The sequence below is a fragment of the Lutra lutra genome, chromosome 1 (genome assembly GCF_902655055.1).
Source record: "Lutra lutra chromosome 1, mLutLut1.2, whole genome shotgun sequence".
Lineage (NCBI taxonomy): Eukaryota > Metazoa > Chordata > Mammalia > Carnivora > Mustelidae > Lutra > Lutra lutra.
The window spans coordinates 17,738,218-17,810,306 of NC_062278.1; the positions used below are offsets into that span (position 1 = coordinate 17,738,218).

Genomic DNA, 72,089 nt, shown 5'->3' on the forward strand with positions numbered 1-72,089 from the left:
AAGGAAAGGGCTGGCCCAGAGTCTATAAGGCATTCCGGAAGGGCCAGGGAGAGGTGCTCCCTGCACCCACCATCAGGCCGCAGAAAGAGAGGATACTAAGGAAGCTCAGAATTCAGCAAGGCCTGGGGTAGGGATCTTGAAGCAGGAAAGGAAAATTACTGCACCGAGTTGAGAGGCTGTGATTCTCCTCCACGGGAGGTAAGGAGCAGGTGTTTGGCTAGAGGAGACTATTTTATTGTCTTACTTCCTCACCCTTCTCAGTAAAATCATAGATGGGGAGGGGGAGGAAATGATACTTTAGCAAATGGAAATTTGAGAAAATACTGCTTAGGAAGATACACAAATCCTGTGGACTAAAGTTGTCCTGGAAATACATAGCTGGCAGCACCAGGAGGAGGTTTTCTCTTGCTCTCTTCCCTCCCCATTTGCATTTTCCAGCTTGTACTCCAGAGTATCTTCTGGTATGATTGGTTCCATCTCTGAACTGTGATCTGCTCTGAATGTTAATCACGGCTTATTCATGTCTATGTGCCTCCAGAGAACTTCACACAGCAGTTGGCAGCCAGCCCTCAACAAATATTTGTTAAACTGGGTAGATTTTAAGAGGTGTGGTAATTTGAACACTAAGGGAGGGAGTAAAGACTTTAGGATTCAGGAGAGCTGGCCACTAATGGACTTTTTATCCACAGGCAGTCACTTTGGTCTCTATTCTCAGTTTCGCATTGGTAGATGGAGGAAGTTGCCTTACATGATCTCAGAGAGATAACTTCCAACTGCAACCGTCTGGCGTAGAAAGTCTCACTTCCTTTTTGGAAATGTAAGATTATGTATCAGGTGTGACCATATATTCCGTAAATGCAAGAGAAAGTTCTCAGGAAAAAAGCTCAAATAAAACTGCTTTTTGGAATAATGAAAGACTGAAGTGGCAATCACCTAAACATGATTGCTAATATATTTTAGCTTTCTACTGTAAAAAGAAAAAATAAAAATTTGAACGACTCTCATCCAGTGCAAATTACTTCCTTGGACTGACAAGACATTCATTGTTCTGGAACATAGCACTTCCTAATCCACTAGGGTAATATTTGAAAAGTATTACCAAATGAACTTCCTAAAGTATCCAAGTTACTTTCACAGAAAAATAAAAATTATACCCAACTAGAAATTTTCTGGATATGTAAGAATTTACTCATTATATTTATATGCTCTATGAGTGCCTTTCTTTGTGAGTATGTGGTTCTAATACTTAGTACCTGATACTCAAGTTTGGAGCTTTATCTGCTTCTGCCTTATTCTCCAACATATTTCTAAATATTCAAATAATCTGAATATAAATGACATTATATAATTAAATTTACAAGCATAAAATTCAGAGGCATGATTCACTGAGAAATATAGTGTTTTTGAAAAAGGAGAAAAACTTTCACTAAGAAGAAAATTCACCTGGAATTCCAGTAAGTGTTAAAGAAGACACCTTCTCTCTGTGAATACAAGTAATCATAATTAATAAGTTTAAGCCACTGTCATCCAAAATGCTTACCCCTCAGAATGATCCTTTGAGAGTAACAATGATGACATGGTTAAAATTACTAAATCACAGTTGCTTTAGAGAAGGTGTTTAGTGCCAAATATTGAACTACTTTTCAATGAACTTGTAGAACTAATAATAATAATGAAGTTTGCTCTCCATAGACATAAGGACCACAAGCCTTTAAGGTTATTGGAAGGACAGAGAAGACTACTGGAATCAAGGTTCTCTTTCTTTAAATCCTGATCCTGAACATCTCTGGTTCCTCACAACATTCAACTAATAGAACTGGCTTTGGGCAATGGACCACTTGAAGACTGAGGAATTGTGGAATGAGAAGGGGATGATGGCCTAATCAACAGCAATTCCCTGCCAAGTCTGGAGGTAGTTCAGAATCTACTAGGGGTTGTTGGGTGGTCCCAGGTCTCAACAATCATTTCATTTATTCAAGTGAACTAATTCTCAGGATATGCTTCTCTCTGCCTCCGGGGTGACTGACTCCAGAGCGTTCTCTAGGCACTGGCCAAAGGGCTTGATTGCTGGACAATTCTGAGATTCCCACCTGGAGCTCACTGCTACTCTTAGAACCTCGAATCACCCCAGGATCCTCTGATGAGCTCCCTGACAAAAGTGACCAGGTGTCTTAGCAAGGATCTGGGGAAACCACCTGCAGCTTGGGGTCCACAGAACCACCCTTGCTCTCCTCTGCATCTCTGTTAATTAAAGGTACGAAAGAATTGTGTTAATCCTTCCAGATTCAATTTTACTGATGTATTCACTAATGAGCCCTGAAGAATGAAGGGGGGTGGGAGGGCTCCTGTCTTTCAGTAGATCTTCTAACCACTACCAGATAAGTGGCTAGAAAGTCCTGGGATTTTCCTTCTCTGTTAGATTTAATAATTAGAGGAAAAGAAGGGGAAACCTAGTTCCTGTGAAAATGCCACTCACCTACTAATACGCACCTACCTGCACTCCGTTGTGTCCCACTTTTTTTTTTTTTTTTCCCCAACAGGATTTTCTGAGAATGACAGTAAGTCAAGCCCTGGAGTGATGAGTGCTTGTTTTCGGGCAGATAAATACAAATCAGGGTATCTAATTTTTATTTAAGCAGGAGAAAGAAGAGAAAGTGTGGGCACAATTTTTTTTTTTTTTTAATCTTAGGAAGAAAAGAAAAAAAAAAAAAAAAGCCCAATTTTCTGCCACGGTTAACACTTTCTCGCCCTGCCTTCTTAAAGCAAAGCGGAGGAAGTTCCAATCACCCGGAATTAAGGAGCAGATTGCGGGCATCGGTGAAAGGCGCGCGGAGAAAGGGAGAGCCCTGGGCTCGCACACAAAGGAGCAGAGCTCCCAGGCGGCGGGCAGCCCTGCCCGGAGCACAGCAGCACTCAGGGCGCATCGACGCGCCAGGAACCGCCTGAGGCTCCCCGGCTGCCCGGCCCCTCTGCTGGTGGCTGGGAGAAGTTAGTCACCCGGAGCCCGAACCCGACCAGCGTCCCACCGCGCAGAGGCCGGGGAATCAGGAGGGAGGAAACCCAGTACCCGGGCGGCTGGGAGGAGGCGAGAAGAGCGCGGGGCGAGGGGGCGCACGGGAAGACCAAAGCCCTAGGCTGCTGGACGGACTTGCAAGGTCTTCGAGACCCGAGCGCACGGGCGTGCGAAGAGGAAAAACTTGCGGCAGGAACTTCCTACTGAGGTGGGGGTGGCAGGAGAGAGGGAGGCAGGGAGAGACTTGAAATGTCTCAGTAACTTTAAAAACACAGCAAAACACCCCTTTCAGGAGATGAGGTAAGCCGGGGTTAGCCAACCCCGATTGGTTGTGAAATATCAGACAAACCCGGAGCCACTGTGGCTTTAAATGAGGCCAAGGAAATCTGTTTTTCTTACCCCAATACTTTTTACCCCTCGCCCTTGCTCCCTCCCTCGTCCCTCCTTCCACCTCGCTGGGTCCTTCTCGGTCTCCTTTTCCTCGATCACCTCCCCCCTCTCCCGCCCTCCCCCATCTGATTAGGCGCGGACCGGGAAGGGTGGGAGGGGTGGGGGAAGCTCTCCCTTTAAGAGGCAGCTTGCAGTGACGAATTGTTGAAATTGCCATTGCAGGATGGCATGCCGCTATAAATTCATTGTTCCACCTCCTCGCATCTTCACAGCGCTCGCGCTGCTCTCCGCGCTCGCAGCGGCCGACTGGGGATGACGGCCGGCGGGAAGACACTGCATCCGAAGGGACACGGACGCGCCGCTTCACGGGCTCCCCTAAGGCCGCCCCTTGCATTTTTTGTTCTAATTTTTATGGCTTTTTTTCTCTCTCTCTTCCTTTCCTCCTGGTTCTAGTAGAGTCAAGGAAACCCACAAAATAAAGGAAGTGGGCTCCGGAGCTTGGAACCCCCGCCGCCGGCGGGTACAGAGCAGCAGGGGGGCGGGAGGCAGCGCGCATCAGTTGCCCGCCTGGTGCGCGGCACCATCCTTACTTTTTTCGTGCGGCGATAGTGGCTGCACTTGGGGGTTGAATTTGGGTTAGTTTGGGTTTTTTTTTGTTTGTTTGTTTGTTTGTTGTTTTTTCCCCCTTTCCTCGTATTTGCGGAACCTCCACAACCCGGCTTTTCTCTTCTTAATTTTTCCCCCTTTTTCCGGAGCACGAATCCAAACATTTTCCAAACCAACAAAGAAAAGTTCGCACGCTGGCACTGAAGCTGGGACAGGCTGGCGCTGACGCCGGTCCCCCTCCTTCCGACACTTGACTCAACCTTGCAAGCAAGTGTGTGTGTGCCCCCATCTCCCGCCCCGGTAACTTCCATACCGAATAACAAATACCCATAAAGTCCCCGTCGCGCCGCCCCTCCCTGCGGGCAGCGCACTATGCTGCTCGGGTGGGCGTCCCTGCTGCTGTGCGCGCTCCGCCTGCCCCTGGTCGCGGTCGGCCCCGCCGCGGCACCTGCCCAGGATAAAGCCGGGCAGCCTTGGGCTGCTGCAGCGGCTGCCCAGCCCAGCGGGCGGCAGGGGGAGGAGGCGCAGGAGCGGGCCGAGCCTCCGGGCCACCCGCACCCCCTGGCGCCGCAGCGCAGGAGCAGCGGGCTGGTGCAGAACATCGACCAGATCTACTCCGGCGGCGGCAAGGTGGGCTACCTCGTCTACGCGGGCGGCCGGAGGTTCCTCCTGGACCTGGAGCGGGATGGTTCCGTGGGCGCCGCTGGCTTTGTGCCTGCAGGAAGCGGGCTGAGTGCGACCCGGCACCACCGGGACCACTGCTTCTACCGCGGTACGGTGGACGGCAGCCCCCGCTCCCTGGCTGTCTTTGACCTCTGTGGTGGTCTCGACGGCTACTTCGCCGTTAAGCACGCGCGCTACACCCTGAAGCCTCTGTTGCGCGGGCCCTGGGCCGAGGCCGAGGCCGGACGAGTGTACGGGGTTGGGTCCTCGCGGATCCTGCACGTCTATACCCGTGAGGGCTTCAGCTTTGAGGCCTTGCCGCCGCGCACCAGCTGCGAGACTCCCGGGTCCCCGCCAGGGCCTCGCGAGCGCCCCCCGGCGCACAGCAGCCCAGACCGACGCTGGGCGCTGGCCCCGCAGTTCCTGGACCAGTCGGCTCCCTCTTCCGATGGGGCCCAGGAACCCCAAACGTGGTGGCGGCGGCGGCGCCGCTCCATCTCCCGGGCGCGCCAGGTGGAGCTTCTCCTGGTGGCTGACGCGTCCATGGCGCGCATGTATGGCCGGGGCCTGCAGCATTACCTGCTGACCCTGGCCTCCATCGCCAACAGGCTGTACAGCCATGCCAGCATCGAGAACCACATCCGCCTGGCCGTGGTGAAGGTGGTAGTGCTGGGTGACAAGGACAAGAGCCTGGAGGTGAGCAAGAATGCGGCCACCACGCTCAAGAACTTTTGCAAGTGGCAGCACCAGCACAACCAGCTGGGGGATGACCACGAGGAACATTATGACGCGGCCATCCTATTTACGCGAGAGGTAAGTTCACCCTGTGCGGGTGGTCCAAGCGCAGGTGGAAAGAGGTAGGTGGAGGTTCAGCCTTGACAAGGGCCTTACTTCTCCCACAAACCTCCTGCCACTGCAGATGTGCTTAACTGCTCCTCGCAGGAAACCCAGTCAGCCTTCAGCTTTGCTCCTGCAGTCAGGGGCTCCCCAGCAGCAGTCCCTGCCTTAAATGAGTAAACGTGCATCCACCATCCATCAGTCAGGCAGAATGTGTCTAGTCGGAGACATGGTGACCTAGATGCATAAGTAGGATAAGAAGGGACTGGAATGCCGGGGAAAATGTGCATAGCTAAATGGAAAGAGGGGGAAAGCAAGTTTGTCTTTGGAATGCAAGATATTTCTCTCTCTCTCTCTCTCTCTCTCTCTGTCTCTCTCTCTCCCCCACTTTCCCTTTTTTCTTGTTTTGGTGGGGGAGAGCCTCTCCTTCCCAGTGAACCTCAGTATAAACTTTGTCCAACCTAATGGGAAGGGTTTTATTGGTTCATCCATTGTAGTCACTTTTATCCACACCCTTTCTTTGTAAAGGTCCATACCTTCTTCATTGAACCACTTCTGTGACATAAGTTGAGGAAAAACTCTCCAGAGGAAAGACTCTTCCTTCCCTCCCAATCTGGCTCTTTAAAGGAGTTCTTACATGTCCACCTGGTGGAATTTCAGTTTCCGGGAAGGAAGGAATTCAGGAGGGCAGGGAGGCAGGGAAAATACAGAAACCTAATGCTGTCAGGTTCCTTAGCAACTCCTCTCCCGAGTCCTCCAATGCCCCACAAGCCCCGCCTGTCCCTCCAGAGCTTCCAGGGAAGGGTCACATCCAACTTGCATGTTTGGGATTTAGAAGAATATGTTTCTGAAGCCCCAGTGTGGAAAGATCTGGGCAAAGAGTCAAGACATGAGGAAGGAATGTTTGCCCAGGATTTCCCTCTTTTAAGGAAGATGGTTACAGAAAGGGAAAGAAAGTGATCTTTATAGATCCAGAAGTTCTGGGAAGCACACAGTATCTATTTGCTCAGTCATTCCATCACCATGTTAAGTGTGACTTTCAGACACAGAGTCTGGGCTGTTTTGGAGCCTGGCTTGCTCAGAGCTCTGAGTCTACTTCATGACTCTCCTCTGATTGGCAGCTTGACGTCATGCCTCTCGGATGCCTGATAGAAACTGCCTTTTAAAGCTCATTCTTTAAGTGTTTGGGATCCACTCAGGGTAGCTGAAGGATTCGAAATTTTGAAATATCATGCAAAAGCTTGGTATGAAATGGGGCATCCCAGCTAGGATAGGAAATGCACTGATGATGGCTTGCAGGAAGTTTCGGAATCACACAGCTCCACTGCCTAATTCTCTGTTTTTACTGAGGCACCGCTGGTATGAAGGAAAAGTGTCGATAAATTTGGAATGGAGAAACACTTGTGGTCCATGGGGTGGACACTAATGTAAACCACATGTAAACAAGGGTGCCAGAGGGCCACAGCTTAGGAAGAACCTGGCAGCCCACAATGCTACACACGATGGAAAATCTGCCTTCTCATTAAGTGATATAAAAACCATCCTTTAATTTCTCTGCGCTACACAAATCTTTGACACGGAAGAACATTCATTTTGTAGCCTTCCATATGAAGTGGAGTTCTCCTGTAAAACTAGCCCTTTCTTATTTGGTTTCTAAGCCTTTTTTTTTTTTTTTTTTTTTTTGGTAAGCAATTTTCCATGTCTGGATTTCTTGCTTTGCTGCATCACAAGAAGAAGGCTTCAAAGAGTTTGTGGAAGGAAGTTCTCTAAAGACAGGGAAAAAATACTTTTGCAGGCACACTACTCCAAAGACTAGGTCATTTTAATAGTTCAGTTTCATTTTTTAATCCAAAGGCACATTCCACAACTTTTAAGACAAATAAAAATTGATAGAAAACCCCATTCTTCCCTACCTCCTGCCCCATCATTTTCCTAACTGCTTCCCAGAAAGAAAGAAAGAAAGAAAGAAAGAAAGAAAGAAAGAAAGAAAGAAAGAAAGAAAGAAAGAAACTAGTCCATGGTTCTGAATGATCTGTCTGTTGCTTTTTCTGGATTTGTGTTTTATTTGGGAAGTTAGCAATTCCTATGTTCCAAGCTCTGAAACGTATCAGAAACATTTTAAGTAGATAGAAGCAAGGGAGAGAGAAATTAGCGGTCTATTTTAATGTTAATAAGTATCATAATAACATACATTTTCCAAACTAGTCTGCACATGGAAAATATTATACATGGGCCCTCCCTGGCCTCTCTGCCAAGCAGAAGCATACTTTTGGTGAAGCAAATCTCATTTAGCTTGCGGTTGGCCCTCTGGTATATACATCTAACTTGAGGGGAACCAAATATTTGAAAAAGCATGTGTATGGTGAATATACATACTTAATTTAAAAGAATGCTGTTAATTCGGGGACTGAGAAAAATATTACAAGACCCTTCTGCGGCATTCATTAAGAGTACTTCAAAATGTAAAATTAAGCTCCATCTAATACTTCAGAATGTGGAAAATGAGAGGACTACAGCAGAAATAATCTGAGCTCTTCTACCCTAGAAATCAGATATCTTACAACCTAAAAAAAAATGTTCGTGACTCTTTTTTTTTTTCAATGAGAAATGCCCTGAGTTGGCACCGGGATCCAACTTTTACAACTCTGTTTTGAATGTAAGAAGTGTGTTGCTTAGCAGCCAGACGCCAAGCCATCAAATCCATGTTTTGATGGGCTCTGAGCACTGTTCAAATTTTGTGTCCAGATGTCTTCTCTTAAATTGCTTGTTTTTCGGGCTTGAAGCAAATGTGTGAGGATATGTTTTCCACTCCTGTTTACTAGCCCAGGCCACCTTGAACGTTGTGACAGGAGTCAGCAGAATAGTGCTAGTAATTCTTTTATCAAACCAGCACACTTCACTGAACCCCGGCACTCTAATTAGAGAAACTTTGCACCAGGCACTTCTCTGGCATGGGAGCCATTTTCATTCTGGAATAGCACTCATGCTGGAATTCACACCACTTCTACCATCAAACAGTAGAAATCTGATCTCCCCAGGATTTAATTTTGCTTTCCAGAATCCTTTCCTTGTCCCTGGCTTCCTCTTTTATATTTAAACAGGTTCTTTAAAACCCACTTGGGAGATCATGTATTATTCTCTAGAAACAAAAGCTCTACCTGGTGAATGACAAAATCAGAGATTGTTTGAGGTCCCCCCCCATCCCAAACCTCACATGGATCAAAAGTATTGGACTGAAAATGAACCAGCTACAGACTTTGCAATATACAAGGTCCATTTACTTTCGTTAACTATGACTGTGCCGATTAATAGGCAATTGTCTCACAGCTACACCTCTCTTCATGTTGTTCTGCCCTGTGGTGCTCTCCTCTACCAGCCAGCCCCTTGTTAAGTTGTGACAATAGGGAGCCCTGAAGGGGGAGACCTGAAGCTAAGAAGAAAAAGATGGATGTACCTTTTCTTATTTTCTTGCTGATGGGATTGACTAATTCATTTGCATATTTGAGTTCAAATCCCGTTTGAAGTCTGAAGTGAACTCCAGTCCAGGGTTCCCAGTCTATAGATCAATTCCAATCAATAAAAATCTGAATAACTCAGAAATGGGAAGATCGGGAGCAGATTAAACAGCCCGAGCTGACATTTTAAAAACACATGTGAATTGCAAGTTTCTAAGAGAATAGATCTTAAAGGTTGTCATCATGAGAAAATAAAAAGTGTAACTATGCATAGCGATGGATTTTAAATAGACCTATTGTGGTAATCGTTTCACAACACAGACATACTTCAAATCATCATGTTGTACCTAAAACTAATATAAGAAGTCAATTATATCTCAATGGATAAAGAAAGAAAGAAAGAAAAAAAGAAAGAAGAAGGAAGGAAGGAAGGAAGGAAGGAAGGAAGGAAGGAAGGAAGGAAGGAAGGAAGAAAGAGAAAGGAAGAAAGAAATGCTAAGGAATCTAATGTCCATTACAGGCAATATACCACAACACACAGGACGTATGTCATTTTTGTCTTTCTCTCTCACTTTTGGTGCATATCTAGGAGTGCCTTCCATGTGTGAGGCATGCATTTATGCAGCTGAAGATAGCAGGATGGGATATACCTGCTGCCTACCCACCTGGGCTTATCACCAGGGGAAAGGAAGCGGGTGCATACATGAATCTCTCTAGTGTTAGGAACTAACTTGGGTAAATGTGACCCGAGTTATAACAAAGTCTGTGAAAAGAGAGGGGAGAAGTAATCAATTCTGCCTGTGGATCTTTATATAGACTTTGATACAGATGTATGATTGAGTTAGAACTCAAAGGATGGATACATTTTATTTGGATTCAGCCAGATTTATTGAGCATTTCTTAGGTACTATCCATCATCATAAGCCATTTTACAATTAATTTTTTCTATAATCTGCACCCATACTATCATCGTAATTGGACAGATAGGGTCATTCATGAAAAGAGATAGTCTTCTAAGAGTAATAACTGCCAAATGGCGGGTAGAGAAGCTAGCCCTGTCTAGTGCTCTCTAAAAAAGATATTGAAACTAATTTATTCAGTCGGTGTGTTCCTAATAAGCAGAGAGGGATTGAGAAATTTGAATGTGACCCCTTTCCTAAGAGTCTATTCCAGGAAACAGACAAGGAAGTGGATAATTGTTATATAGCATGATGATTTTTATGGTACATGTAGTCATTAGATATCTTGGAAATACATTAGAAGGTTGCCTAACCCATCTGAGTTCAATTTGGAAGAAGGCCTAGGAGTTAGCCATAAGGAGGAGATAGGCGTTGCAGACATGCCCAGCTATCTTGTGCAATGGCCCAGACGCAACATATGAAATGTAGGGGTTAGAAGTGATATGATAGACAATATAAGAACAGAAGGGTGACAGAGTGTAGACAAGATGGTAACAACTAGATTATAGAAGAAATTATGTGTCCTGAGAGAGAGACAGAGAGAAAGATCTCAAGTTCTCTTCATTTAAGGACATTAACTCTATTGGATTGGGACCCCGCCCTTATGATCTCATTTAATCTTAATTAGCTTCTTAAGGGCTCTCTCTCCAAATACAGTCACATTGGGGATTAAGGTTTTAATATATGAATTTGAGTTTTGGGGAGGGAGATGCAAGTCAGTCCAGAGCACCACATTTAAGAGTAGAAGAAAAAAAAAAGGAGTTTAAATTGTAAATTAAATCCAGTGGGAATCTATGGAAAGGAAACAGCAGTGACCAGAAGTATGTTCCAGTATGAGCCTTCCAACATGAGTAGTTGAACTCAACCCAGGGGGAGCCTTTTGCAGGCTATTTCAGTAACCTGCAGAAGGAGATTCGAGGTAACTAAAATTAAAACATTGGCATTAGAAATTAAGAAGCAGGGACCAAATCAAGAAATTTTAAAATGAGATGAATGCAAGTTCATTAAGCCTTTCTAGCAAAAGGAATGTTTGGGCTAAGGTTTGGCACTGAAGAGTTGATAAAATATGTAGGAAACTGTGGACAAGAGGGGACATAACAGTGCAGCGGAGGCTGATAGGAAGCCTAGGTTGCATTGTGGAAGGCAGACTGCATGGTGCAGCCTAATCCGATCTGGGCTCTAGAAGGTAACTGACTGCAGCATACAGGCAGGGATGTTATAGGAGACAAAGGGACCACTTAGAAGCCCCAGATGACAGTGCAGGCAGGCAGGACGAATGGAAGGAAACGAGAAGGAGTAGGCAGTTACCTGAAACATTTGGTAGATGGAATCAGTGACTTACACATCAGATGTGGCAGGAGAGAGAGAGAAGTGCAAAGAAAAGATGTCCAGGTTTCGTACCCAACACTCCATCTTCTTCTTCTTTGGAATATCTTTCTCAGCACATTTTGTAAATTTAGTAGGCTTCTAAATTGAGTCTTAATGAATATACCATAGATAGAAAGACCATGCCATAGTATTTGTCACAGGAAAAGAATTTATTTGACCAGGCACAGATTATAAATGTAAAAGATAACAGTAATGTCAAGAAAGACATGCGTGATGATTTACTAGTAACCTAGTGAGGGTGGTTCAGGAATTGGGATGTTAAGCTATAGGTTTGAATTTTGACTTCACCAGTCTCAAGTTTGCAACTTTGGAGCTTTGTAAGCCCTGAGCTCTTATTTCTCCACCTATAAATTGGAGTGTTTTCATTTAATACCAACACAGGGAGAACTAGAAAGATGTAGAGATCACCTGGTCCAAATTCCTTATATTAATGATGAAGGAACTTTGTCTCAAAGCATATAAACATCTTAGGTAATAAGTCTTACTAATAGCATTAGAATTGAAAAGTGATCTACTTTTAAAAAAAGTAATCTACTTTTTATTCAATGTGTTTAATCAGCTTCCATTCCCATTCTCCAAAATGACTCTTCCAAGCATCTCCTCCCCGCAGTCCGTAACTTGCTGCCTCTGTCTTCCTTTTGTCTTCCTTCACATTTACAGACAAAATGTCCCATGTTGGATCTCTGGGCCCAGACTGTCTTTCCAGCTTCCCCTGATTGGCTTCCACCCAATTCTCCAGTCATGACAAACTTCCTGTCATTTCGCCAAATAGAGCCTGCCTTTTACCATCCCCTGATGTATTGACCGGTCTTTCCTACCTAGGATACCCTTCCTTTAAGACTGTCAGACTTCTATTCCTCCCTCAATATCTAGTTACTCTTTTGAGACACTTTTATTGATTCACTCCAGGAGAGCATGTCAATTCCCTTCTGCATCCCCTCAAAAATCTCTTCATCATAGCATGTCATAATCTGCTTTCCTCTTGGCATATCTGTTCTGCTCACTAGACCGTGATGTCTCTTAAGGTCAAGATCAGATCATATTTATTTATCACAGTGTCAGCAGATTGTGGGCACATGGTAATTGTGTTAGGAATAAGTGAATCTGGACCTCTTGATCCCTAATCCAGTTGGGCTCTGCATGTTTGATATTACCTAGTTGTACCCATAAGCGTTAGAGATTGTGTAATATGGGTCATTATAATAGTCAGACTAACTACCAGGCCCAATTAATGTAGTTTCTCTTGAGATCTAAATCAAAACCTCTACTATTGGGGGTTGCTGTATAGGTAGCCCAAAACCAGATGTCACCTCAAGAATTGGATGCACAGTATAAATGTAAATTATGGCATGTAAGTGTATGTATTTTTTGTTTGTTTTTAATATTTTTATGCAATCCCAATTTTTAAAAAAGATTTTATTTACTTATTTGAGACAGAGAGAGAGAGGATGAGAGAGAGAGCAGGAGCAGAGTGAGGGACGGGGGAAGAAGTAGACTGCCAGCTGAGCAGGGAACCCTGTACGTGGCTCAGTCCCAGGACTCCAGGATCATGACCTGAGCAGAAGGCAGATGCTTAACCAACTGAGCCACTGTATGTTTGTATAATACATGTAATTTAAATATGTACCACATCAGATTAATTCTTCTATTACTAATCCCTCTTCATAGGAATTGGGAAGAGAGACAGACATCTAAGGCTAGTTAAACCCTCTTCCGTGTCCTTCTCTTGAGCTCCATGCTTTACCATGCTTACAAGATCATAATATCTATAGAAAAAGAAACTGCTATTATTTAACTCCAGATTTCATTGTACAAGTATTCTTGGTTAATTTGGGCTTCCATTGCTGCAATTAAGATGACATCTGCTTTTCTCCCCTTGTGTTTCTTTTGGCTCTTTCCCTCAGCATGTTTATGCTACTTGAAAGACCAGCCTCCCAGTCAAGGCTAGAAATCCTGTAGCTTCTCTTACTCATTCCACTTTGCACATTCTCATGTCTGTTTGGTCCATTTTCCCAACCCAGTACCAACCATTGGGATTTGTTAAATTGAACTATCTTCTGGGCATCTGCTTCTCAAGGTAGCATACTTCACTGGATCCCTGACCCTGCCCACTTCTCCATCCAAAGGATGCTACTAGCTAGGCCTTCTAAATTCCACAATAAATCAAAGATATTGACATATTCATAGTCTTCTAAATGGCCACACCTGGTGAAAGGCCACCATGTCAGAGATGTCCTTGTCAAGTCTTCATTGGTCTTGCTGACCACCTCTGCTGTATTTTTGAGTTACATACAATGTTCCAGTCGTATTTCTGGCCAACATCACAAGTCCACCTAGTAAGCCTCTGCATACTTTAGCAACCCTTCCATTTCACTAAATCTTTCTTTGCATTGTTATCTACACCATAGTGTTAAGAAATTGCTCTTGTATGAAAAGAACCACCTTTAGCATAGCAAAGATGTAGTTTACCTTCAGATCTAAACTGACCAAGCAGAAAAACTCTGGTCTGCACTTGTAATTTAATTACCTTTTATGTGGACCGTGTATGTGATTCACATTTTTCCAGTTCCCCTGCCTATAGATCCATAAGATGGATGGATGGATGGATGGTAGATGGATAGATAGATAGATAGATAGATAGATAGATGCTATTGCCCCTTTAGTATCCTTACTCCTGTTCTGAATTTAAAAAAAAAATCCTACAAACTTCAAATAAGGTTTGCAACTATAAATGTTGTTATAAATCTCCACCAGTAAATAGACATCAGTGTGATGTGCTGTATTCTTAATAAATTTGATGCACAAGCTGAGGTTTAATACATTGGAATGAACATTGGATAGCAAAAAAACACAGGCCTTCATTGCAAGTCTTGGGAATGAAACCATAAAGGGGTGTCAAGGTTTGAAATTGTGTGAATGAGATTGAGAGGTTACTAGTTTACATAATTATAGTTACAAAAATATATAGAGTATGGCCATGTCATCAAGGAGTTTAATCAGTGTGGTTTAAAAAAAAAAAAGTTTCTGTTGATAATTTTGTCACAGGCACACATTTCTATGGCAAAGAGCCAAATGCACTTAATGCAATTCAAGGATAACAAGGAGAGTTGATAGCCTCTAATGAGCAATTGCTACAGCAAACAGAGAGATATGAAGAATCCAGTTTAAACTCTATTGACGAGGGCCATTTCCATTCGCTGTGGCTCTTCATCTGAGCTTATTCATGACATGTGGAATAAGAAGGGAAAACGATTCTTGCATTTCATTATTTAGATATAATGAACTTCAATTTGTGAAAATAAACATAAATCTTATATTTTTTAAATGTGTGCAGAAATAACCCATGGTGTCCAGCAATGACAACTAAGTCTTTCGTCTTAAAGTTACTGAAATGATTGGGAGAAAAACAGGATTAAAAATGTATTGTACTATATTATTATCTCAAAGACTGATTATTATGCAAAAGTGTGTTCCAATTTCAATTTTAAAAACTACTAATTTGTTCTCAACAGCTGTAATTTGAGATCCCACGGGATGACATAAGAGGATACACAGGAAAGTTGGGGAGGCTATCGCTGGTTTCGGGACTTGATTCACTAAGACTACTTGGTCTAAATTTCCACTGTCTGAAGCTATAATAATATGGTGACAGCAATGTAATTCATCACAGCTGGGATCTCATAATATATGGAACACAATAAGGACCTGAAAATGTACTAGAAAGAAGATAATAGGGTATATCTTTTAGATATTCTTTACTTTGGCTGGATTTGTGTGCAGGAACATAGGGAAGATTTAGAAGAGTATATTGACATTGAGTAGGTGACTTTGGTTATGTAGTAATAATATCTTATACTGACTTCCAGGAATCTGTTGAGATCTTGCTAGTATGTTGCATATCAAGGTGTGTGAGCTCTGCATTGCATCTGTCTGTATGTCACAATTTACCTCAATTAAGCAAATGTTGGTTGAGTTTGTATCATTAGCCAGACGTGGTGATAGTTGGGGATGCAAACATGGTAGCTGTAATAGAAATAACACTTATTATTGCAACTGGTAAATAGTCATCTTTCATAATAATTGATTTAAAAAAAAATCCTTTCCTTCTATGATTATTCACTCATGGCTTACTAGGATATTGTCTTGCTTTTGTGGATGTAAATGTACATGATGTTAATTAATTTTCATTGAAAACAGTAGTCAAGCACAAGAAGTTCTAAGGTCTTTTAAAACTCAAATAGCATTTAAACAGAAGCTTATTACAGATCTATCATGTCAACAATTTTGGTTTATATTTTCTCTTAAAGTTGTCTTCTGATGTCTCTTTCAACCAAATTGATCATTTTTAATGATCGTTTTAAGGGGGTGTGATCATGTTTTCCTTTGAGAATCTATTAAGAGCTATACAACTTCTCACTAGAAAAAAATGTGCACACTCACTTGTATAAACATAATATATTACATATATTTTCTGAAGATTGATCAGATTGAGAAATCTACATGAAATCTACATCTTCAATCTACATGAAATGCTATGAGTACGACTGTATACATTTTTGAAGTCACAACCCATGATGTTGCAGCTCCATTTAGAAATCAGGAGATGCTCTTCCGAGGAATTATGCTCTTGGATTAGAATTTAATTTCCCATTTGAATTACTGACACACTGACATTTTGCCACAAATAGGTGGTTGCAGTTTGCCCCAGTGATAGAAGATAAATTAGTAGGACGTACTTCTGATAAATTTAGCATGAATTTAAGCCAGAAGAGTAGGGCTTTAGTAAGCCTGACTCTGTGTGAAAGTGATCCCAGACAAATGTCCCTGAATATATGCTCCAGAGCTTTGGGAAAGCTACCGCGGCTATTGCAAGGGACAAACCACAGTCTTAGGACAAGTTTTTAAATGTAATTGAGTCCCATCATCCTTCTGTGCCTCTGGGGCCCAGAGAAGCTGGGAAGAGCCGATGCCATTCGTTTGTCATTGGAACATTTCCAGAGCTGAACAGGTGATACCATAAACATATCCCACTCTTGCTGTCTGGAGTGAGCAAGAGGCTCTACAAGGTGGCTCCTTCTGGATGGCAATTGATTTTAATGATTTCTTTCTTTCTCCGGGGCAGGATTTATGTGGGCATCATTCATGTGACACCCTGGGAATGGCAGACGTCGGGACCATATGTTCTCCAGAGCGCAGCTGTGCTGTGATTGAAGATGATGGCCTCCATGCGGCATTCACCGTGGCTCACGAAATTGGTATGCAGCGCCTTTTCCCTTCCCTCGCCAAATCAAACACTCATAACAGCTGCAACAGGAACCCAAATACTTGGCAATTAATCCCAGATTTCTCCAGGTTCAGACGTTCTGTTGGGGATTACATTTGTTTATATTTGCACTCTCAGGGTTAACTAGTTAAGAAGGAGGATGGCAAATCAGGAACCCAGTAGACGTTTCCTTTTTGACAGTGTCATTGAAAAGTTTAAGAGAAATTTGCTACTGCTCCTGTCTTCTTAAGCTTCCAGCAATGACTCTTAGATGGAATTTGTCACAGTTGATTATGGAATGCAGGAATGCCCCCTCTTAAAAGTTACTGAGTCTCTACTGACTCATCCAGGGCTAATCAGTTTGCACAGAAATTTGTCATGTTTATTCCATCGTGAGTGATCAGAGCTCCCGTCAAAGGGGAACAATAGTTCATGATAAACAGTCCTATCTCCTTTTTAATAGCAAAGACAGAGAAACCAAGACCAGCAACCAACAGGGCTTGTCTTCACTCGATTTGTGTGTCATAAGAAACACACCTAAATCTTAAAATTAGAATTTTAGGACCAGGCTCATTGTTGAAAAATATCCCGCCAGTTAGGATATGTGTTTTCCAGGTGATGACCCAGGTTCCTAGGTATATGAGTACTTTAGTACTTAGAATTAGACATTGGAATCAGACACATCTGGGCTCAATTCTTGCTAGAGTATTTCCTACCAGTCTTATTATTGGTCTTATTATTTAAACTCTTGAAGGTTGTTTTCATATCTGAAATACAGGAAAAATGGTGCCGATTTCATGGGATTATTTCAGGGACCAGATTGGGTAGGTTACAGATACCAGCTGTTATTTACACCCACGTACACTTCTGTTTTTGCTTTTTAGTTAACTAGTTCATTTCGTTTTAAATGTGTGTATCACCTTTCGCATCATCCTTTTGGGAGGAAAGTATGGTTTGATACTTTTTTTTTGCTGTATTTTTATTAAACGGATTTAGCTTTTAACCTAAAACCATAATTTTTAAAGAGAAACTAAAGCTTCTTTTTCACATTCCTAGTAGTAGGCAGAGAACATTTCACAACGGGTAGATTTCTAGCTGCTATGTTTTCTTTGGAAAGTTAAAGTAACTTCAAAGCAAAGATGTCATTGTATAAGTCAATATATTGCAGCAGTGAAAATAGAAATCAGTAGTTAAATTTCAATTACTAAGTATTAATTGTGACCTTAATTTTCTTACCTGACACTCTTCTTACCCTCTAAGGAAAAAAAAAAAAAAGACACAAACACATAAACCCTTAACATGAATAACCATCGAATGGCAGCACTGATAATAATTTACACGTTATTAATTAGACTTCTTTAGCTTCAAGATGGAGTCCCTTCTCTACTTCAGGGGTCTCTGCTTTGTCTCATGCAAGAGATTCAGATCCCCGGTCTCCATTTCTTGTATGTAGGGCAGGCGAACAATGAGGTGTGACTCTCTGGTGTGCTTCTCTAGAAGACCTGGTATATCCGAAAAGTTTTTTAAAACACATATGCCAACTGAGCTTCTGGCCCTTAGGAGTATGTTTTCACCTATCTCTCATTCGTACCTATTAAACTGATAATAACCAGCCGAATATAGATCCTTAATCAGTATTTCTGACCTATCTCTATCGGTGCACCAGGGGGTCAGTGGGAGAAACACAAGAGCTGCCCAAAGCAACATTCAGAATGTGCAATGGAAGCTAAGAAGAATTGGACCAAATCCTTAAGAGGATTGTAATTGAGCAGGGATGATTTCAAAAGTACACCAGTAATCAGTCACCATTATTCAGAGTGATGGAACTTCTAAAAGAAAGGTTCTAAATCCCTGGGTAGGCAAAGGCTGGTTCGTTTTGGACTGGGGAAGCAGCAACACCCTGATCATCATCTGTCCATAAGATTATGAGCCCTAAATCCTGATCTTCTCAGGAAGGGATTACAGAGTTTTTGAGGGAAGGGCTGTTTCTTCCTTCAGTCCTGCAGTGAACTGCTCTCAGAGGTTGATAGCACTAGGGAGGTTTCTCTATAAGAGTATCACCGTGGCAGTAAATGCAACTTCTTTGGGGGCTGTACTGACTCTCAAGGCAACTGGGCTGGAATGTAGAACCTTCCAGCATCACCTTTCCTGGCCCTCCTGAATTCCTAAACCAAGGGTTGACACCGGCCAACCTGGGAGTCTGAGAGGTAGGAAGACAGGTGCTGATGAGAACAAATGTTTTCTTAAAACTGTACAAGTACGGTAAGAACTTTTCTTAACAGTGCAAGATTGGATACAGTTTTACAAGGGAATGGTGAAGGAGAAATATAGGCTTCTTTTTTTTTTTTAAGATTTATTTATTTATTTGACATACAGAGATCACGAGTAGGCAGAGAGGCAGGCAGAGAGAGAGAGAGAGGAGGAAGCAGGCTCCCTGCTGAGCAGAGAGCCTGATGTGGGGCTCGATCCCAGGACCCTGGGATCATGACCTGAGCCGAAGGCAGAGGCTTTAACCCACTGAGCCACCCAGGTGCCCCGAAATGTAGGCTTCTATGTGAAGAATCAAACCTTAATCTTTGCTCCATGACTATGGCCTGGCTTCCCTTTAATGTCTTGGTCGAGCCAGCTCTATTTCCTTCTTTAGAATTCTCTACGATCCATCCCTCAGTCAGACACTGCCTGTTTAATTTGTCTTTCTGCATTGCATATAGCCAAATTGGAGAAATTTAAGATCTGGGGATGGGGGATATGGACTTAATTCCCCTTTCATAAGGGGATCTGGCTTTCATTCGCTCTATTTTCTAATTGCTTTATTATTCTTTAATTTCACTTTTTGCCTAAATATTGTGAGCATGTGTTACAAAGTACAAGCGTTAAAAAAATTAGAGACGATAACCTCACAAAATATTTCCTAATCATCTGTCTGTGATTACAATCTTGCCTCCACAGCCAGTGTGATCTTTGGTAACACCGCTAGCAGATCTGTTTCCAGTGCTTTATTTTTAGATTGTTGCATGAAAACATGGGTCTGAGCTAACTATGCTCACATCTTCCCCCTTGCTCTTCCACTCCATTCTTATGTAATTTCCCCCCTCCCCTTTTATTAGACACTTACGTATATGTAAACACTTTCCAGATTGGGAGGATATATATACAGACCATGGATGGTGACAAAGTGACCATCCGTTTTGCCCAAGTGCTTTGAATCTTCTTGAGCCCATTCCCAAATGTGCAATCTGCGTCATGTACCCAGCGTAAATACATGACTGCGCTCAAAGCATAAGCAATGGAGAAAGTTTCCAGACTCTTCCATAATTTTTCTACTTTATTTCTCCTATACGGAGCAAGAGGATATATTTGGTTAAGATTAAAGCTTTAATGAGGCACCTCGGTGGCTCAGTCGTTGAGTGTCTGCCTTCAGCTCAGGTCATGGTCCTGGAGTCCTGGGATCAAGCCCTACATCAGGCTCCTGCTCAGCGGGAAGCCTTTTTCTCCCTCACCCACTCTCCCTGCTTGTGTTCCCTCTCTTGCTGTGTCTCTCTCTGTCAAATAAACAAATAAAATAAAAAGCTTAAAATAAAAAAAGAAAAGAATAAGGCTTTCATCAATGGACTTACAGTTTCTCATGCAATGCTCTACCGCTGCTTCCTCGAGCAGATAGTGGTTTAAAATACAAAGTCGTTCTATCTGAATCAAAATTTTCCTTTGGCCTTTTATGCCCTCTATCTGAAAAATGTCCTAACTTGAAAATGAACATGTAAGATAAATAGCGGCAAGTCTGAAATACCTATCTTACACCTTTTCTACCCATCATGTAAAAGTCAGGATGGTTTCAATGAACAATTCTGAAAAGTGACTCTTCCTGGATCACATGTTAATGTGGATACATCTCTTTTCCTGCTAATTGTTTCTTAAAAAAGATGAGGTGCCTCGGTGGCTCAGTCTGTTAAGCATCTGCCTTCGGCTCAGGTCATAATCCCAGGGTCCCAGGATTGAGTCCCATGTTGTCTCCCTTCTCAGCGGGGAGTCTGCTTCTCCCTCTCCCTCTGCCGCTCCCCCTGTGGCTCCCCCTGCTTATGCTTGCTCTCTCTCTCTGTCAAATAAATAAATAAAATCTTTAAAAATTTAAAAATTAAAAAAGAGCTAGACTCTGGAGTTATATCATCAACTGATGTCAGCACAGGCTTCTGGAAAACAGATTTTGATATGGATAGACTCTACAGAGGCAGTAATAATTTGTCTTCCCCATGGCTCTCTATATATGTAAACATTAACTTAAATCATTAGGACATTTTAAAAAGTTGCTTTAAACCATCAAGAACACGGTCTCCATCCCTATGCCTTGACTGGAGGCAAGAATGTGGTTATGGCCATTTTACAACCCAAGTGTGAACTGCAGAAAGTTTTCAAATGAATGTAAGTTTACATTTTGAATTTATATTTTTAACTTGTCCAACTTTTATTATTGGCTTGTAATACTAAAGATCTCACCTGCCTCCCACATGGTTCTTCAGAATAACAATTTTATTGATGTTGTGCCAGCCTCTAATATGCTAGGGGGAACAATCTGATTTTATTTAGGCTAATGAAATCCATAATTTGTGAACTTGCTGAAGCTTGGCTTTATAGTAGTTCGTTATAAAATGTGCTAAGTAAATCTCTCCACCATGAAAGACGCCAAATGCTTCCTAAGCCAAAGTCAGTCAACTTAGAAAATCAAAGCCAAGGGCGCCTGGGTGGCTCAGTCAGTTAAGTGACTTTGGCTCAGGTCATGATCTCAGGGTACGGGGATCGAGACCTCTATTGCACTCCCCGCTCAGTGAGAAGTCTGCTTCTCCCTTGCCTTCTTCCCCTTCCCCTCTTAAGCCACCACCTCCGCTACTTGCTCTCTCACTTGTGTTTTCTCTCTCTCTAAAATAAATACATAAAATCTTTTTTAAAAAAAAGTCAAAGTCAAATATTCAGCTGGAGGCTGAGGAAGTGGCTAAGAGGCAACAGCATGGCTGCCCATGTTTTGCTGTGGTTAGACGGAGTTCTCTGGTTGTGCTGATCTGCGTGTGACTGAGCTCCCATGGATGATTAGATTAAACAAGGCTGGGTTTTGAAAAGCTGCAGAGGCCCTAGAAATACCGTAGACCGAAGCCAATTCCCAGAATCAGATGTCAAGACTGACTGTGAGATGTGAAGTGAAAGAAAACTGGATTAAACTTGGTATTTACCCCCCCAAACCTATAGCTTTAATCAACATGAACTGAGCCTTTTTTTTTTTTTTTTCTGTCCAGCCTGGAGCAATGCCACACTGTGTCTTTCTCAGCCCCCAGATGAAAGGTGGGAATGGGTCTATACTAATATGTCCAGCAGCACTGAGAGATTGAGTGTTTAGTGTCAGTTCTGTATTTTTAAAATCCTATCCCAATTTCCCTTCCTCTTGGGGAGGCCTAGAGATTGTCCGTCACACGAGTGGAAATCCAAGTTGAAGGTCGCATAAAAAGTAAATATATCACAAATGTAATGCACGATTTTTTTTTCCTCTAATGAGTAGTCAATTTCCCCCTTCTCTCCTAAATCAGAAGTGTCTAGTAATATCAAAATTTATCAAGTAAGTAAAAGCTGACACACAGAGATTCAAGTGTTTTTTTTTTTTTTTTTAAAGATTTTTATTTATTTATTTGACAGAGAGAGATCACAAGCAGGCAGAGAGGCAGGTAGAGAGAGAGGAGGAAGCAGGCTCCCTGCCGAGCAGAGAGCCCGATGCGGGGCTCGATCCCAGGACCCTGAGATCATGACCTGAGCCAAAGGCAGCGGTTTAACCCACTGAGCCACCCAGGCGCCCCGGATTCAGGTGTTTTTAAGAAGTTTCCAAACCTGTCTGAGGCCAACAACTAGTATACAACAGGTGTAAGATTTGAACCCAATTCACCTGGCTCTAAAGCCCAGGATTTTGCTGCTTTCCTATAATGGTCTGTTAGTGTTCATTTTTCAGGAGGTAATCCTGAATTTGTTTCAAAAGGAGATGGACAAAGCTTGCTATAAGGTGAAAAAATTGAGTTTCCTTCCTTCCAAATTATATAATTGATACAACATGTACTTACCATTTATGTTTAATGTTTTGAAATGGGACTTTGGGAATTTTACCACTTCTATATAAAGATTTGCATTTGAATAGACATGTATAATCCAATTATTAGAGCTCCCGAATCTCTTCTTCAAGGATTCTGGATTCTGATCCCATGTGAGTTGTTGGCTCACTCTTCAACCCCTGGCAAGACCTTCTTACACCTCAATAATCCCAGCTGGAAAATTAGGTAAAATAAAAACATGACCTCATTAAGAAACAGATGCTTCATCTGAGCAGTGCTTTCTTAAATAAACACATTACAGAGCTTGTGACTTTTTTTTTTTTTTTTTTAGGATGTGGTTCTGTGTCCCCTTGTTCATTGGTCAGTTTGGGGTCAAGAGACAAGAGTTTGAAATTCTGTTTAATTTTCAGACCAAAGTTTAGAAAAACAAACAGATTTCCTTCCTGAGGTTAATGTGATAAGTCAGCCCCTGTGGTACAGTAACACCTGAGCCGAATAAAAAGCTGGACCAATATTTTCCTTTCTTGTAACGTGTCTTCACCCAGTGTACATGATCTCAGATTTTCTAACATCAGATTCATTTGTGAATTTAAGGAGGCAAAATACTTTTTGAGTCTATATTGTGAATATCAGTGATGAAATGTATTTAATGAAATGTTGCCTTTAATTTAATTTAATTTAATGTTGCCATTTGCCTTTAAAAAGATAATTATCATACTAGAGAAATTACCATTGACTAATTATTTGCTAATTCTGAGATAACAATATAATTCAGACTCTTATCCTGGAGACCTTGCTTTGACATAATTTACTGTGAAGTTCATTTCCTTAATGTAATCCAAATAAACTCGTTCCTGATGTCACTTTGTGTGATGGGCACTCGTTAGCAAGATTGTTGTATTTGCGATATGATTTAATATCTATTAAGAATAGATCAGTATTTTCTCCAAAAGCATTTTCAACTTACATCTTGATTTTTACTAATGATTTCAAAAAGCAAGATAGAGTTCTGAGGTCTGCATCACGTGGGAAAATATTGGATTACACGGTTGCATTATTCTCTGAGTTTCCCTCTGACTCCTGTAATACCTTTTATTTTCTTCTTTTGTATATAAATACAAATGCCATTAATTAGTGCATCCACTACTCAAGTGTGTTTGTTGCTTCATCTTCTCAGGATTTGAGATGAGAGGTTACCAATTACATCAATCAAGAACTAATGATTGACTAAGAAAGATTGCATCATGAGAGAGATTAAGCCAACAAACTGCTCTTCAATCTTTTGCATGTCTACTAATTACAAAATACTAATACCTCCAAATAAAAATACGAATAAAAATACAAATACTAATTCGTCCTTAGAGCAAGACCTTGGGGCCTCTACTTGAAACCCTGACAGGAAATTGCCTCCTTAAATTTAGTACCTGCATTGTCGCTTCTCAGGACGGTTCTACTGCCTGAGCTTGGTTGAGCTTCTTCAAAACTCTTACCTTTAAAATTGCTCTGACTCCTCTTCACTCCTCTTTTCTACATGGACTCAAGAAAGAAATATCTATATTGCCTTTCTCTGTGGGTTTCTTGGCCCCGTCACCCCGCCTCTTCCAAGGACCTCACGCCTCAACTAACTGCTCTGTGTTGTTGCAAAAACTCATCATGAGATACAGCTCGATAAAACAACCAGTTAATTTAGGGGTTGTAAACATTTTCTCCAACAATTCTTTATATTCTTCCCGTGCTGTCTTATTCTCTGGGACATATTTGTGTAAATCCCAGCTATGCTAATCCTGCTAGAGGCTGCTTAGTGGAGAAATGCTTAGTCTCTAACCCACACCTGTGATTTTAAACATCTCTGTGGGTGATTGATGAACAAACTCTCACTGGAAAAGGCAGATGTCCTAGGAGATCGGTGACATCATGATACATTCTGATTAAGCCTTTCACAACACTGACTTGAACTGTATTATTGTCAGCTACAACATTATAGTTTAAATTTCTTGGATTTCTGGATTTTCTGTTCATAATCTTTTAGCACCATGGTGTGTTTTCTCTAATGTGAATGTCCTTTTAAAACAGCTTGTGCCTTTGTAGTATCTTGCCATTTCTTGCTCAAAGATATGGGCAAATTTCAGACCAACATTAGATGTCTTAGTATCATGATTGGGGGATCACATTTGAAAATAACCACCTCTTTTTCTGTTCCCAGCCCTTAGTATGGCTGTCACGTCTCTCCTGAAGAGCATCCAAACATCCCTCCCATTGATCTTCCATTTTAATTCCTGTCCAGCTCCTGAAGGGAAGTCACATGGGTCTCTCTCACTGTGTCCTGGTTCCAGTTACTGGAACCAGCTGCCTGTTTCCATGGGTGCTTAAATATTCTTCACGTTGACCATGACTCCTGTTGTCCTTGAGAGAGCATGCCTCTCCCAGCAAGCTGACAGACTTTCTTCATGGAAGACAAAACATTCCTCCAAAGAGTTTGTCTCTCAGTTGACCTTCAAGCAGCCTGTTCCTGACTCACTTTTGCAGAAATGACAAAATTCACATCTTCCTTTAGTTCTTGTTGAAGTGGAACTAAGGTTTGTTCATGCTCAGAATGACAATCTTTTGGGTTGTCATATAAAAATACCTTATATGTATCTTTGGCAGCAATTAAGTTACATTGATAAATTAGCAAATTTAGGGAGCATAAAATTCACAATATTATGCCAAGTCACATGCCAAAAGATTCATAAAACTGTACCAAAATATTTTTAAATAAACGGCTTTCCTTATATAATTGAAATCTTTATAAAATTAGATGCCTCGCCTTTCTGTATGAAAGAAAAATTTGAGGTACTCTGCCCGATTTCTCAAAGAGAATTTGGTGTTTGCTACATGGCCTGTATTTTCTTTCTTTCTTTATTTATTTTTAAAAATTTTATTTATTTATTTGACAGACAGAGATCACAAGTAGGTAGAGAGGGAGGCAGAGAGAGAAGAAGAAGCAGGCTCCCTGCCAAGCAGAGAGCCCGATGCAGGACTTGGTCCCAGGACCCTGAGATCATGACCTGAGCTGAAGGCAGAGGCTTAATCCACTGAGCCATCCAGGTGCCCATTCATGGCCTGTATTTTAAATCAGAAATCTGAAACTTACCCTCCAATTGAAGTGAAAATCACTTGGATGCCATAATAAAAATTTATCTAGGGGCACTTGATGGTTCAGTTGGTTAAGTATCTGCCTTCAGCTCAGGTCATAATCCCAGCCCCATGTCAGGCTCCCTGCTCTGAGGGGAGTCTGCTTCTCCCTCTGTTTCTGTACCTCCCCCTGCTCATGTTTTCTCTCGCTCTCTCTCAAATAAATAAAATCCTAAAAATATCCATCTAGAAAGTGCTAATTGTTTAGATATATTTGGAGGAAAAGACTATTGCTTTGTTAAGTAAGTATGACTATCTTACGAACTAGAATGAGAAGTCACATGTTTTTCTAAAATACAAAACCTGGATTCAAATAAATGTTATGTGGCAGAGGTCACCTTAGGCCACTCTCCCTCTTTCTTTTCTATGCCAGGGAAAAAAACCCAAGTGTGAAAATTCCGCACAAATCCCACAATGTTAGCTGATAAAGATTCTACGGTGGAAAAGTTCAAGAAGCACAGAGTGCCTTCTCAATAAGTGTTAGATGTACCAAGTAACTTCAAGTCATTTTGAGCCGGGCATGATGAAATGTTCAGGTTTTTTCTGAGCTGCGGGTTGCAGGAAAAAAAAATCAACATACCACCCAAAACTTGGACAAAGCCCTGCCAGTCTGTTGCATGTGACTTGGGCCATACTTCACAGACTCTGATGCACATTCGTGCTACTGAGCAAATAAAACATGAAAGCAGGAGGGTTTCCCACCAAAAACTTGCTAGGCTGGCAAATGCTATTGAAGTAAATAACTGCATAAATACCATAAAAATGTGGAGCTTTGGAAGGTCACCAAGCCCTAGCCACTTAACTTCAGCCACAGCAGCAAGCAGCTGCTTCAGTGGACAATTTTGTTACGAGGTGTTGGTGATTTAACAAGTTGGCCAAAAGTACTTGGAATGTGGCATAAAAGATTTCATCTCTGTTGGGTTTTACTGTTGCATGCTGGACTTTTTTTTTTTTTTTTTTTTTGGCAGAATGGCCAAAAGTCCCTGCCTTTGGCATACAGGAGCCCAAAAAGAATGCATTAATCACTTTTCTGTAGTATTTTATACACCCTTTTTAATGCTATGTGTATGATTCTATAAAGCTTTACTAAAAAAGAAAAGCAACTGAGGTCTACTTGTCTGCTTTTTTAGAGTCTATACAAACCACTGCCTTGGAATTTTTTTAAAACAGTATTTTAGGGCACCTGGGTGGCTCAATGGGTTAAGCCGCTGCCTTCGGCTCAGGTCATGATCTCGGAGTCCTGGGATCGAGCCCCGCATTGGGCTCTCTGCTCTCTCGGGGAGCCTGCTTCCTCCTCTCTCTCTGCCTGCTTGTGATCTCTCTGTCAAATAAAAAAAAAAAAAGTATTTAAAAAAAAACAAACAAACAAAACCAGTATTTTAGATTTACTGGTGAGTGTCATTTTATCCTTAGACAATGTGAAAATTAATCTTATATAATAAGAAAACAATTTTGATGATAAGAATGTGGTTAGGATACCTAGCTTGGTAGACTGGAAATGCAGCGTGGGATTGCAGAGACCATGTGTGGTGGACCGAGGCAGAATGATAAACTGATAAATTTGGACAATGACTTATCTTCTTAGTATTTGTTTTCTCTTTAAGCTTTAACACTCCATGAATGGCATTTGGTATTTTAGACATTTCTTCAATGTAAATGGGTGTGTTTTCAAAATATATCATTCATTTGTGGGATTCGTAAACATGCAGAACTTTGCAAATGAAAGAATTGGAAGGGTGAAAGCAAGCTTATCTTTGCCTGGAATCGGCAAGTTCATAATTTCTCTTTCTTTTCCCCCCAGTCATCTCTCAGATTGTTAGCTACCTATTAACTTGGCCAAGAAAATAGAAGTTACTGATATTCAAAAACCATCTATTAAGTGCTTGCAACTTGCAGAACATTGAGTTAAATACAGAGATTTCAACAGTAGATGGGGGAGATGCTCTCTGATCTCATGGGGCTCATGGTTGATCTGAGAAGGTGGAAAATTAGACAAGTAATCAAAATAATATGTAGTGAGGGCTATGACATAATCCCATAGTTGCCAATTCTGGATTCTAAATAAGGCCCATTTCTACATGTCATTGAGCATGTGTGATCCAGATGGATTATGGAATCATCCACTCCTTAATGTAATTTTTCAGTTTTCCCCTAAATTTTCACCCAAAGTGACTGCTCTGACTACACGCAGCTTTAATTTCCCTGGGGGTCCAGCCTGTGCACGAGAAGGCAGTTAAAATTAACTCATGTATATTTGGTGGGGAGCTGGGAGGTGGGAAACCAAGTGCTCGTGTAATTGTCATAGAAAAGTAGAAATGCAAAATCACCCATTATTGCATTCCTTCTCTTCTCTGCTTTAGGACATCTCCTTGGCCTCTCCCATGATGATTCCAAGTTCTGTGAAGAAAACTTTGGTTCCACAGAAGATAAGCGCTTAATGTCTTCCATCCTAACGAGCATTGATGCATCCAAACCCTGGTCCAAGTGCACCTCAGCCACCATCACAGAATTCCTGGATGATGGCCACGGTATGTGTCATTTAAGACAATACAGGCTCAATAACAACGCTTAGGGGAGATTATTACCAGTGTTACTTTATGACATCCTCATGAAGCCCACAATGCCTCCTGAGGCAATGGTTGTTTAGATAGGGTCAGGAAAGGAGCAGAGGGATGGTCTGTTGGTGTATAATGCCAACATCCTTGGTGGCATTGTAGCTATGGTATTTTTACTTTGGAATTGAAAAGTTCAAAAGAGAAGCAGTGTGGGAGACCACACAGAATGCCTCGCCAGTGCCCTGAAAGCCTGGCTTTTATTCCGTCTTTCACCACTAGCTTCCTGTGAGAATGTTGGCAGACATCTTGTTTTCCTGCTATTAATATGACTCTCAGAATTATTTGTTACATGCCTATTATAGGGGTGTGGTTAAAACGTAGGTGACAATTCTGTCAGATCCTCTTTATGGCAACAGAAAACCCTAAAGGACGCTCTTTAGATTTGCATTCACTGGAAGAATCTGGCTTCATCCTGACAGCAGATTCTCCGGGAAGTAGAGTGAAAACTGCAGAACAGAAAGAGAAGAATCAATCTGAATAGCGGGAAAACACTTTAAGAACTTCGAAAGAAAATCTTTGACATTACCTGCTAGATATAGTTCAAGAGCATAACCTATTTTATTAAATTCTGCAAATCAGGGATTGGTCCTGTAAATTACATAAAAATACCAAAGAAGTCGAGATTTTTAGAAATAATAAATTCTGACCCTTAAGTAGTCTTCAAAACAAGCTGTTGCTAATTTCCTAGCATCTCATAGGACTTGAAACTACTAGAAGCACAGGAGGATAGATGCATTAGAGTCAAGTGATTCAACTACAGACGCCAATGTAGTTCAAGTTTCTCATGTTATAAAAATGGACTTATTCTCATTCCTTCTTTTTTTTCCTCTTAAAATTTGTCTCTTTCCAAAAGACTGAGTATGGACTGAATATGACAGAAATTTTTTGATCATAATAACTGTCCATAAAATTATCTCATGATGTGTGGTTCAGAGTTAGCTAAGGAGAGTCTCTGATAGTTGTTTTTCCTAGTTCCATAAAGTTTATGGCCTATTTCATAATATTAAGATATTATGGCACACTGGCCACTTTGAACTTTGGCTGTGTAATGTCAAAACAATTGATGAATTCAACTCTTTTAGACAAAAAGGAATTCTGCAACACAGTTCTTTAGTCTCTTGGAGGAAAAATCTGTTCATTAACTCAGTTTTGCTGCAATAGTGGTGAACCAGTAATGTTTTAGTTACTTTAAACTTTTTAAAATATCCTATCCCTAAAAACAGTCCAATGCCTAGCCTGGTTTAAAATTTCCCTCAATACAGTCTGTTCTCTGCTCATTAAAAGGACATCCCAATAATGCAAAGATTTAGGGAAAAAATACTAGGAATCAATGTATTAGGCTTTTCCTTTAGACTAATACTAAGTGATAATTTTCTGTGTAGCTCAGTTTACAATGCTAATTTAATGCTGATAAAGTCCTGCAGTGAATGTTTACCTAATTATCTCCCTGTCCACACTGACCAAGTCAGTATCTAATAAAGTCCCTCTTGGGTGGAACCCTAGTCTCCACTTTTAATATTGCTTTTGCTGCCTTTTTTTTTTTCAGGTTTTCTGAAAATGAAATCACATTAATATTTTATTTCAGAATCACACATTACACATTCCAAAAGTTTGAGCTAAAGTTTGAATCCTTAAATGAATGGATTTAGTTGCTAAGGCAGCAAATAGTTATGGCTAAAATGGGACCAATTCTTTTTTTCCTGTGCAAGTATTAGATCAGCTAATTACAATGCTGTGCCGAATTTTGTTCCTTCTTGCCATAATTTTGGAATGATTCGTTTATTTCATGTTTGTGGAATTCATGATCTTACATTCTGTGCAGTAAATATGCTTTCAGTATTGTCTTCATTTCTTTACATTACTTATGTATTTAAAAGTCTCCACACTCAGCTTTTTAAAACTTTTCCAACAAATGACATATTTTATACAGTTACTGTGTCCATTCCAGAGATCCTCATGGTAGATAACAACCAAGGAACATACATCTAATAGAGGTAGATTTTGTTTACTGGCACTGATACAATCTTTTCTGAATTTCCCATGGGTATGTTGAATAAACTGATTAAATTAGCCAAATTCTTGGAACAATATATACCTGATAAGCCTACTTATTAATTAACTCATTTCATCAAGCTTAGACTCTCATTTTTTAATATGTTGTTTAGGCAGTCTTGTGTTACAACCAGAACACACACACACACACACACACACACGCACACTCACACGGACACACACTGATTTTATCAGTAGCCTGTAATGAAGTCATTTCAGAATATGGAAAGCTGAAAAAGGCAATGGTACCATGGTTAGGGTTAGCCAAGCTCAACTATGCTCATTTGAAAACAGTTCTCACAGATATTAAAACAGTGGTATGCTCTAAGCACTATCATTTAAACATGAATTCAAATAATTTAGTAACTTTTACCCTGTCACCAGAAAACTGACTTAAGTTAGTTTAAGTGAAAGTGTGATGATAGGAACTAGTAAGCACAATTTTGAGATGTTTGAGGCTCTGACATTTCAACTTCAGAGCTTACGAGAGAACCAGGGAGAGCATCAAAGTCCTAGAGGAAAGGAAAACAAACAAACACATCTTTCTTACAAGACTCCACTGATACCAAAAAACCATATGGTAAAACCGTTTTACGTTGCTCATAGGAAATGACTCAGACTTCCATCCCAAGCCATTCATTCAGAGTTAATAGAAATAGTTCTACTCTTTTTCTGTACTAATTTTATAGGCCATAACAATTTTTTTAATTAATTTTATTACCATAACAATTTTAAGCAATGAAATAGTCATGGTAGGGGGCCCGGGGGTGCACTTCAGATAGACTGAGAGTGAAAAAGGATATCATTTGATGATAAGGGAGAAACCAGAAAAGCTGTAAAGTATAGCCCTGAATCATTGACAGTTCAGAGATCTGGCTCCTTTTCACAAAGGGTCTAAAACAGTATCACACCACCATGATCCCCGAAGGTATCTCCATATTTCACATGATACCACTATTGATACTCAGAAAAAAAGTGATTTTCAATTACCGAGGAAAATTGAATTGTGACACTAGTATAGAGGCTGCAGAACCATTGCTATGTTGAAGGAGATATTCTCCCAAGACTTACACAATTTTTCAATGGAACCTAAAGTATTCTTTTTCTGGAAAACCCATTTATAGATAACATCACATCTCTCCCTCTCACCTCCAGTGGCTCTGGAGAAATGAGGTCTTAAAGCACAATTAAATTCAAATCATTTGATTTGTTTTTAAAATTATTAGCCATAAGTAGCTGGACATTTGTAGCACTCTCCCACTGCCAAATTTAAATTCATTAATCCTGAGTGTTTCCTGATTTAGTTCCAAGAACTATGTAGCAATTCGGTTATGGTTGAAAAGTCTACATGCACACACTAAAATAACTGTGCCTGCAGATTTGTGATTCAGAAAAGGAGAAGCCATGTCTCAGGGGAACCCCCCTCCCCAACCAGCTTTGCCGAGATCCTTATAGACATTCTGCAGTGTTTATACAAGTTAGCTCTAGGCAAGCTGGCAAGACCTCAGAAATAAGGTAAGCACTGGCAAGGAAATTGTGCAGTGAAAGCAGGTTATTGAATTTCCTTTCTCAAATGCGAATAACCTTGAAGCCAAGAAAGATAGCCACCTCTGCTCTCTCCCTAAGTCCACGAAAGGCCACCTCCCAAACAGGCACAGCTCAGGAACCCTCTTGACAACAGACTGCAAAGGAAAATCTAGAGAGAACTGTGAAATATTAACATGCAGCATGCTTAAAGAACTAAGTTTACAGCATCCACTAAACACAGAACTTTGGAGATAAAATGCTATTAGAAACCTGGTTCTTCCAGTTCTGTGAATTCTTTGTCAGTGGAGACTATAGGCTAGTAATAAATAAGATCTTAATGTTCAGTTTTTAAGGTAGTACTCATACATTTCAAGGTCTGTCATGCTAGGATCTCAATTTTCACAATAAATATGTTCTTTGAAAGAGTCTGCACATAAGACATATATTTTAAGGACATGGTGACCTGTGTTAAAAAAAAAAAAAACACACAACTATGCTTCATTCTTTAACAAGGACACTTTTCCATCTAATTTCCTTGGCATCACCTTTGCTAAACAGAGCCCTTAAAGCTTGTGACAGTTTCACAAACAGACCCTCAGGATCGCTTTTGGTCAGCAACCATGGTCTGTACATTTCAGCGCCTTTAAGTGTTCTCTGCCACCTTTCATCTGCGACTGATGCCCATAATACACCAGTTTCTCTTTCATGTTAGCCATTCAAATAAAGACCTAAAAGAACTTTGAGTTGCCAGGCCAGGGAGATGCGCTTGAAAGTAAAAGGGGACAATTTGCAATGGATGAGTTTCATTAGGAATATTGATTTCTGATATGCCGTGGATATCTGGGCTGATGCCTAATTTCATGCCTGTGTATTAGAAAGGAAGAGAGGACAGAAATAACCATAGCGTTAGAAACAGAGAAGAAAATACGAAAAGACTAGAGAAGAGCTAACTTTGAGCTGATAATTTTCATTAATCATTAAAGTGAAGGACAAACAGTGCTGGCTGTCAGGTACAAAAAAGCCATGATTTTTCTGCTGTTTCCCAGCGGTCTGGCACACCTTCCATCACCCGTAGTATACTCTGTGGCCACGGAGAGACTTCCACTTTCTTTCCTTTGTTTGTCCATCACAAATCACTGCCTTTTACTTTTTTTAATTTTTTTACCTTTAAGCATTTAACTGAACACGGATGGCAAAAAAAAAAAAGTGCAATATGGACACATTTGTATTGTCTTTCTTTTGGAAGCTATCCATTTTTATACATAGGAAACGTTAAAACAAAAGAAAAGAAGGACGCAGGGAGGAAAAGAAAAAAAAACAAGTTGGCAATGTGTGGAAAAGAACAAACAGGCAAAATATTGGCAACAAAGACCAGATAGGATTTCAAACTGGGATAAAGTGAAATATTTGTGAACTAGTTAGGAAGGAGTGGTTGAGAATAAAAGTCAAGCAGATTCAGAAAAGTCAGCAGTAGATTGGCTGCTTTTAGAGCTCAATGCAAATGATACTGAAAGATTGACAAATTGTCTCTTTCATTCTTCCCCCAAACTGTAACATTTTTTTTAAAAAAAAGGACAATAATCCAGCATTAGATTTTAAATATTTCATACCATGAGATTCAGAATCAGGCTCTAGATTATTTTTTGTTGTTATTCCATAGTACAACGATGGAAAGCATTCCATTTGCGAGAGATGTCTATACCTATTTTATTGCAAATGGTCAAAATTCAATGTATAGGGTAAACAGAAACTAATGCAGCAACACATCCTGATGAGAATATTGGAATAATAAATTAATGGCAATTCTGAAATAAATCATTTGATTATAAGCAGGAAGTCCACCCCAGTTCCCTTTCTCTAAGGGAAAACCATAGAGCTGAGATACGGTATCTTTCATAGCAAAGCAAAAGTGTGATTCATTTTTTAAAACTTATACTTTGGACCTGAAACTAATGTACCATTATCTGTCAGCTATACTCAAATCAACAAAACAGAACAAAACTTCTACTTTGGCATTAAGCTTTTTAAAGAGATGGCCGCATCTTGAAGTCTACTTGTTATAAGTTGATTTCTAATTGAATTCTACATTTCTTTCTGCTCATCATGTCCTACGGAGGTAGAAAGAGGTCAGTGACTTCAAGTCCACAAAGAGGTGGTGAGTTATGTTGGCTTGAGACGAACAAGGTGGACCCATGCCACGTGTACCCACACATGTCGAAGACTTCCCAGCTAATCCTTAGTGGTTCAGTCTTAACGGTTCTGTGCTTTTTAGTAAAGTAAGAGTTTCTTAAAACAGCACTTTTGAAGAATTGGAGAGCATTCTTGCTGTCTCAGAAATTTATTGACAGTCTTGTAACATCAGCAATCTGTGGAGCATTCCCTGGTTTACACAATCTTCTTCCTTTTTTTCTTCTTTTTTGTTTTTTAAGATTTTATTTATTTATTTATTTGTCAGAGAGAGAGAGAGAGAGAGAGAGAGAGCACAGGCAGGCAGAGTGGCAGCAGAGGCAGAGGGAGAAGCAGGCTCCCTGCTGAGCAAGGAGCCCAATGCGGGACTCGATCCCAGAACGCTGGGATCATGACCTGAGCCGAAGGCAGCTGCTTAAACCAAGTGAGCCACCCAGGCATCCCTTTTTTTTTCTTTTAATGTAACAATGAAGATAATGCTTCTCTTGGAGTTGTCGGTGCCTAATCTTACTAAACAAAGTTTAGTGAGGGTTTACTATCATTCTTTCCTATTGACTTGATGTTGATGTTTTTCTTTTAACTGGATGTTTTTCTCCCAAAGTTCTCTTTGGCTGGTTACTTATTTTTAATGCTTTTTCTGGCTTGCCTTCAGAAGCTTTACCTCTTCAAACGTTCTGGCTCAGAAATTAAATAGGAACTCTGCTCCGTATTCATTTTCATATAATGCTTCCATCACAGATTGACAAATTCTAAGGTATTCACTTTGAAGAAACTTGAATGTAGTTGCGAAAATATTTGCAGTATACTTAAAACATGCTGACTCTTCCATGTCTCAGTGGAAAATAGGATTGAAATGCGATTTTCTTTTGTTAAGTAAAAAGAATGACTCGAATATATCTAAAATTGTTAAATATGTTGAGCATAGTATCAACTGTCATTGCTTTGTATTTTTCTGGTCACCCTTTATATCTGTTAGTTATCTACCCTTACAGTGTCACAATGAGAAGAGACACATTTCCCAGAACTTGAAAATCCGTTAAGGAGATGTTAATTAACTTGGTCAAGAACACTCAGCCACTTGATGTTTGGCCAGAATTAGACTTTAGACTGGGTGTTTCCACCGTTAGACACGGTATCTGTTATTTGAAGGATTCCTCCACACACCTGCCAGGTCCACAATAAAACAGGAAATCTATCCACATGCAGAGGCAAGATAGTACATGGTGAAGAAGGCAGGCTCTGAGCATAAACTCCTAATAGCTATGTGACCTTGGCTCAGTGACCAATTTTTCCATTTCTCAATTTCCTTATCTGTAAGAAAAGGAAAATAGTAGAATCTGCTCTGTGGAGTTCTTGTGAGGATTAAAGAAGTGAATACATTTTTTAAAAGATTTTATTTATTTATTTGACAGAGATCACAAGTAGGCAGAGAGGCAGGCAGAGAGAGAGAGAGGAGGAAGCAGGCTCCCCGCTGATCAAAGAGCCCGATGCGGGGCTCGATCCCAGGACCCTGAGATCATGACCTGAGCTGAAGGCAGAGGCTTAACCCACTGAGCCACCCAGGCTCCCCAACAAGTAAATACATTTAAAAAAAGGGAGAATGGTGGAGTGCCTGGGTGGCTGAGTGGGTTAAGCCTCTGCCTTCGGCTCAAGTCATGATCTCAGGGTTCCTGGGATCGGGCCCGGCATAGGGCTCTCTGCTCAGTGGGGAGCTGCTTCCCTCTCTCTCTCTCTGCCTGCCTCTCTGCCAACTTGTGATCTCTGTCTGTCAAATAAATAAATAAAATCTTAAAAAAAAAAAAGAAAAGAAAAGAAAGGGAGGATGGTGTAAATGTGTAACAAATATTATTTTTATTTTTAGTACTATGAATAGTTGATGAGAAAATCCCAAAATCCTAAGTAGACAAAAGTGGGCAGAAACTGGTGGGCGATGTGCATGATCCCGTAGGCCCAGAGACAATTCATGGTGTTAACCATAGGTCAGGGAGTCTTAGGGAAGCTTCTGAGGGGAGAGGAAGAAGGTATCAGTTTCTGAATTTGTTTTGCCTGAGTATGTAGCCACTTCTATTGATTCCCCCAAACTTACTCCTTTATATCCCCCATATTATGTAAGGAGAGCACCAACTTCTTTGTGCAACATACTTCGAACACCCACAACTACTAGTTGTGTTAAAGAACAGACCCAAACGGTGACAAAGAAGAAGGATTAAAAGATGGGTTTCATTCCAGATTATCAAAGATAATGTCTTGTCTTTGCCCACTGCTCCTTTATTCTGTGACTCTTGAATTCTTTATTAAAATTCACATACGTCCAGAAGAAATACTTGATTTTTTCTGTTTTCTCCACCTTAGTGGGAGACCGCCAGGGTGGAGGGGGTGGATCTGGGTCTTTTTTGTGTTTTCCCAATATCTAGTATGTTTGCTAGAACATTGTAGGTGCTGACCAAATGCTTGTTGAGGGCAAGAATGAATCAGGTCTCACTTTGTTATTGTTTATGAAATTAATGGGGAGGAGACTTGGGTGGGCACGTGAGGAAGAGAAAAGCTAAAAGTAGAAAAGTATAGACAACATGGATAAACTCTTTCTCAGAGTTGTAAATGCTTACTTACTATGATTATTGTCGTTGTTGTTATGTCCATTATATTATTTCCTGTAGGTCCGTCCCAATTTCTCCTAGCCCCTCAGCACAATGGCTGTTTTCACAACTAATTATTACAAAATAATTTTATTCGATCATCCCACTGCCATTATTAGAGATGTCCCAGAGCACATAGCTAGCCCACGGAAAATCCTGGAGGGGGCTCGGGAATGCAAAGAGGTGCACTTTACTGACCCCGAAGGAGTCCCTCCTCCAGGGCCTCAGCCTGCAGATCTGTGAGCACTGCATTTTCAGAAGCAGGATTTTAGTAGCTTGAAACCCAGACACAGAGCAGTGGTCAATCTTGGTTATTCTTTTAGGTAACTGTTTGCTAGATCTACCCCGCAAGCAGATCCTGGGCCCAGAAGAACTCCCTGGACAGATGTACGATGCCACGCAGCAGTGCAACCTGACTTTTGGGCCCGAGTACTCCGTGTGCCCCGGCATGGACGTCTGCGCCCGCCTCTGGTGCGCCGTGGTGCGCCAAGGCCAGATGGTGTGTCTCACCAAGAAGCTGCCGGCCGTGGAGGGGACACCATGTGGGAAAGGGAGGATCTGTCTGCAGGGCAAGTGTGTGGACAAAACCAAGAAAAAATATTATTCAGTAAGTGATTTGCTTGTCACGCAATGCCTGGGGACACAGGATCCGAAGTCCATTCCTGTGACATGTGTGGGCACTGTCACGAGAAGTCTTTCTTTCCCAGTTAAAATATTTTTCCTTGAGATGCCCAAGCAGAGCATTTGCGGACTCATCTCTGAGTTTTGAAGTCCCAAAGAGAGCACTGACAGAGGGCTCAATGCTTCTGTCTTCTAAGACTGTCCTACAACTGTGCATTCTTAGATACTCTGACAGCAGCCAGAACAAATTCTTCACCCAGTCCTAAGCAAAGGGGTTTATAATAGCCTTCCCTCTAGAAGTCTCTCTGCTTCCTGCTACAGAATGATAGACCTGGAGTCTATTACTCCCCCGTGGTGTGGGCGCAGGTGGCGTGGGGATGGGGGGTGGGTGCATTTCAATATCTGTCACATTCCCTCTCTACAGAGAAGGACTCTACTCTAATGAGACTGAAGCCGAACTCAGGTCAAATGCATTATGCATGTGACGGAGGGTCTGTCTCCGATGGGATGTGTGGTATCAACAAGGGAATGCAGAATGTCAGTGCTAAACAAGGAGAAAAAATGTAAATGCAACCAACCATTCTAGGCATCATATATTTTGTCAAAGATGCAGGATCAGAGTTGACAGAAAGTTAGTTATGGTTCAAGTGGTTATTAACAGCAATGCACCATATCAGAAGGCACAGAGAAACCCAGGACTCCTTGCAGTGTGCTCCGTTCTGCCAGGGAAACATCCAGATCCTAGTGCCAGGGGGCAGCAGGGAGCAGAAGCAATGACTTGCTTAGAATTGGACTTGCACTATAATTCCAGAATGTCCAATATCTGTGGCCATGTTCAAGTCCATGAAAATTTATACCTGTATTGGGGTTTCCACTATGGCATTGGATGCAAGTGATTTCTAAATGTACGTTTTGAATGTTTTTTTTTTCCCTCCCTTCTGCATTAAAATGTCTTCTATTTTCTATTTTAGACATCAAGCCATGGCAACTGGGGGTCCTGGGGGCCTTGGGGCCAGTGTTCTCGCTCATGTGGGGGGGGAGTACAGTTTGCCTACCGGCACTGCACTAATCCCGCACCCAGAAACAGTGGCCGCTACTGCACGGGGAAGAGGGCCATCTACCGCTCCTGCAACGTCATGCCCTGCCCACCTAACGGTACGCTGCTCCCAAGTGTCAGCAACCACCGTGTGCCACGTGTAATTTGTATTCTAGCAGTAATAGATAGAGAGGGCTGGAGAAATCACCTGTTCATCTTGTACTCCACAGTTCCACCAGTGTGCAAATCAATAACAAATACAGGAACGATTTTTTAAACTACTAATAAAAAAATTAGAATTTAGAGGGTAGGAAGAAAATAATTGTTGCTTTCAACTCCCGTGTACAGATAAAACCCAGCGCTGGTATGTAAAGAAGTTCTGAAAAGAAAGTTCTCATCTTCACGTTAGAATTACTGAGATGCACATGACTATGCCTGAGCTTCAGAAAAGACAAAGGAATAACGTGACTTGTTTGTTTTTTAGGTAAATCTTTTCGTCACGAGCAGTGTGAGGCCAAAAATGGGTATCAGTCTGACGCAAAAGGAGTCAAAACGTTTGTGGAGTGGGTCCCCAAATATGCAGGCGTCCTGCTGGGAGACGTGTGCAAACTGACCTGCAGAGCCAAGGGCACTGGTTACTACGTGGTGTTTTCTCCAAAGGTAACTGCATACCGACTGTCCAGAAACAGCAGGCGTTCTCGTCAGAAATTATTTGGTGGAATAAAGCCTAGAGATACCAAATATCAACCGTCATTATTTATTGGGTGACTAGGTTTTGGAGGGTTTTATTTTCATCTCTATAGTGTCTATATTTGTAAAACTTATACAAAGAACAAAAAATATCCTGTAAACAAAACAAGTTAATGTTTTAAAAGCTATTTTGGAAAAGTTGTAACTCTCTGTCAGGGAAGGTAAGGTGTGACCTTCACTTCAAAATTGCCATGAAAACAACTAGAATGTCCTCAGTACGTTGGTATAGGAAACTGAAAGCAAGAAAGCTTTCTACTTTTCTATCATTTAATTAAGAATTTCTTTGGTGACTTATGAAAATCGGTTTCAAGATCATCATCTCTGACCCAGACCTTTAAACGTCTTGCACCCTTAATATGAACCAATGTCCTTATAGGTATTGACATTGTAATATATGCAGGTGAAATTATCCCTTATTTTTCACAGGACAGCATTTTCTAAATTACTAAGTTTTATTTCTCATAATTGGTGTTACGAAGCAACATAAAATAATGTTTTTCTAATTTATAATGTGCTACATTAAAATCCCCTCTGAATTTGGCCTCCAGATTTGTGTGAAATATGACTGAAAAATAAGTTAACATCCAACTTAAGTAACTTTTAAAATACTTTGTCTTTTTATCCCAAGATAATATATTTTTCACTTAAAAGATAGGACAAAGAATAAGAGTAGAAATATCAGCTGGCATTGCCACCCCCTGGAGAGCAGTGAGCTTGTTGATGTGTATCCTGCTTCGGTTCACACACATACACACACGCACATACTCACACACACATGAAAAGAGTTGTATATACACAAGTACAAAGCCTGTCTGTTTATTTACATACAAGACTGTATATATTTCTTATATATACTCACACGTACAAACCAGAGAGTCCATATATGGACTATTTTACAACTAGATTTTTTTCCCAAAGATTTTATTTATTTAATTGACAGAGAGAGAGACTGAGAGCACCAGTAGGAGAGCAGCAGGCAGAGGCAGAGGCAGAGGGAGAAGCAGGTTTCTTGCTGAGCAGGGAGCCCGATGCGGGGTCCGATCCCAGGACTCTGGGATGATGACTTGAGCCGAAGGTGGTTGCTTCACCGTCTGAGCCACCCAGGCGCCCCCATAACTAGCTTTTTAAGAACATACTGATTCCTTTACTCAACATACAGTCAGTGTCTGCCAGCAAGTACTTTCCTCTGACTTCCCTAGACTCTTTCTACGCTAATTTGTTGGTCTCTGACAGTTCAGCACATGATAGGGAATGCTTTCCAGCCATTAACAAGGTTTAGAATGTCAATTTCAGATTTTCAAATCTATTTCTATAGTAACAATTATGCCACAAAGAAGGATCTCCACAATCTGGAGCATGTTCATTTTCTGCTCTCCACACAAGTGACAAGTCCCCCAGGCTAAGGGAAATCGTCTTGGAGACTGTGCTCTGCACACAGAAGGGGAAATGGGTACCTTAGGTCTCCTGGCATATTTGGAATTAAGCTCAAGAGAAAAAGGGCGTAACCCAGATATATCCCAGATCTGCTTTCTGGCAAGACATCAGGATTTTTCAGTTAGATACTCCAGGCCACTAGGGTTTGGGGCTGGTTGGTTATTTTTTGATGCACTATCCCTGTCAAATACAAAATTCCACAAATTGGAACTTGCTGTTTTACATGGAAACCAAGTACCTGTGCACAGGTACCTTCCCATTGCTAACGGGGTCCTTGTTATTCAGGTGACGGATGGGACCGAATGCAGGCCGTATAGTAACTCCGTCTGCGTCCGGGGCAAGTGTGTACGCACCGGCTGTGATGGCATCATCGGCTCAAAGCTGCAGTATGACAAGTGTGCCGTGTGTGGGGGAGACAACTCCAGCTGCACAAAGGTGGTTGGAACTTTCAATAAAAAAAGGTAAGGTGAGAGAATCATGGCCCTGTAGGCATCAAGCAAGGCTTTAGACTTGCACCACTGAGAAAAGGGGACTTGTGTTACATCGTAAGGTGTCTATGGGAGGAGGTCCCGCATGGCCCTAGTAACATATCATACGTATGACCACCAAGGAGGGCGTGAGAAAGTTCTGGTTGCAGAGTGCAAAATCCCACTGCTTCTGGAAGCAGAGAAACTGCATGGCTCTGAGGTCAAGATCTTATAGCATGTGAGCACCGAAAACAAAAAGGCTGTGAAATCCCCACTAGCGATCTCTGGCAGATCTGTTATTCCTGAAACCGCATTTAGGGAAGGACGGCTGGTTTGCATCATAATTATTTCCTTTTACAGACACATTTTCACTAGGCTGTATTTTTCTTGAGAAGACATCTCCCGTTGCAAACGTAAGTTGACTGCAGGGATGGAGGCAACGGTGTCATTTTATAGTGAACTCTCCTGGTTTATATTTACTCTATAAAGAATAGACAGTAATGTTTGCTTCCTCTTATGGTCTTTGATTATGCTTTCATTTTAAATATGCAAGTTTATAAAGTACCAATTTCTGGAATTAAACATTTTTTAAGGTTTATTTACTTATTTTAGAAAGAGTGGGAGCATGCACACACACACACATGGGGGGAGGGGCAAAGGGAGAGACTGTTCAAGCAGACTCCCCACTGACCTGATCCAGCGCTCCACAAGGGGCTCAACCCCGTGACCCATGAGATCATGCCCTGAGCCGAAACCAAGAATTGGTCACTGAAGTGACGGAGCAACCCAGGCATCCCTCCATTAAATATTATGTTATCAGTGAGGATGAGGGAACAGCTAAAGGGTCTGCTGGAATGCAGGATTGTCTTTCTTCTTCACCAAACCATTCCTAGGCTGAGTGGTATAGGTCCAGTGCACCTGTATTTTTCTTGAAGTGTGTGCTGTGTTCTCTTTAGCTGGAGGGTAATATTCAAACCAAGTAGCCATAAGGATTTATTAAAACAATCATCTGCCACGTTATTATAGAAAACTGGAAATTATCCTTGATACAATAAAAAAAATGGAATGGCTAAAGAATTTATTCTGACTTTAAATACGCATTACTAATCCTATTTGCTAGTGAGTTAGTAATTATTCATCCAATTCTATTGAATTCTATTTATAAAATATCCCACATGTCTACCGTGTACTGCATTTTTATATATTGCAAAGGTGCAAGACACCTTAGAAATGATGAAGTCTAGGAAACTCAGACTCTGAAAGTTGAGGGCTCATCTCATTTCGCATGGCTGATGAATGCTAAAGCAAAGTCTATATCTTAGGGCAGAAAAAAAGAAAGAAGGAAGGAAGAAGAAGAAATTCAGGAATCAAGTAGGAAATTAAATACCTTATGTAGGGGCACCTGGGTGGCTCAATGGGTTAAGCCTCTGCCTTCTGCTCAGGTCATGATCTGAGGGTCCTGGGATCGAGCCCCACGTCAGGCTCTCTGGTCAGTGGGAAGCCTGCTTCTCCCTCTCTCTCTGCCTGCCTCTCTGCCTGCTTGTGATCTCTGTCAAATAAATAAATAAAATCTTTAAAAAAAAATACCTTATGTACTAGGTACTATGTAGTCTTCCTACATAAACTTAGAAGCCACTTTTTCTAAATAGTAAATTTGGCATTTTGTTTTTTGGATTGGCAACCAGTATCTGCACATTTGTTGTCCCATGAAAAGATGAAGAAATTCATGAGAGCGATAAGTGGTGGGCATCCTGACAGCTTGCAAATTGATTTGACCAAGATTATATTATGTGGTACAAATGGTCTGTTTAACGTTTCCAGATAAATTACCTTGGCCTAGTGTAGTGTATAAAGAAGGACATTGATCTTGGAGCTGAAATCTTTGTAATCAAGCTCTGGTTCAGTGATTTACAAAGACTGTGTGATCTCTCGAGAGTCACTTCATTTTTATTTTTTATTTTTATTTTTTTACTATCAGAATTCTTGAGAGTCAAATGGAATTAATAGTAATGTTCTTGCAAGTTCACATTGCTGCGAGGATCCAATGAGATCATGAGTATTAAAATATTTCATCAAGCTAAAACCACTTCACAAATATGACCGTAACCTCAATTCACCCCTCTCTCAGTGTTCTTCGTCTCAGTAAATGGCAACTCAGTCCTTCTGTTGCTCAGTACCGGGAGAGTAAGAGAATCTTATTTTACTAAGGCACTAAGAGATCAAGGCACCAGTCCTCCCACTGGCCGTGGCCTTGTGAAGCTCCATCTGAAGACCCCAGCAGTGCTGCCAGTCCCAACTGTTTCTCATGAATCTGAGACAGGCTCTCAGGAATAAGCATTAAGAAAATGCTCTCCTACCAGTTTCCCTTACCCTGCATTCTTTATTTTCTTTACTCTCTGATAGGTATCATTTAAACTCTGAATATAACCAGAACATATTTTCACATAAATGTTAGAAAGTATGACTGGCAGAGGTGGGGGTGGGGAGGATTTCAGGAAAGGAGTAAACTACGAGTAAGGGGTCATGGCTTTAGAGCCTAACACGGCCACTGGTTTTAGAGTGCACTTGTTCAAACACTTTATATGTTTAATATATATACCTACACTTTGTATGTTTTCTATGTTAAGATGAGATATTCTCTCCAACATCCCTCCTGGTTTTGTTCGAAGCTACTGTAGGTTTGCATATGATCTCTTGCTATTAGATATTTCAAATAAATAAATAAGTCCTGTAACAAATCCTAAACTAAACTGTATTACAAAGCTAAAAATAATGAGTCACGTTGAATGGATAAGCAAGATCAGTATTGTAATTTCTTTCTTCCCAGCAGTAGGAAACTCCGACCCCTGTGTAGCCATCAGTCCCTGTCCATCAGATGCCCAGTAGACAGCAGGCTTCCCTCTGGAGGAGCCTCCCCTCTAATTCAGGGGGAATGCCTGGGCAGGGGAAATAATACTTGGATTTTCAGGGTATGAATCAGTTGCCCTATCACCTCCAAACCTGAATAAGAATTTAGTGGCAGTTAATTAAATTTCATACACATCAAACTTCACAATTTATTTCTTTATATTCAAATAAGTAAGAAAGCAAAACATGGGGTGACCTCATTATAAAATCACTTATAGAGGCAAAGAGTTTCACAAATGACTCCTTACTGGTATAGTCCCTTGGCACTTAATTGGCATTTCTGTCCTAGCCTTCTTCCAAAGCTACGGATGCTAGAGATATTGATGCCTTTGCCCATTTTCCTGAGCAGATGATGGCTCATTAGAGACCTACTTTATTTGTCACCCATCATAAAACCTCACTCAATCTATCATAGTGTTCATGGACACAAAGTATCCGAGGAAATTTGCTATGGCATTAAAGGTTCTTTATATTTTTTCTTTTGATGATACTAGTAAGTTATGGTTACACACTTAGAGAATTTTATATTTCATTTGTTTTCTGCTCAAGAAATCCAGTGTTCTAGTTGAAATAGAAGCAGAGCTTCCACTCTGTCTCTAGTTCAACAGTGAAACCCATGGTTCCCCAACTGCTCTGCTCATTTGGAAGGACTCCCAATGTCCTGCTGCCTATGCCCATCCCGACAGATGGGGTTTAATTGGCCTGGGGTCTGGGGATTAAAATGTTTAAAAGCTCTCCACATGATTTAAATATGCAAATGAGTTTGAGACACATTAATTTAAAACTTTCTGTGAGAGTGAGGGCAGATTTTTGTTTGTGTCTACATGTATCCTATTTGATTTGATAAGGATGTAAAATGTTTTTGTAAATCTTTAAATGAAGTGGGTGCACATTTTTAAAACAAAGGTTGCTAACATCATCCTAATTTTGAACATCGTAATAAAAATGTATACAATATCATAGTCTAATTTTAATTTTATTTTGTTATAAGAAAGCTAATCTTTGAAGCCAATTTTAAATGAATTCTTAACTACGTTAAAACTTTGCGTTAAGGTACGATTTTCAGAGAACTTTGATTTGTTTGTCGATTTATTAAGTGTTTACTTATTTTTTTCCTTTTCTCCCTCTCCCTCTTTCCTCTCTTTTTCTCTCCACTTCTCTCCTCTGGGGACATTTTTGCTTCCAGTAAGGGTTACACTGATGTGGTGAGGATCCCAGAAGGGGCAACCCACATAAAAGTCCGACAGTTCAAAGCCAAAGACCAGACTCGATTCACTGCCTACTTAGCCCTGAAGAAGAAAAATGGTGAGTACCTTATCAATGGGAAGTACATGATCTCCACCTCAGAAACCATCATCGACATCAATGGAACCGTCATGAACTACAGCGGTTGGAGCCACAGGGATGACTTTTTGCATGGGATGGGCTACTCAGCTACGAAGGAAATTCTCATAGTGCAGATTCTTGCAACTGATCCAACTAAAGCATTAGATGTCCGTTACAGTTTTTTTGTTCCCAAAAAGTCCACCCAAAAAGTCAACTCTGTCACCAGCCATGGGAGCAATAAAGTGGGCTCGCCCACTCCACAACTGCAGTGGGTGACAGGCCCGTGGCTCGCCTGTTCTAGAACCTGTGACACGGGCTGGCACACCAGAACGGTGCAGTGCCAGGATGCAAACCGCAAGTTAGCAAAGGGATGTCTTCTCTCTCAGAGGCCTTCGGCATTTAAGCAATGTTTGCTCAAGAAATGTTAGCCTGTGGTGATGATCTTCCGCAGAGATAACTGGATGTTTCATCACGGATCAGTCCTGGCCAATGGTGGTGATCAGTCGTGGTGAAAAGAGGTCTACCTAACACACAGAAAGTCACGCTTCGATGGCATTGTCAACAGGAGTCTAATTATGGGCAGAATCTGCTCTTGGTGACCAAAGGAAGATGTGCACTGTTTCATGTGAACAGTGGTGACCTTGGAATCTAGAAACACTTGGGAGTTATCGAACATCCCCTGGGCTACAAGAATGAGAAAAACACTGATGAATGTAGAATCAGGGGACATTTGAAGATGGTGGAACAACAGTCTCCCCCTTGTCACCTACCTCTTCTAGAATGTCTTCAAAGGCATCATAATCATTATCATCCACAATACACCATAGCTTATTTTTACTGTTTGTAAATACATTCTCCCTTGGTATGTCACTTTATATCACTTGGTTCTATAAAAAAAAAAAAAATGTGTGTGCGCGCGCATGTGTGTGTGTGTGTACCCCCCCACACACATACATATATATATTTCTATAAAAAATGTTTGACCAAAGTAGGTCTGCAGCTATTTCAACTCCTAGTTTCCAGAAAGAGCTGTAGATGTTTTACTGGAAATTAAGAACTTGCTGCTGTTTTAATAAGATTTCACATACTTTCAGACTATAGGAGATCAAATTTTAGTCAAAAACCATTTTGACAGCAAGCATCTTCTGAGAAATTCTCAACAGAAAAAGGATCTCAGTGTATCTAGTCCTTTAAATACATACCGAGTCCATTTTCTTAAACTTTCAACTGCCTGCATTTTTCCAGGCAGCCAAACTGATGCATAATTAGGAAGTAGTAATCGTGTTTGTGTGTGTGTGTGTGTGTTATGAGTATTCAAGAGTCTGAAAACTAGTTTCTCACTCTAAAAACTAGTTTTCTTGTGTTAGAATTTAAAAGGGAAAAAAAGAGCATATTTCACCATGGTCGTTTGTATTTTCACACCATCTTCCCCATTCAGAAGCTTTCATCTGATACCTTATATTGTGTAATATTCATGCAAAACACACTGCAGAGTTTTCTATTCACATCTGACACCTTCAACACTGGTATACCTCTTACCAGCAAGCCTTTAAAATGTGTTTGTTTTCGCTTGTCTGTTTGTTCAAGGGTTCTGTAAGACCTTCAGTGTTTTGTACTTCTTGCTGACTTAGTTTGAGAGGAGTATTAAAGATCACTTTGTAGTTAGCCACATCTAGAAGTGGTGATCATTAATGTGGCTCTTGCTTAAAAAAAAAAAAAAAAAAAAGTGGTTAATATTAATAAGACTGTTTCCACACCGTACAGGCAATAATTCCTTGCATTTTCTTTTTAAATCCAAGGATACTGATACCGTACTTAAGATTTTTCCCAATTGGAAAGCATTTGGTTGTACCCATAAGTGTTTGAGTGATGAAACGTGATGATTTTTGAGAAGTTTGTTGCTTCTATTTCCATAGTCTGTCTAGGTAGGTTGTTAAGTTTGGATGTTAGATATGGAAAAGTTTTACAATCATATGCATAAAAATATTTTTTTAAGCAGTAAACTGCACCCCTGCACCTCATAACTCAGAAAATCCAAGGTGTTCAATTTCATTGGGATTTCTTTTTCTTTATGAAATATTACAAAGCCAATTGTTTGTTATAAAATTTTATAATAATCGTACCAAATGTGCCTACTATTAAAGGTTTGCATATAAAGGTGTTAAGGGACCATTGTTTGAGTTCCCTTAAGCTCACAAGAGTTTATTTTTATTAGAAGATATTTTTAATATAAAAGAATTATGTAATTGATCTAGCTATATCACATTCATTTCAGTGGGTGTGAAGAATGGATGTCTCACTGTTTTAAATATTTTCTTAGGAAATTATTTGGTAAAACAAATAATTGTTTTACAAAACTGATAATCATCCTTTGGCTTTTCATAGACTCTCTTTGCTTTAGACTTGGTCATTTATTCTTAATAAATTATTAATTAGAAAAGTGAGGCCCATATAGAACTTTTAGCCTCCAAACATTTGATGGAGTTCAGCAGATATCAGGGAGAGGTAACAAAGCTATCCAAATCAGTCAGAAAAAAATGTTTACATCACACCATTTGACTATTGTGAGAGAATTAGTAAAAGGCCAACATTACTTTTTCCCAATTTCAAAATAATTTTAATCAATTAACTCAATCCTGACAAAGTTCATTTTTATCTTTTGTGGTTATGTTCATGGCAACATTAAGAAGTAATAGAAGGGCAAACACGCTTGTGTCCTACTCTGCTTCTCTATGCTGTATTCATAGAGGTTTTTTTAGCATGGTTTATCATTTATTTTTACCCCATATAATGAAGTTTTATACTTCTCAATGAAACGATCCAAGAGAGCTTAAAAGGAATAAACCACTATTCTATGCTTTTAAGGAGTTTTCTTTAGTTTTTTCATATGAGTATCATTAGATTGACTGAGGAATGTATGTCTATCTAAACTCCTGAGAAAAACGATACAGACTGGAGACTGAAATTCAAAAAAATGGAGTGTTCAGTAGATATAAGGAATGGTAAGGGAAAATCCTCCGTCATGAAATCTAGTTCAGACCAGTTGGATGTTGGACTATGCATTTTACCTTTCCAGACTTGCATCGTGAAAAAGGAGTCTGTGATTTGTGAGGCTGAGGCTCCTTCCCTGGGGGGAAAAAAAATGTTTGTCTGAAAATGCTCAGGTTAGTAAGAATCTAATCCCACAAAACTAAACACTTCAGATTAAGTTTCACTGAATAAAGGGAGCACAGAAGAAAACCGCATTTCTTTCTTCCAGAACAGAAAAGGCCAAATTAAGCCCTGCCTTGTTAAAAGTTTAAGGGCATTATTTGAATCAATTCAGTCAATTCAACTTCCTTTGCCTTCCTGTGGAAACAGTTTTATCCCATTAAACTAAGAATTAAGGGATTAATCACAAACAAAAATAAAGTTGCAGCACTGAAAAAAAAAAGTAATTTATTGTTTTTGCGACTGGTATGTGAATTTGTGTGACAAAAGTATTTATTCTTATTTAACAAAAATATGTGCAAATTCTATATTTAAAATGTTTTGCTGTTGTCCTACTTTTAATTTATGCTTCATGTTTGTGTATAAAGTACACTTTGTGAGTTTACATAATATACAGCACTGGTTGCTTTTGTATTTTTTTACAGAAGGCTTTCTGCGTGAAACAGGCATATATGTATATATTCCCCAAGTATCCTTATTCTAATATTCTAGTTTTCCTCTCTAAGGAAGTTTTAAATTTAATCTTTCTTGACTAGTAGCGTTCATTACTTGTAGTGACATTAATAGCTCTTTTGGGTTTCGTTAATACTAATTTTTTCAAGTCACAGATAAGAAAAATCTTATTCAACCAACTAAGGTCTCAGTTCTAAACTTGAGGTATAGATAGCCTGGAAGCTTCCACAGAAGCCAAGACACAAATGAGAACCAGGTCCATTCATTTCCTACTGATAAACTTGGACAAGGAGCTGTTGAGGTATTCCATGAAATTTGTGTACACACAACCTCTGAGAGACATTGATGATAATTAAACCAAATTTTATCCTTTGCTGCTTCCAAAATACTCCTTAAACGTGAAAATCATTTGGTCTCTAGTATTGGTAAGATTCGATAGTGAGAGTAAACAAATTGAATTTAAGTTTTTCAAATATTAGTAGTCATGGATATTTCTACAAATATGGGGTCTCCACTGATAGAGTGTGACTTTGTACTACTACTAAGGAATCTCATGGAGTGCAAATAGGACTTGGGGAAGGAGGGACAACTTTGATCACATCAGCTTGCCTCTGACTAGGATTTCAGTCTGGTCACAACAATAAAGCAAAACACCCTTGGATATACAGCTGACTAGCTCAATCTCTGGTTCCAACATTTTCCCCCTTGACTCCTTCCTTAGTAACAAGGTCATTGTAATAGTTTAGGTGAGCATGGCAACCAGATTCAGTGAAGTCCAGAACTCGTGTATGACTTAGAGTTCACTTCTTTTGTGAAATAAGATTGAATTTAATAATGGCCAAATTTTGTTAATAGTTTACGGCTGATGATTGGTGAATATTACTAATCTATTTATAATTAAACTTGAGGCAATAAAAATCCATGATATTTTTTAAGATTTCGAAGTTAAGAATAACCATGAGTACAGAAGCTATCATAGAACCAAGGTCAGGGTCCAGGTGATCTATCACTTAGACACATAAACAAGGAACTGGTATATTTTCTCTATCATTTTTCTTATTTGCCAACAACCTGTAGTTTTAGACTGTCAAACAGGTAGATCAAGTTAGCTAATTAGTGTACTGAAAAACCAATCTTCCTAATAGTCTTCCTGCCAGCATTAACTAGAGAAATAACTTCTCAAGTTATAGGATCACGAAACATAACAGTCTATAATGTGTAATCATCTAGTCCTTTAACATATGGGAACATATCGAAATAAGAATTTATTGCATTAGTGAGACAAAAATGGAAATATACATGATGTTCAGATCACAAAAGTATCCGATCTGCCAAATGTCTTTCTGGTACAATGATACCATAATTCTCAATGCAGATTTTGTGGGAAAAAATAAAAGCATATGTTGTTAGAAGCTGTTGATTTTAAAAGAGATTAAGACTGAAATGTACATATTAGTTAACCCAGTTAGTTGCACCTTCCTAATCTAGTAGCACTTTAGCAATAAGTTGGCTACCTGTGGTTCTGATCCTGGAGCTCCACCAACTGGTCCATGTGGACTGCCAGAGGTCAAATGAGAAACCAAATGGCCCATCGTCTAAGACTTGGCCACATCAGAGTAATCCAAAGTCTAACACTGTGAGGAGAACTGTGATTTGTAAATAAAGAAGCATTCTTTTTATTTTTTTTTCCATTTTCTTTTAGCACATCCAACGAACAATTGTAATTTTTATCAAGGTGCTAATATCTTCAGCGATCAACTGTCAAGTGTGGTACATCTGAGTTACTATTTTATTCTACATGATTTTTCAATTTGAAAAGAGAACTCTAAGTTTTGGGTTAAGGCAAAGCACAACTTGATACTCAGTGTTTGGGGAATTGCATCTGAGGGTCCATCTGATCAGCAGGGTTCAGTGACATAAACTACAGGTACATCAAGGATGTTTAAGGTGATGTCAAAACTAGAAGAGTGTCAGGCTAGAGGAACAGACCTTCAGAAGAGTGGTGTTAACACCACTTACTAACCATTGGTGTTCCTTTCAAACCTGCCTTTCAAACAAACAAATTTGTTTCCTATACACAAACTTGTGTATTTAGCCTGAATTTTTTAGCTTTGTGATATTTTACATCCATGGTAAACCCTTGGTTACAACTTCTTAGTCTTTCATTCAGCAATGCACAGCATATTAGAAGCCCTTAAACCCAGACTGAGTATAGGAGAATAGGAGAATAGAATAGGAGATCATGTTGTGTGTGACTTTGTAAGACTAGATTTTTGATTAAGAAAACTACATTGTGTCTGGATGGTGTTATTGAATTACACGCTCAGGCATGACTTACATGTAAGGAGTTGACAAATACTGATTACATTTTAGTATGATGTATGAGCAGAAATCATACACATGTTTTTTAAATAGACTGCAGGTAATTAACAGATTGCAGAAATGTATTTATTTGATGTAACCAGTGGCACAAATATTTGATTTCTGTATTATAGTCTGGGAGTAAAGACAGGTGATCTACCTAAGTGGGTACAACTGACATTTTTTAAATCATGAAACATGCTTTCAAGGTAGAGTAAAATATTAAAGATTGACATGTTGTTGTATATAAACAGTAAAATGTCAGCTGCTTACTATCTTCAATTTTTTCAGAAGTAATGGTGTTTTTCCATAAATGTCATGTAGTTGAAAACCAAAAATCTTGGAAAACTAAGACGGGTCTTATTTAAAATGTCTCTTCAGCTTTGGCAAATTTTGAACCTGAATCAACTATTGAAAGCATTACTGTGTCTTGTAGCCTACATTCCACAACAGCTCTGTTATTCAGGTAAACCACTTGAACTGAGTCATTTGGGACCTATACTGTAATATTTTTCATTGAGGAACAATATCTTATTTTGTAAAGCATTTCCCTATGTGTGACTTTAAACTGTAAAATTAAACATTGGCTTTGTGGTTTCAGTGGGCATAATAAATGTTAATTGTAAACTAGGTTAAAGTATGTACTTCATATAATATGTTTTAGAGTTGGAAAATATTGTCCATTTATTTTTAATTTTCTCGTAACAACAGTAAGACTAAGCCAGGTCTTAAGGAAGCCCTAGGCTCTCTGTAATTTCTACCATTCTTCTCCCATCTGGCATAGATAATTCATACTTCTACATTGGTTATAGGACTTTGGACTTAATTGTTTTAACTTCTTCTTACCAGACTGTCACCCCCTAAGGTATTTCTGGTGTTGAAATTCTGGTGTTAAATTAGGAAGAGCAAGCACCCTAATCTACCTGCTTTGTTTTTACTTTTTTAAAGATAAACTTAACGCCACGAAGAAAACGAAAGAGTCAGTACTAATGCATGCATGGAAATTCAAAGAGAACTGGCATTCATTCACTAGGGAAATCCTGGTTTGCTAACAAATTTATGGGATTAAGGTTCCTAAGGACATTGATTCCTTCTAAACCTGAAATCATTACTATTTGGTCTACACTGCAAACACTGAATTTCTCCTTTATATCAAATAATATTTCAGAATTCTTATACCTTAAATTCCCTTCTTAGTAGGATATATAGATTTTTAAAAAGTAGTTCTAAACACCTAAACGTTTAAAAGATGGTGCAGAAACTTAATCAGCATCATAATACTGCTAAGATCAGTTGGCCATATCTTTGGGTCACACCCTGTGCTAAACATCTCACAAACTTTCCCCCACGTGTTTCTCCCCATGACCGGTATGAGGTTGGTCTTAAGATCGTGGTATTGCAGATGACAATCACGTTGTAGTAACTGTTAATGGTGACCCAGCTGTTACCAAGTGTCAGGTACTGGGATAAGCATGATAGATATATCTTATCAATTTCTAGCTTCTTGAAGCACTGAGAGTCTTCAGTCTGCATGGATTGTGAGTCTGAGGGAGCGGCTCTGTGGTGAATGGAAGACTGTGAGAGATGGGAGAAATTTGGGGAGTGTTTCCATGGCCCAATATGTGGTGGGCCCCTTGAGTAAATGCAAGAGAAGTCCTGAAATTCCAGTAAAAACAGCAAGGAAACTATGGAGAGTCAGAAAAGCAGCAAGAACAGAGGCAAGTGCTCAGAGTGTACAAAGGACTGTTATTTAGGGAGAGAGAAGAGGGAATTTGATTTAGAAAACTAGCAAATTGCTGGGAAGAATTTTTTTTTTTTTAATCAGTATTTAACCTTGCAAACTCCTTCACAGCTCATAATAAGCTGGTTCAGACAAGGTCAAAGACATAAAAAATGGTCCTGAGGGGAGCTTTGAGATTAGGAGTAGAGTGAGCAAAATGGTTAGAAATGGCACTCCAGACACTGGAAAGGTCCAAATCATCTATGATTCCTAGATTTTGTGGGAATCTTTCTTGATGTCTTATTGTTTCAGCTGTTCAATTAGACTCATGTTTTCCCACAGAATGAATGATCACCTGTCTAAATGCAGACACAAGCAAAGGGTATAACTTCTCTTTCTCTGTTCCCCCACCATGCCCATGTCATGGGTGAAAAAAATAAAATCTCAGGACGATCAACTACCTGGGCTATTCCTGGAAATGGAGAAAGCTATGAAGCAGCCCCAGGACCTCATTTGACATGAATTCATAGACTTTGCTGTAATATTTAATTCTTTTTTCACTTCTAGCTGCCCACAGTGCCTTGTCTCCCTATTTTAAGCCTTCTCAAGGTCTGCCTTGAATTGGAATTGCAGACATTTTGTTATTGTTATTCATTACTGAAAGCATCTCAATCCTGGGGGGCAGGAAAGTGCATGCCTTAATCACTTGGAAGTAGACTCATTCCAAAAACAGGGGCTGAACTAGTTTTAGGTTAAATGAATCCTTCATCTACGAAAGTGTTGGGAGCTGTTAACCCACTCATCTTTTAGATAAGTCTGGTACCTACCATGGCATTATAAGAATGTACCTACGTTGCTTCTTTTCTCTTGAGCCTCTTTACTATCTCTTTGCTTCTTCAAAGGTGTTTGTTTTCTTTCCCTCCTTGAATCTTCATTGTACTGTTTTAGTCAGTTTCAAGATGAGAGCTCAGACTTTAGAGCTGGGTAAGACTGGGCAGAAGATAAGACACAAGGGTCTATACAAGTGGAACCCGGAGGAGGTGTCTGGAGTTGTGACTGCAATTGGCGTGCCAGACGAGATATTAGTGCCCAGGAACAATCAAGAAAGGTCCCTTTCCTCCAGGTTATACTAAGAACAGCTCCTTGACAGTTGCTCTGCGGCTATCCTCCTTGTCCAAGCCACCACCTTTTCTACCCTGAGCAACAGCAAATGCCTCCTGTTTCCTATGTCGCAGCCAGACTGATCACAGAAAGCCATGAGTCAGATCAGTTAGCTCCTTTGCTAAAAATTCTCCAACACCTTCCTATCTTAACCAAATATGAAACAGTCATATTTTCATGGCCTTCAAAATCTGCAGGGATGCGGTTCCTGCCTTCTACCTGACTTTCCCTCCTAGTTCCCTCACCCTGGTGCTCCCCTCCAAGCATGAACCCTATCCAGAGCCTTTTGCCTAAAACATTCTGCCCCAGAGAGACCCTTGTTTCTTCCCTCCCTTCAAGCCTCTGCTTAAATATTACCTCTCAGACAGGCCATCCCTAACCACCCTAAATCAAATAGAACCATTCCTCCTTCATTTTTCCTCATCACCTTTATCAGTGCTTGAAATAACATTACATAATCATTGCGTACACATGTCTGGTATCATGATACATACATTTATATGTGTACGTAATGTACGTACATAATGTACACATTCGAGGACTCTTTTTGTTCTTTTCACTGCCATATCACCAGCTTCTAGGAAGATGCCTGGCATATAATAAGTACTCACTTAGTCCTTGCTGAATGGATGAAAAAGAATGGATGAATGAAGAGATGGCAATCCAGGCAAATAATCATCATCGGGGGTTTTGGGAAACCACCAGTGGAGATGAAGTAAGTGGGCACAATATGGTAATGGGAATATTTTAAACAGATCATGCTGACATTTATGGACAAAAGGCAGGCCAGTTTTGGCCGGGGGAGCAGAGAAGCCAAGGTAGTTGGGTGGTAGCAAGAACTCAGTTCCTTGATTACAAGACAGATCTTTATTCAATTCCTGAGATGATAAGTTGTAGAAAGAAGAATACTAAAGCTATCCCTCTATAATTCCCATTGCTCATTTATTCAATCAAACACTAATGCAGAGACTGATGTGAAGTATTTTGTGACAGAATTAATGTTACCAATTCACAAACCTTAAAATCGGGTGATTATTCTGGGTTCACGGGGGGACTACAGTAATCACATGAATTCTTAAAAGCAGAAGAGAACGGCCGAAGGGGAAGTCAGAGAAATTCCAAGAATGTGAAAGATTCCCTGTGCCATTGCTGGCTTTGAAGATGGAGAAAGGTATCAACCAGTCAAGGAAATGCAGAATCTAGAAGCTGAGAATGCCCCCAGCTGACAGCCAGGGAGGACACAGGGATATCAGTCCTACAACGGCCGGACATGAGATTCGAGCAACAACATGAAGAAACTTGCAATCAGCTTTGTCCCCAGAGCCCCCAGGAAAGGGACATATCCCTGTGATACTGTAATTCCAACCTGGTAATACCCAGAGCAGAGACTCACCAGAGTCATGCTGAGCCTCCACATCTATAAAACTGGGAGATGATAAATTGGTGTTGTTTTAAGCTGCTGAATATGTGGCGATTCTTATGGTGCCTACAGAAAATGAAAATGCAGGTGAAAACAAGGAGGGATCCCAATCTAGAATGGAGTATCAGAAAGATGAGCTGATGAGACCCTTAAGCAGAATGACAGGGTTAAGGCCCTGTTACTGGGGCTACAATACAAAGGAGAAACACAAGACAAACACAGTATCTGAGTTAGTAGAACTGGCATGAAGGCATAAGATGAGACCCCCATTTAAGCTAACTTTGATATGGAGTCACAGGGGCTGGTGGATGAGAGATCCATATGTACTTGGGGACCGGTTAGTGAAAAGCTGGCTGTGGAGTGAGAATCACAGTGATAAGAACAAGCAAAAACAGGCTGAGAAGGGACAGGAGCTGATGGATGGGGAAATCTGTCACGTGCAACAATGTTTTCCAAAATACAGCTAACAAATCATTTGTTGCAGTAAATAAAAGAAGAGAGGTTTTTGTCAAATAAGTTAAAGATTTAACAGGGATGTTTTGATTCTATATTGCTATTAACAAGTCATCCCAAAACTTAGTGACTTAAAACAATGGTTTATTGAACCTCGTGATTCTGTGAATCAGGGCTCCGTTGAACAACATGTCTGCTCCACAGGTCACCCGGGGTCATTTGGTGAGAAGCATCTGGTGGCTGCCTGGAGTGGAGGGGCCAAGATTGGTCACTCACATGCCTAGTGTCTTGGCAGGGACAGTCAGAGGGTCAGTGTCAGCCCCTCCTTTCCCTTTTTATGTAATCTCAGGCCTTTATCTAGAGCTATCTTCACCAAGTTATAGTCAGTTGTCTTACAAGTTGGTCCTGGGTTCCAAGAACAGGTGTTTCTACAGAACCAGTGGAATCTACAGGGTTCCTCAGGGCTGAGAACTGGAAGTCTCAGAACATTCTGTTTTAACACAATGAATTAAAAATTCCATCATGTGTAAACTGGCCACACTCAAAGGTCTTTTCTTGATTCTTCCAAAAGTTGATATCATACAATATGCCACTTTTTCTAGTTTGGTTAATCAACCTTTTAAAGTTAATTTTTCTCGCTAACATGTCATTTCTACACACATAAAAATGGAGGCTTTCATTTCAGAAATGACACTGTTTAGAATTGCAAAGGCATAATAGTTAACAATTAAGTGGAAATCATTACTCTTTATATTTATTTTTGTATAAAACAAGCAAGCTACAGACAATAAGTCACACAGTCTTGTAATTAAATTGTTGTACTGGCCCTGACTCTGGGGAATCTCCCTGGTTGGGTGAAGAAGAGGAATTGATTTTTATTGTTTTTTTGTTTTGATTTTGTTTCACAATCCACATGCCTTTCCCTAAAATAACATTTCAACATGTCTAAAAATTGTCGCCATTCTGTGGACCACAAGTGCCTCACTTAAGAAGGCACCAAATTTAATGTTGTAAAGAAAGACTTTGATATCAATTGTCCATGTGGAGTTGAACACATAATAAATCTTTATTTTCCAGAATGTATTAATCCAGATGTATATAATAGCATAATAAATTGCTCAATCACCTACAAGTCATTTCACGAACAAGTAAAAACCCTCTACCTTAAAAGGATGAGGACTCAGTAGATGTGTCGTTTAAGTGATACAAACAGCACTTAATACAACTCTATTTAATGTAATGGTCAGGTTCCAAATCCTTTAAAGTGATGGACCTCGCTTCTAATCCCACCAGTTCTTCAAGGACCAGTCAGATTATATAAACCCATGAGCACAAATTTTAAAAGGTGTGCACTGTTGAGCTTTTAGAAAGGATTTAGAAAGGACTTTTAGAAAGGAGCTTTCAGAAAGGACTCTCATGTATCACATCTTTTTCTTAGTGAAAGAACAAAACCATTTTAATATTGGAGTAAAGTGCTTCTGGAGCCCATTATTTTGGGTCTATAATCCAATAAAGATAGATTCCTAAAACTCTTGTTTGTTGTTGTTGTTGTTGTTGTTGTTGTTTTAATTTCACCATTGACTAGTCTCCAGGATGTCAGCTCAGTGACAGAATTTGACATGAAACCCAGGCCCATCACTGAAGGTGTTTTTCTTTGTTTGTTTGTAACTTTAGGATCATAGGAAGAAACAGAAATCTCCAACAAAGATTCCTTTCTGGTTGTCTTATTTTCCTGAAAATAATCCTTCTCAAAGTACTTTTCCTTTGATCTTCCATTTATCCTTTTTTTGGACAAATCTATATTATATGAGAAGCTCAAATTTCTTGAACTAAATAACACTTTAAGAAGCTGATTAAATCTGAGGTTCGCTTAATAAATGCAATGCACGCAAAATATTATATATAATATCTAGAGAATTCATGGACTTTCAGAAGCTAAACAAGTAATTCCAATGTAACAAAAGGAAAAATAAACATGTTCTAAATGACAATTTTCTAAGAAACAGCTTGGAAGTGAAAATTTCGCTCTTATGTTTAGAGCATATTTAGTACACACTGACAACTTTTAAAAACATATGTACTGATCACTTATGTATGTGGCCTGTAATAATATTGGAGTATGATAACAAACAACACAGAGTTCCAGGATTCAAAGATGTAAAGCCGGGAAGATGCATGCGTAGGTGACAAAGAAATCATATTGTAGTAGAATCGTTTCTATAATACACTTAAAAACAATGTCATTTGGGACTCCTGAGTGGCTCAGTGAGTTAAGCATCTCCCTTCAGCTCAGATCATGATCCCAGCATCCTGGGATGGAAGCCTGCATCAGGCTCCTTGCTCAGCAGGGAGCGCCTGCTTCTCCCTCTGCCTGCTGCTCTACCTGTTTGTGCTCTCTCTCTGTCAAATAAATAAATAAAATCTGAAAAAAGAAGTGTCATCCATGTAATATAGTCATCAAGAAAGGATCTAGACTCTTGAAGTGCATTGATAGAACTCGACACAGTAATCTTCTTCCTCTTCTGCATGTTACAAACACTGCTAATGCTAACATCCATTCCACCCTCCTTCCTATGTCCACATAACCTTGGTGGGGCAGATGGTCAGGGAGAGGCTGGGTCCTTGAGCAGTTTAACCAATGCCAACAGTCAACCATCTATGAAATTCTTGTTCAGTGGGAACTTTTTTAAGGTTTTAAGTCCTTATTAGATTTTCTTTTTCTTGCAGACAAAAGCATTTTTACTTGATTCGAGTTTTCATTCTAATCCTGGAAACCCTAGTTTAGGAATTATATCAGCAGACTGAAACTCCATTATAGAAAAGAAGTGGGAAAGATGTAGGAACTTAAAACTATGTTCTATTTTGTATGATGAAAAAAGTTGGAAAGGAACTTTAGAACAGCATAGCATATGTTTTCAAATAGTTTACAGGCTAATCATGAGGAGGAAAAATTATGATTATTTTATATAACCAGGAGGGTGGATTTTAAACCAGTGTGTTGGTCAAAATAAGGACCGGTGTAGAAAAAACATCTCTATTATTCTTACACCCTAATTTTTCTTGCAAACACAGTTGAGTCAAAAGTATCATAACTCTGAAGGTTCATTTTTACCCCTCCCATCCCCCCATGAAAGTCTTCCAAAAGTGTCAATGTATGCTGTGTGGGTGTATTATTTTTAAGTATATTTAATAAATATTTGTCTTACTCTCTTTCATCTTATAGATTGCTGTATACTTTTTGCATTCATTCATTAGGCAGTGCTGCCCATTGTGAAAGCTTAGTTTTACTTTTTCCCAAGCACTGTGGTTCTCATTCAGGGGACATTTTACCCACCCCGCCAAATGTTGAAATCCCCCAACATTTGAAAATGTTTAGAGATATTTTTGGTTGTCACAATAGAGGGAGGGGAGATGTTATTGGCTTCTAATGAATAAAATCAAGGGATGCTGCAATGTACAGGATAGCCCCTCCCATGACAAAGAATTACCCACCCAAATGTTAGTAGTATTGAGGTTGAAAAACACTACTTTAGGGGCAACTGGGTGGCTCAGTTGGTTAAGTGCCTCCAGCTCAGGGAACTCCAGGATCGAGTCCTGCATCAGTCTCTCTGCTCAGAGGAAAGTCTGCTTCTCCCACTGACCCTCCCCCCATCATGCTCTCTCTCAAATAAATAAAATATGTAAAACAAACAAAAAACCACACTGCTTTAATGGACCCCTCTTGTCTTACTCTGCCTGTGTGATCCACACTCTCGGGGGACTACTTCTTACCTTCTAACAAGATGTGAGTCAACATGTCTGTGACTGCTTTCTCCTCCCTGTTATGGAAGTTGGAGCAGCAGGGGCTGGGGGCCAGTGCTTCATTCTTGGAACATTGGCACTGGGTGTGTATTTTGTCAAATTAAGAACCAAATAATCTCAGGTAGGTTAGGAGCCTGGGCATCGTCAGGACAATCATTGGATTATGCAGGTGAACATGGCATAGACTGATGACAGGCAATTGCTATAAATCACTGTTAGTCTTACTTCTAGCCACAGGCAACTGAAAGCAAGAAATGTATAGAAACCAGCCCTGGCCTGTCCATTTTAGAAAATTAGTCTTGTGCCCAAAGCCAGGTTTGCACATTTTTCTGAATGAGCTAAGCAGAATATTTTCCATATAACCGAGTGAAAAGAATTGCCAAGTGAAAAGAATTGAGAATAATGAAAGTTTTGTTCCTTCAGGGGTACTTTAACACACTATTTTATTTTAGGGGCAAATAGTATTTATTTTTGAATAGTATGGGCTATAAATGAGCATTTTTAGTTTCTAGGGAGTGTTTGAAATATGAAAACTTTAGAAAATACAAAAATACAATACTACAACAGACAATCCCGTATCAGTTTTCAATGTAAGCCACTAACTATAAATATTGGGGTTTTTTGTTTGTTTGCTTGCTTGCTTGTTTGTTTTCAAGATTTTATTTATTTGTTTGACAGAGAGAGAGAGCACACACCAAACAAGAAGAGGGAGTGGCAGGCAGAGGAAGAGGGAGAATCAGGCTTCCCACTGAGCAGGGAGCACAACTTGGGGCTCTATCCCAGCACCTGGGATCGTGACCTAAGCTGAAGGCAGATGCTTCACAGACTGAGCTACCCAGGAGCCCCTAGATATTAGGTTTTTGTTTTTTCTTTAAGAATCTTTTTTAAGAATGACAGTTGTATAAAGGCTTGTATAGGAAGATTTATGCCAAAATATATATTCTCAAACTTGACTGTTTAGAATAGCCCTAATGCTATTATAATTGACTAAAGAGGGGAGAAAATGGGGTTTTGTTTTCTTTTTCTCTTTTTTTTTTAAACCACAATTTTGGAAGGAAATCACCAGCAGTACAAAAGCTGGAAATTTGGTCAAAACCAAAAAGAAGCCATAAACACAGTATCTTGAAGACGAAGAAGAATGTGAGACAGAGTGGGGGCGGGGGCAGAGAGAAGGTCACAGGCATTGTGGTTAAAGAGCAGGTAAGATCAGGGGATCAGGGGCAGACACACTATGAAATTCTGCTTACATTTTCATGAGGCTATTATTCATTTCCAGATATATACAGTGTACTTGCCACTGGATTCCATCAGCCAAACCAGAAGGATTCCTGAGGTTCTCGTTTATTTCTGCTGTCTAAAACCATTACCTTCCACCTCCTAAAAGACTCAACACCACAGCTTTCAAGTCAAGGCCAAGGACGCTACATCTCTAGAAGCGAGTGTACCACTTGAAAAATGATTGCACTTTGATGTGCTTTTTCTCTCACAGAAATGATTTTCAGTCATAAAGGCCCATCTTGGCTCAATTCGAAACCTGACACACAGTGACTGGTATGCTCACACAAGTCATCAAAACTGAGAACCATCTCTGAAAACATATTACCTTGCTTCTGAGTCACTGTGCATGTGATATAGATGGGGGTGACTAATTCCCTTTGTCAGTTCAAAGCCAAATACTGAAAGCAGCATGTTTTCCTGGATATTTAACTAAATCTTTTTGGCTACATTTACCAGGCTAGAGCTACAAACTTCCATAGTGCTGTTGCATTCAGAAACACAGTGGGTTCTCATTCGTGGGGATTCCACACTTTGAAGAGTATTTACAGGTCCATTCTTCACCCTAGAGGGTCTGGCTCTGGAATCTAGTAAATGATGGATGGTGGGTACTCAGAGCATTTAAATCCCAACCAACTTTTCCAGCCACACATCTGACTCTCATATCTGATCATGCTACTCTGTATATCATTATGTATATTTGAATGGGAAGTTGGAAAGAGCTATATTATTAAGCATGCCTAGTGTGCTAATCCAGAGATCTTACAAACTTTAAAAATCAGAAAAAAAAAAATGAATCTAGAATTCTGGTGTTTGGTCTACATTGTGTCTACATTGTCTACATACCAATTTAGGAACTCTCTGTGGATTTCTAGGACCTCCGACCCTAGTGTCTTTGCCTTATGCCCAGATCTCTGGTCCTAAAGCATTCTTCCACCTTGTCCCTATGGAAGCTTAGGCTTTGTTCATTCAACAAACCTGGTTCTGAATATTCAATCTACAGTGCTAGGCAAGTTTTCAACCTCTCAGCCCTACGTGCCCAATCTGTCTAATGGGGTATTTAGCATGCTTATGTAATGCATAACACAGAGGAATAGCTCCATAAATATTGGTCGTTCTTCATTTCTCCTTCCTAGCATAGACACTTTAACTTTATGGGGCTCCTCTTAAAATTGTCAGTGTCTACCAAATATCAATTATTCAAACAAAACTCCTAGTGCTGGCAGTCTATGGCATATGCAAGCCTAATTTTCCCACCTCCCTCCCCATTTGCCTTTATCCTGCACCATAAGGTCACTCTTACTCATCTAATAAGAGTTCATCCTCCACCCCTGTCCTAACATTCAAGGACCCCATCCCTTCTGAAGGGGAGACTCTACCCCACCATTTTGTTGCTGAAACTGTACTCTTTTTCTAAGGGCCAATTTAACTGCCACTTCCTCCAGGAAGCTAGGAGAACCTCACTCCAAATGCATTCTTCCAAATTTAGAGACTGAAATTCACCCTTTGCCTTTTAAAATCAAGTCAAATAAACCAAGAACACACGGAGAACTTATTTAAATTCACAGTAGAGTCAACAAATGGAATAGAAAACAAATACGCCTGAAAACAAAACAAAACAAAACAAAAACACCATTTGTTTCATTTTAGCTTAACCTTTTGTCACTCTAAAAGATGAGTTTGTGTTTACATTAATTCTCAATGTAGATGAAACTCTTAGATCCTTGAGGGGTCTGGTATACATCCTGTTTGCAAACTAAGGTTTCTTCATGAATGGAGAATAAAATGTGCATACACAGGCCTGAAACAGAAACCTTGCTTTGGGGCACTGCTATTAGTTTCAATCTTTTTAATCCACATCTCTGAAACGTTCCACTTTTCCAAAGTACAAAGCCGGTTTTCATAGTTCTCTCTTAACTTGTTTTCCCAATGCACTCCCATCAGTCTGATGCCAGTGAATTTCTGTTGTGTTTATTATATTTTGTCTTCTCTCCACCCAGCCCTCCCCCACCCTCAGATCCCACATTGTGAGCAAGCCTTTGAGTAACCAAAAGCTTATTAGCAAATTTTCCAGCAAATAGAATTTTTTGGAATTTTTTCCACCTTTGGTTGATGGGCTTACACTGAAATAAACCAGTCATGTTTGTGCTAGACTTCTATTGGAACTTTGCTTCCAGTCACATTTAATGAATGAATGACAGACTGAATATACCAATAAAATCAAGCCATGAGTAAAAATAGAGAAAGGCAGAGATACACTGAGTAAAAGAGAAAGAATATGAGAAGGAAAAGTTGGGAGAGAGAATGAATGTTCACTCTGGACTCCTGTAACAAAAACTTAAAAAATATAGTTTTTCCTACATTTAATATGAATATGTGCATGTCCGAGAGAACTAATTTAAGTAGCTAAACCCTTTTTTCTTTTCATGTAGATCTATTCTGTGACTATGACATCAAAATATTGATAAACCTACTGATAATGTAAATGTTAAAAGTCACAAAATGAGCATGAGATCACAATTAACTGACTTTAAGTAATAATGAGACGTATCTAGGTGAGTAGAGAGTCACATGAACATCAAACAAAATGGCGGGGAGGTGGATCTAAACTTCCTTATGTCTGAAAAGTTTCCACCCTACAACTATATTCACTGCCTTAGTACTGGGTCACAAGTTAAACACTTCCATTTAATTTTTTTCATTTGATTTCTCCACAACTTTCTTATTACCTTTCAAAATGTACCAAAGAACAGTTTCAAACTAAGATGAATAATTAAATACCAATGGGAAAATGAGAAGAAAAAAAAAGAGCTACCAAAGAAATAACATCATAAGTGGAAAACCTTGAAAATGGTCACATTTCCATCCTTTAAATCATAGTTCCATATCTTGACTCAACCTACAACATGTATTGTTAATTTCACTGAAATTTGTTTCAAGGATCTGAGAAGACCCAAGGTGATGATCAATATCTACATCCTTACCTTAAGTCATGCTAACACCTAACACTTTCTAAATACCCCAAGATCCTTCTAAAACCTCCAGCTACTAGATAAGTAATAATAATTCCTCATTCATAAAACAGTACTGTGTATTGTTTTATAATTGTTTTCAAATATTGCATCATACTTTGATTCCAGATGGGTGCTGACTCAATGCTTGCTTCATTGGATTAAAATATATAGAAATTGTGAGAGGAATTCAAGAGTATTATGGACCTGGGAATGAGAAGTCAAAGCAAATATTAGGTTGGAGACAGAACTAGGTTTGTATGCAGCCAACTCAGAGCTAAGGGCCAACCTCGTTGGAAGAGTTGACACAGCAGTGCAGCTGGAGTTAGTTTATTTACCTGTGAAAGAAAACACGTACACAGAGAGATGACCAGAAGCTGATGATGCCAAAACTAATTAGAAAATGTGTGGTCACCTGCCGTTTTGCATTTTTATGGAAAAGATCAATAATTCATGACTAGAATTCAAATTACCTGCCAACACTGTTAATAACATCCTTTCATCTACTGACTCAAAAGGATCAGGTCCATATTCATGTCCTCAAACACCGCACATTTCCATGTCATGTCAGGATGCTCTTCTGTGGCAAGCATGGTATCATGCCCAACCTATCTCATTGTTCCCCGCTCCACCACAAACACTAACCCAAACCAACACCTCTTTGAGCTTCTGGGATTCAGAAAGTACATAGGACTTCTGGTCATCACTAGGAATCTGGTATTGTCCCATTTACAAATCCTGCCTTTGTGATGTGTCAGTCTGATTTAGAGCAAGAGCAGACAGGATATAAGAAGGGAGAGTAGATAAGGGGATCAAAGTGAGATTGCAACCAAAGTTGGAAGCATTGGGTAGACATGATTGTGAACAGAAAGGAGTCTCTTTAAAGTCCTGTTTGGGGGCAGAATACTATTTAAACTTCCAAAGAGAAACACTAAAGCTCATCTTTATATATTATATGCCAGGGGGTACTAATGTTTTCTTGTCTCTTTTGGAAGTGTTTATTTGCATGGCAAAATGATCCAAGAAAAAAGAAAAAAGAAGTTTGTGTTCAATACATGATTTTATGTGTGTGTATGCTGATGTTCTAATTTTTTTTCTTGTCTTTTTGTTTCTTTGCTTTGGAACTTAATGTAACAATATGATTCCAGGGGTGCCTGGGAGGCTCAGTGGGTTAAAGCCTCTGCCTTCAGCTCACGTCATGATCCCAGGGTCCTGGAATCAAGCCCCACATCAAGCTCTCTGCTCAGCGGGGAGACTGCTTCCCTTCCTTTCTCTCTGCCTGCCTCTCTGCCTACTTGTGATCTCTGTCTGTCAGATAAATAAATAAAATCTTAAAAAAAAAAGAATATGATTCTAATATGCAAAATAAGATAAAGGAATGAAAATCTTACAGCAGCACTAATTTATTCTAAACATGAATTTACTTTGAAACTTGTAAATGCAAAAGTGAAAGAAACAAACACATTTTGCTGCTTTGGGGGATTGGTTTGTTAAAAGGTTTTTGTCTTGGATGTTGTCATCAAAATTTAAGTCATATGATTCAGACAGAGATATCTAAGAAATTCCATAATAAAATTTTCTAATACTACTTCTACTTAAGACCAGTGTGTATGACAAATGTGGATTTTGAAAGTATACAATCACAAATTATTGTTTTGACACAGATGTAAATTTGAAAAAAAAAAAAGATTATAATTTTAACAAAGGACTATCTCTTCTGCCTGTAACCCAGTGATAGGAACTGGAGTCACCCTCCCATTATAAAAAACAAGAAAACTGAAAAAAGTATGATGCAAAACACCTATTTTCAGGTATTAGACAGCTGTCAGTCTAGGACCATGTTACTGGAGAGAAGGGAAACACATGAGGTGAGCTGTGTGATCACTGCAACTTTCCTCCTGGAAGCACTTGCTCAATTTCAAAACAGGGAAGGGGAGTCCAAGCAATGTGTGGCAGTCCCACTGAGTTGATTAGATTAGAATTAAAATTTGGAGATGAAGGCGGGTAGATATGAAGGCAGAGTACTGATGATGAGGAAGGTCAGAGAAATAGCTCTAGAAATCTGCATGGGACCCCTTGAGACCTTAACTGAACAGTAAGTAATGTGTGTGGAGGGTAAAACTAAACATGGTGCACAGTAAAACACAATAAAACTGGCAGAGATAAAAAGACACAAAGGAACTATAAACTGAATAAATCCCAAACTCACACAGGGATGGGAGACTATTTTGTCTGACCACTCCATCTGGAGAAAGCTTGTTGAGTGCCTGAGGCATTCAATAGACACCCCAGAAAAATGTCTTTATGGTAGGGCTACTCCATGCTACCCCAAACAAGTTGAAATATAAGCTCAAAATAATCCATAGGTATCTACATTTCCTGCCAAAATAAACTTCAAAACTCTTGAACTGAAGACTGCAAAACCCATACACCTATCACCATAACATATAAAATGTCTATAATTATATAAAAATGTACTGAACAGTGGGCGCCTAGGTGGCTCAGATGGTTATGCGTCTGCCTTCAGCTCAGTCATGATCCCAAGATTCTGGGATGGAGGCTCCACATTGGGTTCCCTGCTCAACAGGGAGCCTGCTTGTTCTCTCTCACTCTGTCAAATAAATAAATAAAATCTTTTAAAAAAAATACTGAACAGGAAAAGAAGCAGGAGAATGTAGCTCATAATCAGAAGAAAAGTTGGTTAATAGAAATAAACTGAGAAGTGACAGGTGATGGAATTAGCAGACAAGCATATTAAAACATTTATCATAAATATTCTCAAAGATTTAAATAAAAATAAAAACATAATGACAAAAGATAGGGAAGATTTTTTAAAATATGATTTATGGAGTTGACAAGCATATTTGAGAGGAAAAATTAGCAGGATGGGCCTAATAGCAAATTAGAGACTAGACAGTGAAAGATTAATGAACTTGAAGACATAGCAGTGGGAATGCAAAGGAAGTGCTAAGGAGAAAAAGGCTGAAAATAAATAAATAGAACTTTCATTATCTGTGGAACAACTTAACTGTCAGAAAAAAAGAAAAAGAAGTTAAAAGGCAAAATAAAAAAAATAAAGAAATAATGGCCAATTTCTCCATAAAACTGCAGTGATCAAAACAGTATTTCCAAATCAAGTGGTATTTCCAAATGCATAAATGTATCACTCAAGGGAATATGATAAAAATCTTAGAAATAGTTTCCCACATCTACGATCATTTGATTTTCAATATATTATGCTAAGGAAATACAATGGGGAGAAGAGTTCGTTCAACAAATGGTGGTAGAACAACTGGATATCTATGTGGCAAAAAAAAATGTCAACACTTACTACCATGGAGACAATTTCGAAATGGATCATCAACCTAAATGTAAAATCTGAAACTACAAACCTTCCAAAAGAAAACATGGGAAAAAGCCTTTAAGAAATTTGATAAAGACAAGGATGTTTTAAGATAGAAACAAATTGTTGTATACCTATACAATGGACTCAGCAACAGAAAGCAATGAACTTATATGATGCACACAACAACACAGTTGTGTGTCAAAAATATTCTCCTAAGTTTCAGAAGGTACAAACCATACTGGTGACTGGTGCATGACACAGGGACATACAGCCTACACTTGTTTGCTCAGAAAAATCCACCAATCTTCAGATTTGCTGCTTGTAAGATAGAGAAACAGAGATGGTAGGGAATCCCTTCTAATGTTGGGTGCAACCACATATATTTTCCAGACCCCAGTAGAAGTGGTGCCTATGGTGGCATCTAGAAATCTGATCTGGAAGTGGAGGCTGTATAACCTGAGACATCCTCTATGTCACTATCCTTGTCTGTGCTGCTATGGCTGTCTCCAAGCTCCCTTTGCTCATGACAATTTCTTGTGCCTTGTTCTTAGCCTTTCTGGGAATTCCGTGAGTTACCTGACATCCATTCAATATTCTTTTCTTCTTGAAATGGTCAGTGTTCATTTTTGTTTGCTACTAAGAATTCTGATTAATACAAAATTGTGTCAAATACCATGCATATAGTGATGATTTGAAATTGTATATGTCTAGCTCTGATTCCATTTACAGACACATTAACACCTCCTTGAAATGTCCCTTGGATACACACTCAACATCTATAAAACAGAAACAGAATCCTGAATCTTCTCTCCCACAAAACAGTAATTGGCTAAGGTATACTATTTCCTATCTATAGTACATCAATTCTCAGCAACCAAACAGCTCCTTCTTTCTTTTCATTATCCTAATTATCAAAGTATACATTTATCAAATTCATACAATCCAGTATACCCCTTTCTATTTGTTTCCCATCCCAATTCGCCACAGATAAAAGCATCAACAGAATCCACCAGCAGGCCAGAGGTTATTACCCCTTCACTTTATCACAAACAACAGGAACTCTGTTGCCATCTGGCCATTGCATGATCCAATTCTTGACTCTCATTCTGAGTCAGCTTCCTAGAACCACTTTCATACCTAGGATTACTGGCAGAGGGTTGGACTCCCCAGAAGCAAATACTGAGATAAGGATATTTGAGAAAGAGATGCATTTCAAATATGTCTAGCAAGTAAGTAAAAGGGTAAGGATGTGGGGCCAGAAAAGGAAGGAGGACAAAAAGCAGTGGGGTAGCAGCAAAGCCCCACAGAGTACAACTTAAGTTCAAGAATTCAAAGACACCCTGACCTCCTTGTCGGTCTCACCTCAGAGTTGGCCCCTTAGGGGACAGAGTATTTATATTCCCTCATGCATCAGCCAATGGCTAAGAGCTGTTTCTAAGGAAAACAAAATTTGCAGGCATTTCCCTTCTCTGTGCTTGCAGGCAAGGTGGGTTCCAGCAGCCTGGCCCAAAACCCACAAGTGTTTGTTTTTATGCCTCTCCCATTAGACTGTCGGTCACAGGAGGTCACAAGCCAGGTCATCCCAAACAGTGCTGTATCAATACCGAGCAGGGTGCAAAACAGCAACAGCACCTTTTGCCCCTAGCCTGGCACTGGTCTGGGCCCCTAGGGTTGGGGTGTGGAAGTAGGAAGATATTACTTAGGAAGCAGCATTCTGAGGAAGGCCATGTGAAGTCATTAGATCAGGATTAACAAGTGCCTCTGGGATGTGACAAGGAGAGAGAGCAGAGGTTTAAGGCCAAGTTCCTAAATCTGCAGGAATCAACATATTATCAGGACTGAAGCACATAGAATTAAGAGAAACTGAAAGCATTCCCGGATCCAAAATATTAGCACAAAATATTTTTAATGCCATGTTCGTGGCAGTTGGCATAAGTTAACTTGGAGAATAAAGGGGCTCAAGGAAGAAAGGTAACTTTGCCTATCTGTTAACAGTGTTCAGAAAAGACAAGCTACTCTCCATGGAACTGGGAAATTGCATGGAAGAATCAGAGTCATTTCTCCCTAAACCAGTTATTAAATCAATTAATGAAAAAGAGATATATAGCTATCTTTTTTATGGGGGAGAAAATGGGGTGAGATTAAGTAATTTAGACATCTTTGAGCCACTACGGAGTACAAGCACTGTCCAATAGAAATATAATGTAAGCCATAAAGTAATTTTAATTTTTTTGGTAGTTGCAGTAACAGTAAAGTATGAAGCAATGGGTAACAGTATTATTTTTTTTTAAAGATTTTGTTTATTTATTTGACAGAGATTACAAGTAGGCAGAGAGGCAGGCTGAGAGAGAGGAGGGAGGAGGCAGGCTGAGAGAGAGGAGGAAGCAGGCTCCCTGCTGAGCAGAGAGCCAGATGTGGGGCTCGATCCAGGGACCCTGGGATCATGACCTGAGCCGAAGGCAGAGGCTTTAACCCACTGAGCCACCCAGGCGCCCCTGGGTAACAGCATTATTAATAATATATATAATATACTGTATTTAACCCAATAGATGAAAAGGTTACCATCTTTACACATAGGCAATATAAAAATATTAATGACATATTTTATATTCAGTTTTTAAATTTAAAGAAATTTAAGAATTCAACTGAATTAAAAATTCAGATCTCACTAGCTATATTTCAAGTATTCAATGATTAACTATAGCTAATAGCTATTACACTGGACAAAGTAGACCAGAACCAAATATAATGACAATGTGAGACTATCTGAAAAACACTGCATTTAATAAATTTTATCTATTGTTTTTATCAGTAAAATTCTTACTCTTCTTTCAGGAGGGCAAATTTTTAGAAAATTCACTTATTGAAAGCTTCTTAATGGCAGATTATCAGTGAGGCTACCATAAAAGCCAAAACAATCATCACTTACTGAAGAGCTTTCTGAGTTAAGTGTGCTTTTATTTATAACTTGGGGCTCTCTGAAATGATTCATGACTTCAACTTGGTCTTTCCACTCAGTTTCCAAACGTGTTGCCATATAGTGGTCATGTGCTCACTGTGATCAACCCATGAGAGGAATGTAGCATTCTAAATAGTTCTGATGTAAGTATCACTGAAAATTTTGATGTAAGCTTCTCAGACTCCAAATAAATATTATCAGTACTATCTTACCCAAATCAAGACACATTAACACAGGAAATATAAATTCTAAAAATAAGGCCAAATATTAAAACTTTCTCTTTTTTTCCAAAGATTTATTTATGGGGGAGGGGAGCAGGCAGAGGGAAAGATTCAGACTCCCCCGTTGAACATGGAGCACAACACGGGGCAGGGATGGATCTTATGACCCATGAGATCATGACCTGAGATGAAACCAAGAGTGGGACACTCAACGGATTGAGCCACCCAGTCACCCCTAAAACTCTCTTATAACAACTTATTATGATCTTTCTCCCATTTCCCCTCTCATTCCTTCTCCCACTCCCAGGGTAGGAAGGAGAGAATCAAGCAACTTACTGCACACTGGAACACAACTGGATTCGAAAACTCCAAATTGGGAATTTATTCTTATAAAATCAAGCACACCTCCTATCCATGAAAAATGATGAGGAAATATAATCATGAATACAAAGTAATTTTTGTAGACATTTCTCAGGGAATACAATTTTTTATTTTAATAGATAGCTCAAAATGCCTTCTGGTCCAGTAACTTCCATTTCAAACCTCTCTTGAGAGAATCCCCCAAGTGAACAGTCTCACAATTTTGTTGCCAATAGTAGCCTAAAATAATTTAGTTCAAGAAATTTCTCCAAATTGTCATACATGTTTCATCACTCTCAATAAATGATGACCTGAAACGAATGTAGAGATGACCAAAGAAATTCTGGGAAAAATTTGACCAAGATTTACTGGGTTTTCATCCCCAACATGCCCCTCCATATTCCATATCAGTAGCTATCTTGATTGCCACCTATGGGACAATATTTGAACATTCAGATCAATCATACTCTCCCTTCCGGATTAAAAAGGAGAAGGATCTATCTTGAATTCTGTTTGATCTCCACCTACCTTCTTGTCTCACCTGTATTATAAAAAAGTAGAGTCTGCTAGACAAAGGAACTAGTGCAAAGGAATTTAACCCTGCTATAACCCTATTCCACATGAAATGGGTTGGAAAAGCAGTATTACAATAATCAGTCATTGGTGCCTGAGTTGGCTAAGCTTTTGCCTTTAGTTCAGATCATGATCCCAGGGTCCTAGGATTGAGCCCCTCATTGGGCTCCCTGTTCAGTGTGGAGCCCACTTCTCCCTATCTCTCTCTCTCCCTACCTGTGCTCTCTCTCTCTCTGTCACATAAATAAATAAAATCTTTAAAAAAAAAAAGATCAGTCAAGTATCCCTCTTAGGATAGCTTCGTGGTATCAAGAGCTGTCTTCATCAGAGCTCTCAGCTCTTTATCAGTGACACATAAAATTCATTAAATACATATTT

The 72,089-nt window shown here is 39.9% G+C and overlaps 1 protein-coding gene across 2 annotated transcripts; it reads left to right on the plus strand.

Annotated features, from left to right (window-relative positions):
• The first annotated feature begins 2,978 nt into the window (after positions 1-2,978).
• ADAMTS5 (ADAM metallopeptidase with thrombospondin type 1 motif 5) lies at positions 2,979-52,048 on the plus strand. Of its 2 annotated transcripts, XM_047721479.1 has the most exons (9): positions 2,979-3,313; positions 3,626-5,485; positions 16,435-16,567; positions 28,190-28,357; positions 37,170-37,453; positions 38,439-38,622; positions 38,988-39,163; positions 40,973-41,148; positions 45,248-52,048. In XM_047721479.1, the coding sequence occupies exons 2-9, from the start codon at positions 4,382-4,384 to the stop codon at positions 45,813-45,815; spliced, it is 2,793 nt and encodes a 930-aa protein (XP_047577435.1). In that variant the 5' UTR covers positions 2,979-3,313; positions 3,626-4,381; the 3' UTR covers positions 45,816-52,048. The 2 variants fall into 2 exon arrangements, with proteins under 2 accessions (XP_047577435.1, XP_047577425.1); XM_047721469.1 differs by having other exon boundaries at positions 2,979-5,485.
• The last annotated feature ends 20,041 nt before the right edge of the window (positions 52,049-72,089 follow it).

Excerpts from the sequence above, each read along its gene's own strand:
- ADAMTS5 (XM_047721469.1), top strand. The coding sequence starts at position 4,382 with ATGCTGCTCGGGTGGGCGTCCCTGCTGCTGTGCGCGCTCCGCCTGCCC. Across the intron at positions 28,358-37,169 it reads ATTCCTGGATGATGGCCACG|GTAACTGTTTGCTAGATCTA; the intron begins GTATGTGTCATT and ends TTATTCTTTTAG. Across the intron at positions 39,164-40,972 it reads ACGTGGTGTTTTCTCCAAAG|GTGACGGATGGGACCGAATG; the intron begins GTAACTGCATAC and ends CTTGTTATTCAG.